The sequence below is a fragment of the Sycon ciliatum genome, chromosome 2 (genome assembly GCF_964019385.1).
Source record: "Sycon ciliatum chromosome 2, ocSycCili1.1, whole genome shotgun sequence".
Taxonomy (NCBI): domain Eukaryota; kingdom Metazoa; phylum Porifera; class Calcarea; order Leucosolenida; family Sycettidae; genus Sycon; species Sycon ciliatum.
This window is the reverse complement of record NC_088644.1, coordinates 38,583,563-38,648,695: the sequence shown is the minus strand read 5'-3', so window position 1 is coordinate 38,648,695 and position 65,133 is coordinate 38,583,563. Positions and strand designations below refer to the sequence as shown.

General features: G+C 47.5%; 2 protein-coding genes across 4 annotated transcripts; both read left to right on the top strand.

Moving 5' to 3' along the window:
- Window positions 1-5,216: 5,216 nt before the first annotated feature.
- On the top strand, window positions 5,217-7,669 carry LOC135809999 (phospholipase B1, membrane-associated-like). Its single transcript, XM_065323454.1, has one exon. It carries the CDS (start codon window positions 5,619-5,621, stop codon window positions 6,924-6,926), a length of 1,308 nt encoding a protein of 435 aa, XP_065179526.1. The 5' UTR covers window positions 5,217-5,618; the 3' UTR covers window positions 6,927-7,669.
- A 2,461-nt stretch (window positions 7,670-10,130) lies between these two features.
- On the top strand, window positions 10,131-36,192 carry LOC135809997 (extended synaptotagmin-2-like). 3 transcript variants are annotated; one of them, XM_065323451.1, is made up of 24 exons: window positions 10,131-10,990; window positions 11,621-11,662; window positions 12,064-12,201; window positions 12,877-12,956; window positions 13,634-13,703; window positions 14,516-14,605; window positions 15,404-15,459; window positions 16,094-16,217; window positions 17,187-17,286; window positions 18,255-18,325; window positions 18,669-18,754; window positions 21,598-21,640; window positions 23,516-23,695; window positions 25,345-26,040; window positions 26,388-26,465; window positions 26,960-27,046; window positions 27,991-28,155; window positions 28,339-28,755; window positions 29,079-29,110; window positions 29,767-29,862; window positions 31,912-32,046; window positions 32,746-32,851; window positions 33,062-33,111; window positions 33,628-36,192. In XM_065323451.1, exons 1-24 carry the CDS (start codon window positions 10,403-10,405, stop codon window positions 33,713-33,715), a joined length of 3,618 nt encoding a protein of 1,205 aa, XP_065179523.1. In that variant the 5' UTR covers window positions 10,131-10,402; the 3' UTR covers window positions 33,716-36,192. The 3 variants fall into 3 exon arrangements, with proteins under 3 accessions (XP_065179523.1, XP_065179524.1, XP_065179525.1); XM_065323452.1 differs by lacking the exon at window positions 33,062-33,111; XM_065323453.1 differs by lacking the exons at window positions 29,079-29,110; window positions 32,746-32,851; window positions 33,062-33,111; window positions 33,628-36,192.
- The last annotated feature ends 28,941 nt before the right edge of the window (window positions 36,193-65,133 follow it).

Sequence of the window (65,133 nt, the reverse complement as noted above, 5' to 3'; positions counted from 1 at the left end):
AATGACTACTGTAGTGTCTTGTATAAAAGCCTGTTTTTAATACAAGCCTGATTTTTAAGATACACTGTCAGCACATACATGTAAACCTGGTTTTAGTATTGAGAGAGACTATTGACATACATGTACATAGAGATACTTGATTTGAATAGAAGCCTAGCACTGACATTGGCTGATACGGCCGTAAGCACCTGCTTTTATACGCGACATTACGGTATGTACTGAGACCACAACGCCATGTTAGATTGGTGGTTTCGGAGGCCCGGCCATGACATTGACCGTGAGTGAAGAAAGCAGCTTCCCGTGACACAGTCCTGTGCGCTAGCAAGGGTACTGCGGACACCACACTACTTCTACGTACACTACAATTATAATAATTATAGCATAATCACTATACAGCGCAACCTGTCCACGGGGGCCGGGGGGGGGGGGGGGGGGGCCTTACATGCATAAGAATGGTCTCCGTGTACAGGTGGTCTTCTTATCCGATATCATTTGACTGGAATACTAGCAGCATCCCTGGGTCCTACATTGTAGTTGTAGCGGTCCTTTGAGGCAGGTGGTCGCCTTATCAAAGTGGTCATCTTGACAGGTTGAACTTGTACTGTATAATAATACAATGTACATTAAAGTCATTGTATAATGAAAGAATCCTCAATCTGCGGACAGAACTGTTTCGTCCTCAGAATTAATGATCTGTATTTCAAGATTACCCAGAGGCCAAAGCGTGGGGAAATCTCCTATGATTATAATTATGAGTATGAGAAACCAAACAGACAGACGTGTAGATCTACATGACACTGGCATGTACGTGTACAAACAGTCATGTACATGTACATGTATTGTTGCAAGTCTCCCTGCAATGCATGCCTGACCTGAGGCTCATTATAGCGGTCCGACTCATGTCCATGTGAAAAAAATAAGAAAGAGTGCAATGTACGTTAGTATCCTACTGTTCTGTTGACTCAGTGTTGAGAAACACAATCAGCTTAGGAAGTTTCGCTTGTGTCAGGCCTCCACCATGCCGGATAAACCAAGGTGGCAGATACAGCGCTAGCGCCCAACGGTTTCTGAACTCCTCGAAATCCTCCGAGTGTTCCTTTTGCACAGTCCAGCAGAGAACGGAATGGGAAGACAGAACCAAGGGGAAGACATGACCGCGGGAAACCGGAGCAGCGTGCTGATGAATTGGGCCCACTTCCCCTGACCATAGGTCTCGGGTTCACCCTCCTCCTGGGCCTGGCCACTGTTGCAGTGTTGGCAGTGTTGCTTGGGTTTTCAAGGTACCACATACTTCAGTACGAATAGCTAACGACTGCTCTCATCAATCATCATGCTTGAATCTTACAATCTTACAATTATACAATTACATGACAAGTCCCAATTAGCACTGAAAGTCTGCATAAATCCTCCCTCTTTCTTTTCACTTCCTGCCAAGAAATGACAGGCCAGGCGCTAGGCGTTGTTATCGCCATCATCACGATCATCTCTTCACTAGCTGAATTCTGCTCTCCAAAGCCAAAATGTCATGCCGACAGCCGACCCAGTGCAGTGCCGTGCCCTTCCTGATCTTATTCGCAGATCTACCGACCGATCTCTCCTGCGGTGCAGCCAGCCACCTGCTCACATGCACAGTACTCAGCCTCTCGTCTCACTCTCAGCTACAACCATGGTCTACTACCGTACTGGCAATATATGTTGCCGCAGTGAGGCCATGAAGCGTTACATAGTCATTGGCACATGTTTGCCGCACGCAGGGCGTTACATGCAAAGTCGCACAGGAGCCGTTACACAGGTTTCTATATATTGCCGCAGTCCTTTTTTTGCTATTGCCGCATCACTTTTTCGCACCCTTACCTGCTTCGGTTTGGATCAGCTGGTGCAGAGTCCAACGCACACAACATCTTCCGGAACACAGTCATGTCTAGACCTTGTCTTCACGAACCAACCCCTGCTGGCGACGGACGTTCACACAGCTTGCGCTCTTGGCTCCTCGGACCATCTCATGGTTTCATGCCAGTTCGCCGTCTCATTGCCCTCGGATCCAGACCTGCCACTTCCTTCTCGCAAACCGTTCCCATATCGCTTCCGTCGAGTTCCCTCTCAGTGCTGGGACTCTATGAACGCTGATTTCTCCTGCCACGACTGGTCGTTTCTGCAACCAGAAGGCTCTCCAACTGTTGACGCCGCGGTAGATCACTTTGCAGCCGTCCTTGAACGAGGGTTCCAACAGCACCTCTCTAACTTTGCTATCGGCTACAACAACCGGAAACATTCCAACCCAACATCCTCGACATCTAGTCCCCCATGGGTGACACGGTCCCTCGTATCTGAAGTGAAGCGCAAGCGTGATCTTTTCAGCATCTACAAGAAATTCCCAACGCCGGTTAACCGGGAGGCTTACCGAGTTCAACGCAACTTCGTCAAGCACCTTTCTCGTACCTCACACCGCTCCTTTCTAAACTCTCTTTCTGCAACACTCTCCTCCCCCGATCGCCCATCACTCCACCAATTCATTCGCAACCAGTGCCGCGGGACCTCCCGCGCGCCAATCCAGTACCTGACGGACTCCAATGGCAACCGCCAGCACGATGTGAAGGCGATTGCAGACACACTGAACAAGCAGTTTGTTTCATCCGGCATTCCGGAAGATCCGAATTGGGTCATTCCATCGCTGTCCCCAGCCCCTGAACTTAGCGCACCACTCACACGCGTCGTTACCACGACTGCTACCGTCTGTAAGCACCTCAAACTCCTGAAGAATTGTAAGTCCCCTGGCGAAGATGGCATACCCAATGAGGTTCTCAAATGGCTTGCGCCATCTCTGTCCTATCCCTTGTGCCTGCTCTTTAACATGTCATATCGTACAGGAGTATTTCCGTCCGTCTGGAAATCTGCTGTTATCGTCCCGATCTATAAGAAAGGCCAACGCTCTCAGGCTGGCAACTACAGACCAATCTCTCTCCTTCCCGCTGTGTCCAAGGTCTGTGAACGTATTTTCTTTGAGTCTCTGTACTGCCACGTCACCCCAGCGCTTTCACCATCTCAATCCGGTTTCTGCCGTGGAGACTCCACAACTTTCCAACTAACACGTCTAGTACAAGACATCTACACCCAGCGGAACCTCAGGCGGCATGTTGGCATCGTGTTCTTTGACCTAGCGAAAGCTTTCGACACCGTCTGGCATCGTGGTCTGCTTGCAAAGCTAGAGTCCGTCTTCTTGGTACACGGTCCAGCCCTGCAATGGCTCTCATCCTATCTTTCCTGCCGCCACCAGACTGTCAGAGTATCTACCTCCCTATCAGACCCATTACTAGTCGTGTCTGGGGTACCCCAGGGGTCCATACTTGGGCCGCTCCTATTTCTACTGTACGTTAATGACTTGCCAGCCCTTGTACCAAATGTAAGTCTTTTTGCTGACGACACTGCTCTGATGTGCTCCGACAGCTCGGCAGACAACCTCACGGCCTCCATGCAGTCCGGGGTCAACGCTACAGTAACATGGATGGAAACCTGGAAACTGAAGCCTAACCTCGCCAAAACCGAGGCCATGTTCTTCTCTCCCTCGCCCCCCACTCAACTTCTGTATTTTCCTGGTCTAAATAGTACACCTATTAAAGTTGTTAACGAGCACAAGCACCTGGGCGTTATTCTCGACCGCCAACTCTCCTGGTCTCCACAAGTCCAGTCTGTGTGCAAGCGTGCGAGTGCGTCCTTAGGTATGCTACAACCCCACTGCCAACACTTGAATGATAACTGCAGAGAATTGTTCTTTAAGTCGTACATTTTGCCTATATTTGACTATTGCGATATAGCTTGGTGCGGGTTGTCTCAGACTTTACTCCACAGACTGGAGGTACATCAACGCTTGCTTCTGAAAATTCTGTTTCGAAAAGACCAAACATTTGCCTCCCTTTGTCTTTATAAACTTGCTTCCACGCACCCTCTTCTTGCCCGACATCAGCAGCATCTTTGTATCCTTGTGCAAAAAATCTTCCTAGCCCAAGTCCCGAAACATATTGCCAAGTACAACTGGTTTGTTACCACTAGCCCAACACGCAATGCCTTATCACTGCCCCGCGCTAGTTCCTCTCTGTTTTTGAAATCCCCTTTCTTCTCAGCATACTCCCTTTGGTCTAACCTGCCTACTAGCATTAAGACATGCCAGGATATCAGGAAATTCACAGTCCAGCTTTCCACACTGTCTCATCCGAAGTGATCCCATGTATTATTAATGTGCCTCCCTTTCTTTTTCTCTCCCTATCTCCTTTCCCTCTCTGACAGCATCTTTCTTTTTTTTCCCTTTTAGCTTGCCGTGGTTGGCTATCACCTGACCTCTCATGTTTATTGGCAGTCTTCGGACGGGCCAGGAGATGTTGAATAAATAAATAAATAAATAAATAAATAATAAATAAATCACTTTTTTGCTATTGCCGCATCATTTTTTTTGCTTTTGCCGCATCATTTTTTCTTTTCATCCACATTGAAGGCACAGAAATTCAGTTGCTATCCAACTGTTACAAACCCGACTTGCAAACTGCAATGAAAAGATCGCCGCACCCCGCCGGACGCGCGTTACGAACTCAACGAAAATTTGTCGCACTAGCCTCGTCGCGCGTTGCGCCGCACCCCCCCCCCCCCCTGCGTTACGCGTTACGCGGCAACATATATTGCCAGTACGGTAGTTTATCACTCCCTTAGTATTGACTCGCATAGATTTTTGCCATACCTAAGCAGTCAAATATTCCTGCATATTTCACTCCTTAGCCTTAGGGCTATATTGACTGCTTATATTTGACTGCTTAGGGGTTGCGCAGTTGAACGGTGTCTAGTGCAGCATTGTCACTGCATGAGTAGGTGGTGGTGCAACGGTTGTGCGATCATAAAACCGGGATTCATGAGGTTATCGTTCTGGAATTTGAAATACGGACTGTTTGTCGTGATAAATCTAATATTGACTTCGTACTTGGTCAATAGGAAATAAAAGACCTCGTAAAAGACCTCGGCTTCGCCTCGGTCTTTTACTCGGCTTTTATTTCTATATTGACCTCGTACTCAGTCAATATTAGATACATAATTATACGACTCCCTGGCTACAACGCTCTGCAGATGATTCGAGGCACATTTTTCATGGCCACGCTGCATGCACTGGCCGCCGGCCAGCCGCAATAGTGCCAGTGGCCAGTTTTTGCTCGTCCGCGGCGCGAGGCACACAAGGGTGACAAGGCCGGACCAAGGACACAGCGGCTGTCCTGCACAAGTCCGAAGTTTGAAGTGGCAACCACCTGTCTACCCGACAGGCTGAGCAGTGCTGCAGCAGCAGTTGTAGTATGCTAGTAGTAACGACGACGTTTAGTTCGCTTGAACTTACTTACTTGAAGGCAGATCTACCCACCCGGCCAAGCCAGTCGATTCAAATTCAAGACAAGCAGCTGCAGTTTGTTTTCTGAAAACGTGGAAGAAATTAATTTGTCCGAAAGGTGATGCTCATCGAGTAGCAGATAGACAGGCGGTAGCAACTCCAATTGGCAAATGGACCACTTGTAAGCCCTGTAGATCCACAAGACAAACACGCGGAGGACCTCTCGCCGCGTCTTCAAGCCACTGGAGGTTTAGTTACAATGGAGTATCACCAAGCCGCTAGCCTCATGCTGCTCTCCGCGCGAATTGTGTTTCTAGCCGCGATCCTGCAGATAAGTCATTGCACTGGGGCACAGAGCGGGATACCGCGCGCCGGGAGGTCGGCGACACATCGAGAGTATCAGGAGCGAGTAGTACAGACTGTCCTGTCTCGATTGGTAGAGGTAGATATCGATAATGCGAACAGTGCCACCACGGGCACCGCTGGCGCTGGACTGACCCCGCACCAGCAGGCTGATCCTTTCAACTGCCCCAGTTTACCGGCACGCAATGCCACCAGCACCAGCGTGCACTCACTGCACCCGCAGGACGTCAAGGTCGTCATGGCAATGGGCGATAGTCTGACGGCAGGCTTCGGGGAGATGGGAGTGCAGGGGCTGGAGCATGACCTACTGGAGTGGCGAGGCTGGTCGTTCAGCATGGGCGGCGCGCCGAACGCCAGCACGATACCGGCGTACTTGAAGCGCTACAACCCGGATTTGATCGGCATGAGTTTGGGCGAGCACACATGGGAGTTCTGCTGGGGGCTGATTTGCCCGGAGCGACGACATCCCGAACTGGACCGTCTGAACGCGGCCCAGAGCTTCGCCATGATGTACAACCTCGCCAACGGAAAAGGCAATCAACTCTCTTACCTGATCGAGCAGCTGAAAGCCGACAGTCGAATCGACTTTGAGAACGACTGGAAGGTCTTGTCGATATACATCGGTTCCAATGATATGTGTGCAGGCTGTGACAACAGTACAGCATGGCAACCGGTCACGTACAAACTGTACAAGCAGTACTTCCGGCAGGTGCTGACCGGTTTGAAGGCCGGAATACCTCGTCTGTTCGTCAACGTCGTTCAGCTGATGCATGTGTCCGTCGTGCACAATGCCACTCTGCACTCGGAGTACTGCCGTTCCATGCACAAGTCCATCTTTGAGTGGGAGTGCTCCTGTGCGTTCTCCGACACTCCCGACGGCCTGGTGATGCGGCAGAAAATGGACAACCTCACGGACTTGTACAATCTGGCGCTGGAAGAAGTCGTCGCTGAAATCTCGGCAGAGAAGTCCGACACCTTTGCGGCTGTCATCCAGCCCGGATTCACTCAGCCAGTTAACGAAACGTTTCCCATCTCGTTTCTATCAACAATTGACTGCTTCCACCCATCGCTAGCGGCTCATATTGCCATGGCCAAAGTCCTCTGGAACAACATGCTGTCGCCGAAGGACAAGAAGCTCAGCACGTTCGACTACCAAGCTCCGTTCATGTGCCCAACAGCCGACTCCGTTTTTCCAACCGGGTGAGAGCTGAGAGGACCGACACCAACTGCACCAGCCGGGTTGTTTTCCAAGTGTAGCAGACACACGGGCGCTATATTCTCATTCCACTCTTACCCGTCGGAACTCAGCAGATTGCACGTGCGGCAGATAAGAACAAGATGTTAAAGACAGTTTGGTTGCGTACTGCATTGGACAGTTCGCAAAAGGCGTTCAACGGATTACAACACCATGTACCCCAGTTTGATCATGCATTGGCTGATTGATTTGATTTCATTGCCCCTGATGCCATTCCCCAGTTTGAGATATGTTATATCTATTCAACAGAACTTTATCAGTGAGCCTCGATGATAACTATTGCCGTATCTCCGTGCTATGAGATGTCCTGTGGCATTCCCGGGGATCTCATCTCTCCCGGGGATCTCATCTAGCACCCCCCACCCCCCCTCCTCCTTGTAATATCAAATCTCTTCCAAAAGTATATAAAGCAGAATGACATCCCCCTGTCTGTTTGCAGATGGTAAGTTACAGTGTCTGCTCCAGCGCCGGGTGAGCCGGGTAATCCACCCGGTTGGGCGGCGCTTGGACCCGGTTGAAAATATAGTACCGGGTCACCTGTGACCCGGTTGGTACTTTACACTTTCGAACTTTGAAAGGACTGACTACATGGCTTGTATGTGTCAGATACTTCTTCTTCTTTCGTAATTTTCTAATTCCTGTCCTCTCTTTTCTAAATGCGGCTTATCCATTCGCCTTTATATCATTGGGCCTAGTTCCCGTTTATTGCCCGAATTAAAATAAACCAACCAACCAGTTTTAAAAGCATGTGACTCGGCTGGTGAGACAGCGCCAGCAGGTACATGTGTACCCGGCTCCGACCCGGTTGAAATGGTTGCGCCAGGTACATGTGTACCCGGTTCCGACCCGGTTGAAATGGTTGCGCCAGCAGGTACATGTGTACCCGGTTCCGACCCGGTTGAAATGGTTGCGCCAGCAGGTACATGTGTACCCGGTTCCGACCCGGTTGAAATGGTTGCGCCAGGTACATGTGTACCCGGTTCCGACCCGGTTGAAATGGTTGCGCCAGGTACATGTGTACCCGGTTCCGACCCGGTTGAAATGGTTGCGCCAGGTACACGTGCACCCGGCTGTCCTACAATCCTGGAGCAGACACTGAGTTACCCTCATTACGCTCTGACCCCCCCCCCCCCCCCCCCCCCCCAGCTGCAACAGAGCCAATGCCCAAGCTGACATAGCCCAGTCGCCATCAGCCTGCAAGCATTTACAGCAACATATCCATTCCAAAACTGAGCTCTAGCATTGCAAATCAAAACTAGTTCGTTATAATCATTATCGTATTGTGACAACAACTGAGCACTTGACCATCATGATTCATCATATACATGTACATGTACCGTGCCAAACAATGATGCTTTCAATTACCAAGTAGGAGCTCATGTACTAGGAAGTGTGTTACGCCAATAATCTGTAAATTCTCTCGTCAATAGTCAGTTGCCAGTCAAAGTGAAGAGTGGAAATAATTACTGTAACTCGCCAACGGCGCCAACTTAGATCATATCACTATAAGATGCACACGGCGAAGAAGGGCATCAGCAAAGGTGTGGGTGATAAGCTGAAATGCAAGTGAGAAAGAAAAAGAGAGGCACAGTGTCACCATGGTCACCTCAGTCGTGCGACATGCAGGCTCAGGCTACTGTCAGATTCCGCCTATCCCATGGCACATACCGGTATTAAATTATAATTTTGGCAGGCTCTATTTCACACGGACCATGTCATGCCATACATTACCAGCACACACTGGGAGAGCATCATTCTGCATGGCCACAAAGGATAATAGTGATTGTGTGGCCCGACCGATAACACCCACTCTGTCAACAAGAGGTCGAAGCTCGCGTCTACATGTAGCCTACTAGGTGTCGTTATGAAAACAAGTCCCGGATGGAAGAGTAAAATGAGCTCCAGTCCAGGGAGCGTATATACTCTTGTTCTACAGGCGTGGCTTCTGCTATGTCGTCTCTTGGTTTTACGGGAAGACATGGCTTCCAGTATATACAAACTCCTCCCCCCGCTCGACCAATACGGTCCCTGCGTGTTACATTATAGCCAGTCAGGGCGATTTCTTGGTCCGAAACAGTGGCGTCGAGCCAGGTTTCGTTGACACACAAGGTCTGTTTTGTCATCTGTCGTCTCGGACTCAGTATAATAAATTATTATTATTGCCTAGAACTGTAGCCAGTGCCAGTAGCTATTTTTCTCTATTTTTTTCGACGAAGACGGAAGGGAACCCTCTGCAAGAACGCTGAAGAGACCGATGGTGGCCATTCAGCATTTTACCAGCAGGTACCAACTACACGGGAGATGGTGGAATGGGTGAGACATACCAAGGGCGGGGAAGCTGTGTGAAAACTACTCTAGTTGACTGAAGCCTGGCTGAAAGTGACTGTCTGCGGTCCAGCAACTAGTCGTGAAAACCCCGCGCGCAGCCAGGTCGGCAGCTCAGTCAAGTCAGTGCCACGCCGCGCCGCAGTCCTAACCCTAACTGAAGTAACCCTAACCCCAGTTGGCCCCTTAGTAAAAGTACAGGTCTCAAACCAAAAATGCCCAATGCCGTCATAAAGACAAGTGCCAAGTGGTTGACTCTTGCCTTGAGTCTTGGCTCAGATTCAAACGCAATAACAACTGGAGATGTGCTGTACGACCACGGATTGAAGACAAGCAGCATGGCTCGCGGCACTCCTGATCCTGCACTGCAGCTCGTTTGCCCCAGATTGACCGGGGAGGCGAGTTCGTAACGTCCTTAGAGTCCAGGCCTCGGAGTTTACTTGCTAATACTAATAATACGATTACGACTCCCTGGTCATTACTTCGAAGTAGTTAGTTAGTTTACCACCAGCAACAGTTACTAGTACTGTTGAACACTGTGACAAAACTGTAAAATTACTAGCAATGTAAAAACGACTTGTGGCTGACGCAAGGATGGCTCACACCGAACAAGAGTATATCGACCCGTTACCGGTACCCCCTACGAGTGTCTGTACCACGCCTATAAATAGAGCTACTAGTATGTAGATCCTACCCTGCACCTGTCACATGTCACACTCGGAATAGATGCGCACCCAGGTGACATGTGCCACCAAAACTCAAAAGCAAAAGCGTAGACCTACTCGTAGATCTACTCTACTCTCTAGTACTAGTCGTAGACCTACTCAGTCAGGCCAGGGATCGAGGAAACGGTGCTTCAACCGTATCACTCAACTCAGCAGGCTTGCTTTTGCTCTTTCTATTTCTCCATCAGCATCAACTGCCAGTGCAACGTTTCTAGTATTACTAGTAGGTCTACTTCTCTCACGTTGACATCACAGAGCCACCGGAGCCTGCGCAGGATGTAGTGTCCTCCCACGAGCTGTACTCCTCTACCCTGAGCGGAGCGGAACTCCGCTCCCGTCGTTGATCTAGTAACTACTCATGTACGACCTGGGGAAATGTCGGAGCAACGAACGACCGGTGCGCGCTTGCGGGCACTGAAGAGTGCCGAAATAACAGACAGGGTCGATGGGTCCGAGGCCGTAACTGGCACCACCGTTCAGCAGGATACAACAGCCGTGATAGATACTCGACCACCCGAAGCTGTCGGAAAGCATGTGGGTACTACGGGTCGTGGCCGGACAATAGTCGCAGCACATGCGATCACTGCCGCCATCCAGCAGCAGGACACGACAGACATGACAGATACTCGGCCACCCGAAGCTGTAGGAAAGCATGCGGGTAGATCTACGGGTCGTGACCGGAAAACGGCCGCGGCACACGCGCTCACTGCCGCAAGGAGAGGAGAACTTCCGCTCTCCCGATTCACCGGCGGCCTTTCTGGTGTGCTGGTCCGCTTCACGTTTGTATTGTTTATCTGGCTACTGGGTGCATGTGGGTTCAGTTGGCTATGGTTGGTCATCGTTATCGGCGGTGTGGTGCATTGGGAGAAGCGGAGGCAACGCATGCTGCGCCAGGCGACTCTGTCAGAGCATCGTGATGACTCCGGGCTGATTCTGGCTCACATGCACGAGCTACCCTCCTGGGTAAGGCATGAATACTAGTAGTACATTGATTTGTAGTACTCTAGATGAGAGACTCTTGGATGTGCTCAGTCAGTGCCCAGCCCTAGGCCCTGCTCCACACTAATCCACGGGGCATGGCCACATCATTGGCTGTGGCCATGAATAGACAGACACCCGCTAGGGGGGTTCTGGGGTCCCACCCCCCCCCCCCCCAACCCCCAGCTGGAAAAAGGTTTGCAAACTAACTTGGGCCCAAATAGCCCATACTTAATTGCTTCAAAATCACAAGATTAAATGTTTGCTTACTGCGCATGTTGTTCATGTTTGTCGGAAATAACAGACGATGAGGGAGCCGAAACACCAGGAGACGTGGTTGAATAATTGACGAAGGCGGACACAGGTTTCCCATGTGCTCCGGATACTGGTAGAGCTTTACTGGCTTTAGTCATACTTGTCAAACTTGTCATACTTGTCATACTTGTTGCAGCAATGTGTTGTGCAGACCATGTTCTAACAGCATGAGGTTAGAAACTAGAATGCCGTGTCCCTTTGCAAGGCCAGGTGAGAAGAAACCAGAATGTTTCTCAGGCGGTACCAGAGTGAAATCCTGTCACGGCTGTCTGATGGTTTTGTGCCTCTGGGTTTTTGTAGGTGACCTTTCCGGATGTAACTCGCGTGGAATGGATCAACACGGTATGTGATATTACCCCCACCTTCACAACCCAACATACATTTTACATCTCTGGGTGCATGGGTATGTTTGTTTGTTTGTGTGTGTGTATGTGTGTGTGTGTGTGTTTGTGCCGTGCGTGCATGCTGGCTTGGCCTCACCACAATTTCCTGGCATGGTTGCTTGAGCACATGCTTTTACACGAGCATTATAACACATTCAGTTAGCCATGCGTTTTCCAACTTTTGGTCCCAGGGTGCAAACTTAGCCGCAGAACATAGACCTGTTTTCTTCCCGAGTTGAGTATGTTCTGCACTGAACGACTACGCTAGTGGTATGCGAGCCTTGAGTACATGCCTGGCATTTGATTTGCTGCAACAACCATTTCCCTTCTGTGCTTCGGATGATCCATCGTGTCGTCAAGATTGTGTCCCGTGTATGGCCGTATCTAGAGCCAGCGATCAAGAAGATCCTGGTGGAAAAAATTGAGCCCATACTGAAGAACAAATGCCCTGGTCCGCTGAAGTCCATTGAGTTCAGAACCGTGAAGCTTGGCTGTGTGGTAAGTTAGTGACGAACGTGACTTGTTTATACTTTGATGTTGTTTGTTTGTTTTTATTCATTTTACTTCACCAGTTATACTGTACACAGGCGTTTCTGCCTTCTCGTCTAACCATATTAGACTCCCAATAAACGATGAAGAATGCAGTAGACTAGTGTAAGCTTTGAATAGCCGCTCTACATGCTCCTTGTTCTTTGGCTTGGTAGCTGTGTTGAGTTCATATGAAATTCATGTACTGTAAACCGTGAAATTATTGCGATGGTCTAATTTCTGCGAAATTCGCGACCGCGTGGAAATCGCGAAATTTAGACAGCGCGAAAAGGAGATCCATGAAAGGTTTAGCAAGAATGCCACAGGTTTAGCAAGAATGCCATTCTGCAATCGCAAAATTAAAACCTCACAAACCTGTCCGGATTCTGAAAACACGAACTAAAAACGCCGCGAAAAATTCACGCTTTACAGTACTGATTTATGCTCATGAAACCAAAGAGTAGGTTGCTGGGGCCCTTCCACTGTCTTTTTAAACCCTCTACCGCAGACCGTAAACACTCATACATCATGTACTATGCTGTGCTTTAATAATTGTAATTAGTAGCCGCTGGTTTTGACTTGTTTTTAAATTGTTTTTTAAACTGCTGCGTTAATGCATTTTTGATTTCTGTTGTTGTGCTGCAGAGCCCCAAGATCACGGGCATCAAAGTCTACCCACAGCAATCAGTTGATCAGAGGGAGATTATCATTGACATTGATGTTGCGTGAGTGCTCGTGAGCCCAGGCGTGCACGTGTGATTTCTGGCAAAAGTGCAGTGGCATCATGAGCACGGGCTTTGCCACTCAATACATAACACGCGCGATGATGTCGTTACCATATGAGATGATGTCATCAGCATATGCCACGATGTCATATTGTGCGGAATGATATCGGTGCTCGGCAGCATGTACTATGATGATGATGTCATTAGCACACCGTTATCCTGTTGGTTATCACCTTCTTCAGCCTACCACTTTACACTGTACGGCTGACTGTCTACTGTTAATCTACAAATTTTCGGCCCATTCAAATTTCGGCCTCCGAGGGCTGAAATACATTTCGACCGCATTAATTTTTCGGCCTGTATTGCTGCTGGCTGTACACACTTTCACACTGAAGCTTGCAAAACAAAATGTCCGGCTGCAACACATTTTCGGCCAAATATGACCAGGCCGATAATAGCCGAAAATAAATATGCCCGGATATTTGTTGACATACAGTGCGTACTGCTATCCACTGTACCACTGTATACAATTGTACACTATATTCCATCATGATCCGCTGTCACCACTGCAGTTGATATTATCAATGTCCACTATATCAGCGTTCACTGTATCACGGCCCACTCTACCACTTTATTGTACTTATGGGCATTGCTGCCGTGTTTGACATGTGCTATAGATACAATGGTACAGCCATCATAGAACTGTTCATTGCGTATGGCCTATCAGCAGGTGTATCGGACCTCAGGGTAAGTAACAATACCCCCACCCCCTCCGATTGCAATAACTGGGCCGACCATGGGTAGAATGCGGGCTAGGTACGTCATGTAAATTGAAGAGGTTGTGTCGTCTACACTGCTGTTGCACGCTTCAAGTGTCTGTTGTACATGTGCATGGATCATTATTTATTTTTTATTTATTTATTTCACCTTCCCGTGGCCAGGGAATATAGGCCAATATGGAGGGAGGGGTGCAATAGCCAGCCATGGCATTACAACAAACTTTGTTTCAGTTCAGTCAATGCCGTGAATATTAACCCTTGACCGGGCGCTGGAAAACTGTGCTGCTATTCACAAGTTGTCATTATTTGCAGATCTGTTATTTGTGAGTACAGTTACGGTTATGTCCACTGATAGCCACCATGGCCACCATGGCAACCATGGCCACCGTGGCAACCATGGCCACCATGGCCACCATGGCCACCATCTACTCACCATCTACTCACCTCCCACCACCGCTTTAGGAGCTGCATCTGCGCCTTGATCCTTGAAGGGTGGTGGCGTTTCGACGGATGCGGAAAACTCGGTCTGTAGCCGAGCCTGACGCGAACCGTGGAAATGTTTTTTTTAGCCGCCAGGTCTGAAGATAGTGTTGTTTTTCTCAAATTGTTGCCATGATGGCCGAAGTTGTTATGAGGTTGTTATAAGGTTATTCACGAGGTTATTCACGAGGTTGACTGTATTATCAATATGATTGAGCTGTGAATAACGCCCGCTACTACTGCTAAGTATAAATCTTCTTTGCATGCAATCATGGTGTTGTACATGTTGCTCACTCACAGGTTCAAGGCAAGCTACGCATCATTCTCAAGCCACTCATGCCAGTCTTGCCAATTCTCGGTGGCATCTCCATCTTCTTCCTGGAAAAGCCAGTTAGTGCAGTTTTCTAGCCGAGTCTGATGGCAAACATGGTCATTATGGGGCCATAGTGTCTTGGGAGACAATGTGTAATTTGAAACAATATGGGGTTCTTTCCAGTTGCCCTTGGGGCAGAGACGGACTTTCACGGTCCCTGCGTGGCATCACTGGTCTGAGTTGATTGGTCATGGCCTCGGTTACGATGGTCTTGCACAGAACACGGATCACTTTTAACTTCCAAAACTGGGGTCAAATGTCCCAAAACACACCTTGCCTTTGGGTACTACGGTCTCGTGCCATCTCTCTAGATTCTACCACACCCTTGTGGCCGAATATGAACTTCTTTGGCTCTTTAAATCCCCCTAAAATGTTCTGTTTTTTACATACCCGCAAAAGTTGGTATTATGAAGTTTGAATGGCTATGAATATTCCCAGCGCTGTGCTGCATGGAGTATTCCCACTGGGAAAAAAGGCTGTACAGTGTCATGGCCAGCTGCTCAACTCTGATTGCTTGACAAGCCCTGCTTCGCTGCATAGAAGCTCTAGTCCTTGGCGCTGAAGTGTTTGCTCACACTGTTCCACTGCATTGAAGACTTTGTGGCGCATGGCGACGGGCAACCGGCTCAGGGAGTGGCCTGTGCTCATGTTGACTTCTTAGCAGCATAGAAGAGTGAGAGATGATTAACAGCAGTGTGCGGGTGACAAGTCTACCTTTTCACAACACGGTGTTCACCATACCCGAAAGCACAGCAAAGTGCTAATTATTATCCTAACTGCGGTTTGAAATATACCGTCCTGTTTGCTGTCGACAGATGATTGAGTTTGACCTGCTTGGCCTGGCAAACATATTTGATATGCCCGTCCTACGGTAAGTCGTATTGCACTCTCCAAAAGATTGCTGATGGTGGAGATGCCAAGAGCCAGTTAGAGGTCACATTGAATGGCTCAGCTAGGGCAAGAACGACTTCTACCTGTGTTTGTTTGAGCGGGGCGTAGATGCATAGTTCTAGCCCCCCCCCCCCCCCCCCCCCAGGCATTGCACTTTTTTGATCCTTGAGGGTGGTGGCATTCCTGCCTGTAAGGAGAACTCTGTCTGACTGAGTCTTACGGGAGCTGTGAATAATAATATATCATTTTTCGTTTATGCATAGATGCACGTGTACCACAGCTTAATGCTTTGGCATTGAGATGATGAAATCATGGACCAATTGTTTTAATGACAAGTGTGCAGCGCTAGTGATAAAGAACCCTGCGGTTGCATTACACACAGTAAGAAGTGTATAAAGCCTGACAATATCAGACCTCACGACATCATCAGGATCATCATGATCTCTTAACAGCACCTCGACCAGAAGTATGCCTGGTTCAGGCATCAAGTGAATGCTCCAGTCCTAATATGGTCACAGTGAGGCCATTGCTAACCTGAGCACCTTGTGTTGGAGCACAGGTCTTAATCACATGACTAACTGTTGCTTGGACTCACGGTCCCGATGCATCTGTAGAAACGCCATTGACGCGGTGATAGATGAGAAGCTGTCAGAAACACTGGTCTTCCCAAGTCGCTTCTTCCTCTCGTTGGTGCCCGATTCCGTGGATGTTGATTGTCTTCTGTACCCGCTACCATCTGTAAGTCAAGCTCAACAATTGGATGGGGGGGGGGGGGGGTCTACTTTGCATCGTGCTCTTGTTGATAATAATCATAATAATTATAGTAAAATATGTCAAGGCGACCACTCGGATAAGGTGGCCACCTGTCCTGGAAGACCACAGGAACCAGGACCAAGGGGTGCTATTTCCAGTCAATTGACCCTGGATAAGGAGACCACCTGGTAACAGAGACCACATTTTGAAGGTCCCTTGAGCGGTCGTCTTAGACAGGTTTCACTGTAATTCAGTGTTGATTGGTATACAGTTTGCCCTTGGGCCGGGGCTATGCCAACATCTAATAGTAGCCGGTTGTAGTTCAGTATGGCACATTGCTGTTGGGGATCAGGAATTCACTTATCAACACTGGACTTAATCAGCTGTGCAGGGTCAGTTGAAATGCGATACCGGTATGTGTTCTTGCGAAAGGGTTTTATCATGGAAGTGTCCTCCAGGAATTCGGTGGTGCAGCCTGCCATTAGCCGAAGTTGATCATGTCTTCCCCCCGTACGTTTCCGTGCCCGGGCACCTGGGGCAGGGCAAGGATATTTCAGTATGATGAGCCGATGTGTACTTTGATTTGTAATGCAAGGCTTCCTATTGCGTGCAGGCGTGGGGTGTGGATGAAATACTCATAGTGTACTCAGTACTAGGAGGGTTTACTCCACACACTACATACACTGCACGCTAGCATCAACCATGAGGACTGTTCAAATCAGACCACTGGGCGAGATAGTAAATGCTGCTGCTAATTCCTGGATGTGGACCCGGGTTCTCATTACCGGAAGTACAGCGCTGTTAATATGCAGTGTATGTGTATGTGTGTGTGTGTGTGTGTGTGTGTGTGTGTGTGTGTGTGTGTATGTGTGTGTGTGTGTGTGTGTGTGTGTGTGTGTCGAGTTCTTGCATGCTGCCTTGGTGTCTGCTTCCTTATGCTTTCCGCCTGCACAGCACTTCCTGTGTGTCACCGTGGTTGAGGCAAAGAACGTGGAAGGCATGGACTTTCATCTATTCAGTGCGAGCACGTCGGATATCTATGTTATAGTCAAGGGTAGGATCTGTTACCAATTACTTGAAATCCATCACGGTACACAAATACATCTGTGTGTGTGTGGGGGGGGGGGGGTGAGAGAGGGATAGGCAGGCATGGACATGTGAAAGCCCTAATTAGTGATAACCTTTTGGGCTGGAGTGCCATGTCTGGAGTATCGGCAGTGTTCAGTCCCAGGGTGTTGTTCCACCATTACCAAAACTCAACTACAGTGCTGCTCAATGAAATCCAGTCGATGCACTTATGTATGCGCCGGGCGTGGTGCAGCCCTAGACATCAGTGCAGACTCTGGGATTCGAAATGGTGGTAGGTGCAAACTTAAGTGCTGCGACTGGATTTCATTGAGCAAGACTGTAGCAGACCTTGCAACAAGATGCCAGGAACATCTCTGAATGCATCCTAGGCTGCACCATTGGTACTGGGATGGGATGCGGGTAATATACAAGGTTTCCTGCAAGAGGGGCCCGTTCTTGTATTCATATTTCTGAATTGCTAAAGTCTTGCATTATGAGTCGCACCCATGCACAACATTTGGGGAACAAACTTCGCCTATGAAACAGCATTGGCAGCATTGAAACCACAAGGTGATTGCTATAGGAGTGACCCACACCAACTAAGGCAGAAGAGAGGGTCTGGTCAGGCATCCTCCACGTGCGTGGTTCCCTTGTACCCCCCCCCCCCAACCCCGACCCGACCTGTTGTACCCCCCAACCCCTACCCGACCCGACTTTTTCAACCCTTTGGACCTTTACACCTGCAGACTGTCACTACTGTCAAGTTCCAGGGGTGTCACACACGGTATGCCCAGTATGCCCATGGTCTCTTACTGCTTTTCGTCCAGGATGGTCCGCCCAGAGCACCTGTAGAGCGCTAAAACGTGTTTTCTGTTGGCCGAAAAATTATGAATAATATTACATGAAACCTGAATGCATTCTCTTTGGCCCACTACCTTTGTCCTTTGCATGCAGTTGGTCAGCATCAATTCCGGACATCCGTTCGGAACGACAGTGTTGCAGCCCAATGGAACGAATCATTTGAGGTTTGTAGAATTCTGAATTCTGAATATTGACTGGGTCCTGGCTGTCAGCCCCGGACCAGCATGCTCTGGGTGTGGATAACACCAGCCCGCACCCTGTGTCTCAGTATGCATGCATCATGCGCCATGCATCTGTGCACGTATGTTCTTGTAAATGGCTGCATGTTGTGAACGGCTGTCACTTATGTGGCAGCCAGCCGGGACATGACCTGTGTGTGTGTGTGTGTGTGTGTACATGCGTGTGCGTGCGTGTGTGTACATGCGTATGTATGTGCGTGCGCGTGCGTGTGAGCACCTACATGTTTTCCATTGACTATGCAACACACTTTGCACACAACATGGTCAGACACTCCTGGATAGCCATGAAGAGCCAAACGTTCTTGTGGAAGTCTGGGATCAAGAAGACCTGACTACTGATCAGCTGATTGGCAAGTACGTACAGTAAAAGACTGATAAGACATAGTGCCATAAGATGTGCACCCTAAGACCTACCCCATGCATGGTGGCAGGACAGTGTATTTAGACTAGTATTTCAAGTATTGTAATTTCACAAATTTTCGGTGTACTTTTATTTTCGGTACTTTCGGTGCGTCTGTTTCACACCTAAAATTTCAATACACCGAACAAACACTAACACACATAATCCAATAGGGAACTTCTTCTCTGTACCGAAAATTTCTGTTCACCTAACCTAGCCTGTTGCCCTCATACCGAAAATTTTAAGCACCGAAAATTTCTGAAATTAGAGTATTACATTTAGTATCCGATGTACTTCTTCTTCTTCTTATTATTATTATTTCACAATCACGATGACATAGTGCCAATAAGCATGTGATGCGGGCGATTTTAACCAGCCATGGTGGGGACAACTGAGAAAAAGAAGGAGAAGAAAAAGAGAAAAGAAAAGAAAACAAAAGGAGTACTATAGGAACCTGGAGAGAGCAGTATGAAGATTAGGCCAGCAATGGAAAACAACGAATTCAATTCAATTCAACTTAGGCGCGGGCAGAATGGAACAAAATGCCGCGAAGGTGTCACGAGACTTTACCTCCTGCGGAAGCCGAGACCAATGAGAATAGGACTTGAACAGGGGGGATTTAAAAGGATCGATGACCTGGCAAGTGGGAAATGGAGAGAACATCTAGTACGCGAGCTATTATTGAACCAGCTTAAATGCGCAAGTGCATGAGGAGGAGCAAGTTGAAGCTTAATACGGTGAATGAATTTGCATGCCGAGTGGGGAAAGCGTTCTGAGAGGGGGGAAGAGGAAGCCAAAATGTATAGCGTCTGAGAGGAGGTCAGAGGGGGCATGCGAAATATTAATCGAAGTAATTTACGGTGGGTGACTTCTAACCGATGCATAAGAGCGGAGGATAGACCGGAGGACCAAACGAGAGAGCAGTAATCAAACAAAGGAAGAACATAAGAGTGATAAATTTGTATTCGACAACCATGGTGTAGATGGGAGATGTGAGGAGAAATGCAGCCTATCGCGGAGCAAACTCGCTTTTCAATATAGGTTACGTGCGAATCCCAGGACAAGTGTTCATCAAGAAATATACCAAGGTGTTTGTGATTTTTAACAATGTTGATAGCAATGGGATCATCAGGGAAAGTAAAAAGCCGAGTCGTAAAGAGGGTGAGGTCACTGGAGGGTCGTGGGGGGATACAAAGGATTGCCGTTTTCGACACATTGGGGCTTATCTCAACTTGCTGTAAATGCAGACATTTTCGGTGGTGTAATATTTTCGGTATTCTCCAAAATCGGCGGTTCGGTGGAGGGAAATTTTCGGTAAAACCCGTTTTCCAGGTAAGTGTACTAGAACTACTCAGTAGTACCGAAAATGTTCGGTGCGTTTAATTTTCGGTAAAAATTGTCGGCACCGAAGTTACCGAAAATAAAACACCACCGAAATTTTCTGCTTTTACAGTACTTCATTATGGATCACTACACCCATGCTTCAGACAATGTTCGTACTAAGCAAGGGTATGTATTATCAGAGTATGTGCTATGTGAGTTCCACTGTATGTATTATCAGAGTATGTGCTATGTGAGTTCCACTGTATGTATTATCAGAGTATGTACTGTGTGAGTTCCACTGTATGTATTATCAGAGTATGTACTATGTGAGTTCCACTGTACGTATTATCAGAGTATGTGCTATGTGAGTTCCACTGTATGTATTATCAGAGTATGTACTATGTGAGTTCCACTGTACGTATTATCAGAGTATGAACTGTGTGAGTTCCACTGTATGTATTATCAGAGTATGTGCTATGTGAGTTCCACTGTATGTATTATCAGAGTATGTACTATGTGAGTTCCACTGTCCATAGATGTATTTGTGACATTATCCGGTATACATATCAGCAAGAGTCCATAAACAAGAGTATGCAACTGTGATCTCTTTTCTATGGGCCAGATGCGCGGCGCGCTGCCTTCATTACATCATTCAGCTGCAGTCCGTGCATTGCGGAAAATCAAGCACCGCCCTTTCCCTCTGGTTTGAAATGAACTTTCGTACGGAACTGGAGTTCACGCGCCAGAATTCAGAGATCGCGTAGGTACTGGAACGAATCGAGTAAAAACGGATGGGCTCGTACGAGAAATTGTGAGTTTGAATGCATGCTTTCAGAACGTGCACGTGTGATGAGGGCAAGTTAGTTACGTAATGAAGGCAGCGCGCCGCGCACTGGGCCATAACCACAGTTGCATACTCTTGTTTATGCACTCTTGATATCAGTAGGAACTAGGTTTGAAGGCTAGTCATTGCAGACCGCAGACTGCGGCAAGTTCTCAGCTTTTCAATAGCTCAACTTGTGTGTATAAATGCCTGACCTGTCTTTTTGAGTGTTCTGTGTACTGTGAGGTTTTGAGATTTCACTGTTCGGAGAAATGTGTGTCCAACAGTTGCATCCAGCCCGGGTCCAGGTCTGGGTGTTTAACACTCACTATTGGCTCTGGTCTAGATTTCATTTCACCCACTTTCACCCATTCATCTTTGCAGCACTTTTATTTTACTTCAAAATACAGCCAGACCTTGTTTATCCGGTCCTCTTTTATCCGGATCACTCGCCATCCGGAAGAAAATCGTTGGTTACCGATTTACAGCATATGTTATGCATATATTCAGTATGTGTGTTTGATTATCCAGTTCCCTCGCCTATGCGGATATTTTTGTGGAAAACGAATGCGTGTGGTTAAACGAGGTCTGGCTGTACTTTGTATGTACCCGTTTTGAGGCGGTGTTATCATATGCATGTGCTTGCTGCAGGTGTACCGTAGCCGCTGTGGATGTGCGCCACTGTAGTGACATGGTAAGCTTGTGCCGGGATGTGTGTGCTATTGAATCCTGACTGGCTGTGTCCTCTCATGCACTTAGCCCTGGCTGTGCAGTTGAGACATACACAGTTTACTATGATACAGTGCACTCACAACATTTTTGGTACAGTCAGACCTCTCTTATCCGGTCCTCTTTTATCCGGATCCCTCTCCATCCGGAAGAAAATAGCTGGTTACAGATTTTACAGCATACTTAACGTATGGTACTGTGGTATTCAGTAAAAAAAAAAAAAAAAAAATTCTACATAACCGGTGCCGTTCGGTTATCCGGTTCCCTCGCCTATCCGACTATTTTTGTGGAAAACAGATGTGTGTGGTTAAGCAGGCCCGGCGGAACCGGTCCGGTTGGTCAGGCCATGGCCGGACCAACTTCTTAGCCACCAACACGTACGTGTTAACTGCTGAGGAGGTTATGTGTATACCCTCCATATCATACACAATGCATGAAAGACAAGCTTATGGCCGGACCAATCACAAACTGCTTCCGCCAGTCCTGTAACTGATAAGCGAGGTCTGACTGTACTAGGGAACCTACAGCACGTGCTGCTCCTCCTTCTCCTCCTGCCCCCCCCCCCCCCCCCCTGTCCTGCTCAGGACCATCAGACCTGGCTAACAGCCGATGTGTGTGCCACTTACCCGGTGTTCTCAGTCTACATGGTGTAGAGGGGACGGCTCGATACCGGGACGTTTTGACAGCCAAATTTGTATAGACCCAAACCGATCATCAGCGTTGATTTTTCACTCGAAATATGTTTGTGGAAGGAAACTGGCATGTTGAAGTTTGCTCTGGGGCCAGAGTCAATCGAACTGAGCCACTCCTTTGTGTTGACCCATTGCCTCCAAGTTGCTCAATTTTTCGCTTTAAAAAAGTTCAAATCAGAGGTGGCTCCAAACCGGACACGTTTTAGAGTGCACGTCAAATTCACTCTGGGTCTGAAATTAGGTAATTGCTATCGCTCCACGACGGCCAGTACAGAGTAACAATAAGCCTTGTGTGTGCTTCCATTAGTTTTGATTGGTATGCGGTGCTGTATTGGCGAGAGGCGAGCCGCTGTTTACCTGCGACAAGAAGTTGATTTTTCGAAAGTCGTAAAACTCAAGTCGCAGTGCGAAGCAACACGTCAAAAACTCACCTGCTTGATATGGCGCTTCTGGTCATCGCAGAGCGATGAAATTTTGGCTCGGAGTACAACACATCGTAGTCTCACTGTGACATATGTTTTCTAATCAAAATACCAAGAGAGAAAGTGAATATTGAGTCCGTTCCGGTTCGCAACCGGTGTCCTATTTGAAACCGTCCCCTCTACATGTGCACCAGCAATTCTGTTGCCGATGCTCTGGGAGTGTTGCAATGGCTGTGTGAAGCTGCAACGGTTAGACAACCTCTACATGTACCCACTTCTTCATCTTTAATTGAGAGGCTAGTCGTATGGTTAGACCGTGAGGAGGCAGAACTGCCGCTGTGTATCTGCTGAACTAATACTAGAAACAAACAAACAAACAAGCAAACAAACGAACAAACCCAGGTACACTAAGTACACTAAGACATGTTATTATAACGAGTCGCAAATTTAACGATTGTCCAAAATTCATAGGTTAACGAGAAGATATGTTAACGATCTTGCAGTATTCCGGCATATCCACACACAGCCGCATGATATATGAAGCAGTACGGCCTCAACGGATCTTATTATAACGAAGAAATGTCATCCGTTTAAACGTTAGATTTGCTTCCTCGTTATATATACATGTCTTGCAGTAGACTAAGTACACTGCAAGCTTTGCAGAATGCTGCTGGAATGAGGTGTTACTCACTCTCATGATTGTTTTCCCTCTTCACGGTTCTACAGTGGCTGGACATCCGTGCCAACCAAGTGATGAACTCCAGGGGGAACATTCGAATGAAGTTCTTCTGGCGCAGGATTGCCAGCCCTGCGGAGAGCGTAACACTGTTCAAAGAGTTTGCCAGAACTGAGAGAGCAGTGCCATCTCGTGGCGGTGGCGGCAGTCGCGGTGAACGAAACAGGCAGGTAGGATATGTGCATACTCGACATGTGTGCATCCGTGCAGTCAAGCGTTGGTATTTGTCTGTGTGCCTGTGTGTGTGTGTGTGTGTATGGGGGGGGGGGGGTAGGGGCGGCTGGGTGTCTGTGTCCAGATCTCTGTCTGTTGCTGTGGCTGTGTGTGTGTGTGTGTGTGTGTGTGTGTGTGTGTGTGTGTGTGTGTGTGTGTGTGTGTGTGTGTGTGTGTGTGTGTGTGTGTGTGTGTGTGCATGCCGGAGTATGTGGTGTGATGTATGTGTGGGAAAAAAATGAAAAGACCAAAAATAGGGATTCACTGGCCAGAAAAAGTCACTTCAAATAGCTGTACGGGGTAGACCAGGCTGAATAGTGACGGTCAATTCTTCAGCCTTGCAAGCTGTTGAATGGTGCAATCCCAGCACAAGTTGCTATGGCTTCTGCCGTAACATTGCTATCATCGCCTCCGGCGATGGGCGTCAAAGGTCAGGTCAGGTGTGTGTGTGTGTGTGTGTGTGTGTGTGTGTGTGTGTGTGTGTGTGTGTGTGTGTGTGTGTGTGTGTGTGTGTGTGTGTGTGTGTGTGTGTGTGTGTGTGTGTGTGTGTGTGTGAAGCGCCCTACTGTGGCTGAACGCCAACAATTCAAGTTTCACTGCCAAGTTTGCCACAACCGACGGTTCCGGAGGCGGCAAGATCTGGAACGCCACTTGGAGCATTGCCTTCCTCCCCCCTAACCTCTCTGACAGTACCTCCCTTTGGGGAGCGGCGTGGCCATTTCTGGCAGCTGTCAATAGTAGTAGTAGTAGTGTGTGTGTGTGTGTGTGTGTGTGTGTGTGTGTGTGTGTGTGTGTGTGTGTGTGTGTGTGTGTGTGTGTGTGTGTGTGTGTGTGTGTGTGTGTGTGTGTGTGTGTGTGTGTGTGTGTGTGTGTGTGTGTGTGTGTGTGTGTGTGTGTGTGTGTGTGTGTGTGTGTGTGTGTGTGTGTGTGTGTGTGTGTGTGTGTGTGTGTGTGTGTGTGTGTGTGTGTGTGTGTGTGTGTGTGTGTGTGTGTGTGTGTGTGTGTGTGTGTGTGTGTGTGTGTGTGTGTGTGTGTGTGTGTGTGTGTGTGTGTGTGTGTGTGTGTGTGTGTGTGTGTGTGTGTGTGTGTGTGTGTGTGTGTGTGTGTGTGTGTGTGTGTGTGTGTGTGTGTGTGTGTGTGTGTGTGTGTGTGTGTGTGTGTGTGTGTGTGTGTGTGTGTGTGTGTGTGTGTGTGTGTGTGTGTGTGTGTGTGTGTGTGTGTGAGAGTGTGTGTGTGTGGGGGGGGGGGGGGGGTGTATGAATCTTATAGCTATAATACCTCCACGTCGATTGTTCACTATATCATTACTTAAACAGTTTCCTCTGAGACAAAAATGCGATAATACTCATAAAAAGGACACACTTCAGGCTCAAGATGTTTGTAATGAGCCTGAAGTGTGTCCTTTATATCATTACTTCGAAGTAGTCAGAGTCTTTAGCAAAGTACTGGCAGGATTAGGAATTTCCGACAAGTTCTCCGTTTACTTGTGGTAGATAATCTTTGATGTACATGTACATGTACATGCACTTGGCTGTAGTGTAGTGTGGAGAAGCAAACCATTGCAGCAATCCTGTCTTTGCTACTGTTTCCTACCTGTGACTTGCAGAGAGGTAGCATCTATGGTCCCTCTGCTGCTGCGGCTACTGCACGTCGAGCACACTCGCTTCACGGTGGCAGTACAGGGCAATGCTCCACGCCTGGACGTCGGTCACCTGATGATAAGAACCGTCGTCGCCAACAGCGCGCAGCCTCTGCACCATCTGGACTTGTACAAGAACAGGTGTCATCAAGTAGATTGCGTCCCTCGTCAGATCCTGCAGTTGAATCTGCCAGGCGACCCTCAATGATCGATCGTTTGAAGGAAAGGATCTCCATTTCTGCTGTTTCAGAGACTGACGAGGAGGAGGAGGAGGTGGAGGAGGAGGAGGAGGAGGAGGAGCAAGAGACTGAAGGCCCATTTGAACCATTTGTGGATTTGGGGATCGATTCCGAACAAGTCGAAGAGACGGTAGTTTCTCCTGCCGTGAGCTCTGTCGCTGCTATTTCATATTTACCCGAGAGCGACGCACAGCAGCTAACAGTACCTGTGGCGGTTGGTATGGCTGGCCTCTTGCCAGCTGTCGTTGGTGTTTCCAATGCTGAAGAGAACTTGGACATGCCCGATGGCGTGACATTATCAACGATCATGGCAATGGGCCGAGACGAAGCTGACGCGCTGACTGAAGACCAGCAAAGCACCGTCGATGTCAACGTGGATGACATCATGTCTCTATTGCACGTGCGAATCGTCAAGGCTGAAGAGGTGGGCGTTCTCTTAGAGCATGGCGTTATCCTCATGAGATTTTAAAAGGCTGGTGTGTGTGTGTGCTTGCTGATCAGCTGAGTGCTTGCCAACAGCCCACACCCTACCCATGGCCAGGGACTGCAGTTAATAGCAGCTACTGTACCAGTTACTTTGGCAGCTACTGTAGCAGTTACTTTGGCAGCTACTGTAGCAGTTACTGTAGCAGGAATGTGTGCTGTAGCTGTCGGAGGCCTGTGAGAGTGACTGTGTCTAGAGTCTAGATGTCTTTGCTTGCAGGAGTATTTCCCCAATGTCCGCTACGGCCAGCACCTGTGGTTCGATCATGCTCTGTGCTGTTTCCTTAGATTTCTCACGATGATGTTGAGCAGGAGAGGGAGTATTTCTGCAGACTCATCGTCCAGAACAGCACCAAGGATGGCCCAGTAAGTCGTCCGCACACCATAGTATTTTGGAAAGGGGTTTCCCCTGTCCTATTCCGAACCGCAAAGGCTTTGACTGGAGGTCCATTTATCAGTGACTTTTCGCTTTTACACTATCTTGTGTGCTGGGTACGACTACCGCGGAAAGTGGCACACTCAGTATGCCGGGTGGAAATCCTCGCCTCGTCTATAGGACAGTACCGATGAATAGCACCAACAGCTGCGCTGTCGGTATTAATGGAATGAGTGAACGTAGATAATGCCTACTGAATATAGATACTAGTAAATGCTTTTAAGCATTTTAAAATAAAGATGGAGGACGGATGTTTATTGGTTAGCATTTCCTTTTAAAAGTTTGTGAAGAGCCTGAAGTATGTCCTCAGTGCTATCTCCCTAATCATGAGCCATACTAGGATACACAGTCGTGCTGGTTGACTGCTCTCTGCTGATATCCCAGCACGCATCCCGGTATGCATGCGCTCGTGTTGTTTCACCAGCATGCACGTGGCACGTCCACGGTGGCGTGGAATACCTGTCTTCACTTCCCTCTCACGGAAACCAGAAATCAAGTGTTCAGAGCAGAGGTAAGCGTATTATGGAATACAATGCTGGGTAACTAGTGGTGTAGCTTGTCAGGTGCAATGTCATTTTCACCCTGTACTATTCATCTGTCTGTATTGTGATAACAATGTAGATCTAACCGGCTCACTGGTCATATCAATGCGGATCATCTTTCTTCCCTCAGTATGCAGGCACCGTGTCCATGTTTGAACTTTCATTCTATGTCACTGTAGAGGCGGAAAATTTCGTCGGTCAAAAATTTCGTCCAACTCCTAAGAAGGGGAGTTCGTCCGGTTGAAAATTTCGTCCATGGATCATAATAGTGTATAGAAAAGCTGGACAAATCGACATTAGTCCTACATTTAATTTAGTCCAAAAGTTCCTTGGACGAAAAATACGAAATTAAATTCCAGACGAATATTTCTACTTATTCAGTAGTTACTTGCAGTTCTCTTGAAGTTCTTTTGCTGTATCCCAATGTAACCTTTACTGAGGTGTGTGCTGTGTTAGTGTCATAGTGTGACATGTATTGGAGGATATTCTCTGTGTGTGTGTGTGTGTGTGTGTGTGTGTGTGTGTGTGTGTGTGTGTGTGTGTGTGTGTGTGTGTGTATGTGTGTGTGTGTGTGTGTGTGTGTGTGTGTGTGTGTGTGTGTGTGTGTGTGTGTGTGTGTGTGTGTGCGCGTGTGTGTGTATGTGTGTGTGTGTGTGTAAAAAAAGCCACTTCAATCAGCTGTGTGGTGGATACCAGGCTAAAATTAGTGGCGGTCAATTCATCAGCCTTGCAAGCTGTTGAATGGTGTAATCCCAGCACAAGTTGCTATGTCTAACATAGCTGTTCACTATCATCGCTTCCGCGATGGGCAGGTCTGAGGTCTGGTTTGTGTTTGTGTGTGTGTGTGTGTGTGTGTGTGTGTGTGTGTGTGTGTGTGTGTGTGTGTGTGTGTGTGTATGCACGTGTGGTACAGGTTTGCACCACGCCGGACACACTGCTGGGATATTGCGAGTTTTCACTGGACAGCCTGCTGGAAGCAGCATCTCTTGTCTGCCACAGAAAACTGCCGCTGACGTCGACCACAACCAATGACGGCACAGCAGGAACAGGATTGTTGGACATCCGTCTGTCGTTGCGGGTGAGTCTGTTGCGCTGTGCTTCAAGAAGAGACTTAACTCAAGTTTTTAACGGAGTATGCTATGGCAAGCTGGCTCATGACTATTTCCCCTGCCACAAAGCTAGCCTGTCTGTCTGGCATATCCAAGGTGCAATACAATGTTGGTGTTCTTTTTTGTTAAAAAATATTTTGTTATCCCTGTAGGCTCTCGCAGTGGATGACAATGTGGGAGAGGTAGTCACCGAGCCGGAAAACGACCTTTTAGAGGATCTGAAGTCACGAGTACGCATCGGTCCACCATCACCATCACCATCACCAGTGGCTACAGCCGCAGCAACTCCAGCAACTGCAGCCGAGCTGAGCGCCACAACATCCGAAACAGCACCCACGGCAACGGCAGCAGAAGCATCACCATCGGGAGCAGAAGGACGTCCTGCCAGTGTGTTTTCTTTCGAAAGGAAAGACATTGAGCTGGAAAGCAAAGCATCAGGTGGCAATACTGCCGCGGCTAGCTCCACTAGAACTGTTAGTGAAGCTATGCCGCTGGTTGTTAGCATACCGGAGGTGCAAGACAAATTCCAGCAGCGTACCTCTCCAGCTCTTCCAGACCGATATTCCAGGGTACGTAGGACTTTGAATCAATGCTTACCTAGTGATATGTACCATGTGCCACCTTGTACTTTGAAGTACTTTTTGGAAGTACATCAGTACTTGTAGTACAGCTGCACTTGCCCAGCCCGAGGATAGGCCGATATACTACACACAGTACGTTTGCTTATGTGAAACCTGAGTAGCGGGATCTGTACATGTGCCACATGCCCGCAATCCTAACCCTATGGTAATGTGCACCCTGGAGCCGTGGTGTTGTCTTCATTCATGATGGCCGAACATATCCCTGAACTGCTGTGTACACTCTTCACTGCCTTCTTGATTGCCGTCTCTAGGAAGTGAAGGCTCCCCGGCTACCTGTCAATCGGTTAGTGGTGCTGGACGTGCAACTGTTCGAAAAGTCCTAGTTAGGCCATGGTAAAAAAAAAAGTTGATTCTCAGGTCATGAGCCTGTGAAAATCGGTGCGAGCGAGCGATTTTTTATTTTAATTCCCACAATTTTTTTATTTCCAAAGATAGGGTCACACATGTGTACGTCACAGGTTCATAATTAATTTATAATTATTTTATTATTCAGGCCAGGGAGTAGAAAAATACCGGTATTTTTCTACTCCCGGATTCATGCCTTTCGCATTGACCGTTTTCATGCACGCATATGCATGCATAGAAATAAAAAAAATCGTCGGTGCGCCACCAAAAATCGATGCGCGCGTACTTGAGAATCAAAGATATTTTTTACCATGGCCTTAGAGAGAGGGATTATTTGATGAACCATTGCAATGTGTTGAATAATAGCATGGATGTCATTCGCCTGGAGAACGAGGGTGCAGTACAGACTTCTTAGTCCGTGTGTGCTATGTCACAGGCAGGCTTTGCTGGCACTGTAGAGGGCGTGCATCCTGAGTCCAGTGCTATCAGTAATGTAATGTTGACTCGCTTACGTTTTCGTGTCAATGACTATGTACATCTGTGATTGCCTAGTCACCCATGCCAACTACACCTGTAAATCGTGGTTTCACACAGGTACCCTATTCGGCATGTCACAGAAAGTGCCCTGGAGCTGTCCTTCCGCTATAGTCACTTGAAACACCGGCTGTTTGTCAACGTTCACAGAGCAAGGTAATACCTATCATATGTAGGTATGTGAGATTACCACTGAGTGTGGCCGGCATTCTATTTTGTAATTCTCACGTGCAGCGGCAATACAAGAACGAAACTTCTACATGCATACCCGCTGAGCATTGTCAGGGTTGTAACTAATGCAGTAGCGTAGGAAGATGATTTGCCGGGGGGGGGGGAGGGGGGGGGGGAGGGAGGGAGGGAGGGGGGGGGGGGAGGGAGGGGAGGGAGGGATGGAAACGATATGACAGAGACCAGGCAATATGAAATCAATTGCCCGAGATCTGTCCAAAGTACAGTGTAATCTGTGACTAACGACCACCCCTTGGGGACAGAGAAAGCGGTCTTTAGTGACAGATGGTCCTTAGTTGGAGGTTTGCACCGCATAACCATAATGAATGTGAGACCGTCCGTGCCTGGCGAAGTGGTCTGTAGTACCAGGCTGGTCGCTAGTCACGGTGCCGGTCTTTAGTTACAGGTTTTACTGTATCTTTGCCGACGTGTGTTGGAAGACAGACACTCACATGCAATCTCCACGATATCCAGCTGTTCGGTCAGTGGCAAGTGGACATACAGCAGGAACGAGTTGTTCGGGCGAGTTGCAGTCTAGGAGCTGCGCAGGCATGTCATAATCAGTCTCGGAGAGGAAAATGAACGCTCTGCTGTTGCGCTGGTCACTGGGAAGGTGAGATATATGGTCACTAGTTTCACGACTTAGCTCAGCATTCCAACGTAAATGCGAGACTGTGCAAAGAGTGCCGCAATCGTGCGTATGGCTGTGACCTCCATGGTATCTGGGAGTGCTGTGCTGATAGCGTCCACCAGCATGTCAAGCTGGAGCTTGAGGCGGGCAGCATCCGAATCCGTGAACTGCAGAACACTTTCTGGTACGACATCTGGTGGCTGTCCATTGGCAGAATAGAGAAGAACGGATTTAATCTCCTTACTGTGCGGCAAGGTCAGACTGATCGAATTGTCTCTCCACCTCACCTGTAGCCAAGTCCAATGCTTGAAAGTATACCTGTCGATACCTGTTGGTACTTATCCTTGACAGCAGCAAACTGATGAGGTGTGCTACCGTTGTCATATCGCCTGGGTCTCTTGCGAGGTCTGGGTCCAACCAGTTCCTCTATCAGGCTACTGGAGTCGGACAGTGTGTGCTCAGAAACGCTGCCAAATGCAGCATGCGTGCGAAGGCTCTTGAAATGCTTCACCAGAAGACTGCTTCCACGAACGGCTCTTTGGACTGTGGTGTCCTTCGCCTGCAAATTGGTGGGAAACTGCTCCCCCCCCCCCCCCCCGCCCTTCTAAATCGACCACACCACTGTACAATTCATGATCAACTAACCAACACCACCAGGTACCAGTGTGGAAGATGCATTGTGTGCATGTAGGTACTTCTGTGCTGATCCATTGCTATAGCTGAGTAGAAATGACATTAGGCCTACACTTACCATGGTGCACTCCATGTGTGCAGCGATGTAGATCTGCACATCCATGTACAAGCTAACCGAGCTGCCACTCTTCTATTACAACTGACTGGCTACAACATTTGAACTCTGCATGGGTATGTGGTATTTGTGTCTGCAAAACGTATTGTGGCACTTTTTATACTTAATGGAGCGGTGTTCACATCATGTGACTAAAGTTATAAATTGATCATGGCATGCATGTGGAGAGTGGAGAGTGGAAAAAACATGGCCGACATCATGTGACCTATAGATGTTAGGGTTGAGTGAAGTTGGAACTAACATGGCTGTCCTGTACGGTCATGTGATAGATGTGCAACAGTCCTATAATAGGTCAATGATATATCATCTTACTGGAACGTAGGACTCTCTGGAGATCGCTCCTGCAGGAAATTCAGAATTACAGCTATGCAGTTTCCGTTGCCCTCTCTCTACGTGTAGAACTCACCTCATGGCCACAGTGGCTGAACGCCTCGAGGACACGTGCACATGTGTTATTACCATGTGTGTTATCACCATGGGCGTGTGTGTTTGTGTGTGTGTGTGTGTGTGTGCGCGTGTGTGTGCGTGTGTTCTCCAGCTCTCTTGTGCCGTGTCACGTGGATGGAACGTCTGACCCGTTTGTTGAGGCGTACGTCCAGCCAGAGGTGTTTGGTCTGGGTCGGCGGCGCACATCGACACGTCGCAAAGAGTGCAATCCGGTTTTCGATGAAAGGTGGGCGGCTGTTCAAGATGATTGTTGGGTTTGATCTTCCTATTTTTACTTCACCAGATCTGTGGGACTGTTCAAGATGTGTTTGTTTTGACATTTTCATTCACCCGGACACAGGCTTTTCTGCCTTTTCCTCTAACTGTATTCGTAGAATCTCAATATACGATGCCAGTACTGTAAACTGCCTAATGTTTGCTAATTTTGCGAGAAGAGCATAACGCAAATATTAACCATCGTGAAATTGAACTTCAACAGTGGATGTGATGTGTGGCCACAGTGCTCCGCAAACATCATTTTGCCATCGTAAACTCGCTGGTTCTGAGAGATCGCAAACATTTAGTGACGCAAACATTGGGCGGTTTACAGTATTGTTCCTTGCCGACTCTGCTTTGTCAGTGTCTCCGGCCGTTTCAAGATACTAGTGCCCTAATACCATGCACTGTTTAGAAAAGCCCCGAAACTACACGTAGCATGCTTGTGGTGCTTTGTAGAGCATTCCTGAATGACAAAGATACCATTCCCAATGGATCCAGTCAAGTTTTCCTTTCAAGTGACATTCTCCAGCATCCATCCAGTTGGAATTTGCATGCATCAGCTTCTAGTGTGATTCATCCGGGTCATTGTCCTCCCCAGTTCTTTCCTGCAACGATTCATGCATGAGGATAATGTCATCGAATTACTGTTCTTTGTGCTCCTCTCCAGTTTCCAGTATCCTATACCATTCAGCAGTGTTTCACAGCTGAGTGTAGTTCTTACGGTCAGGAACTCACCATTCCGCTTCGGTGCGTTCCGCGAGCATATGGGAGAGGTAGGTCAACGGAGAAATGCTACTTTTGAAGAACATGCAGAGTTGTTGATACACACGGCTGCATACCCAGGTTAAACTCTCCTGTAGGTTAGTGTCGAATTATACGATCAACTTCTTGGCAATTGCTATACAATTACATCAAACAAGAACAGTTCCAAACAGTTTCCTGATACTTGTCCTCATGTTTGTTCTTTCCATTCTGTTTGGAAGATTCGGATCAATTTGAGGGAGGTCAACTTTGCAGCAGGCGACAGGTTGTGGTCAGTAGTCTATTTTTTTTTTAAAGTACAGTTGCCCTTCATTGCCGAAGTGTCCATTTACATGTGCCTTTGGAGAATCGTTCAAATATACAATACAATATAAATGAATGCAGTATCAGTCTTTAATATGCACTCAAGTTGTCCAGGACACCCTACCCGTATAATCGGCATGAACAGGTCCTCCTTTCCGACAGTGTTGTCACTAGAGCATACAGTCAGGGCAGTCAGGGCCCAGGGGTGCCAGGCACACTACGGTATTGATCAAGTGTACAGTATATGCATGTACAGTACATGCATGTACAGTACATGCATGTACTAAGTGACTTTCCACTGCACACGTATAGTATGTCAACAGTCAGTGCTGTAACATCTGGGGATGGGTCAACCCCAGCACTGACTTTTGAAATACCGGGGAAGGGTTAGCAGTCACGTGATGTAAACTAGTCGCTTCCCAGGCCTTTTCTATTGGTATGCTCCTGTTTCTATTGCGGTGTGTCCTGTTGAATTCATGCACAGGTATCGTCTCCTCAGCCATGCCGACGGACAGCGAACACCCAGCGCTGTGGACTCCTTGATGGGTGCGATCAGCTTTACATTACCCTGATCGGCGGTGTGTTGTCATGCTTGACCTGACTGTCTGGGTGATGGCGGATGTAGTTGCAAGCAAGCCTTGACACCGCAGCCTAGTTGCCGGCTTAGTGCCCCAACTGGCTGTACTCAAATATGTTGAGCTCTGAACGACACTGCTACAAGTCTGCCTAGGACAAGCGAAACATATTGATATTAGTGTTGAAGACGTTGATTTTCGACTGCTTCAACTTAAGCTTCCCAAATCTTCTCATAATTTACGGGGAGTTTTTTCTTCATTTCATCTCTGTATAGGAAAACAGCTGCGCAGTGGAAGGGACTTGTTCAGATTCAAAAGTTGCAGGGTTGTGGCAATGGATTTGCCCACCCAAGTATTCTCTTCTGCCAACTCACTTGCATTGACAATGCAAATTCAAAGAAAGTTGTGTATGAATGCGGCTTGAATTGTGTTCTTGTCCACAATAATGGCTACGGATGTACTACAGTCGTGCCCGGTGAAATCTGATGTCATGAAGAAGTTAGTACGTACACTGCGCAGCTGGTGCACTGCCCAGTGCCTAGTCTGCGGGTCTGGTTCTGTGCAGCGCCCGGCTGAGCAGTAAGTTCACAGAGCCAGAATTTACTGTGCAGCATTGTGGGTACATGCTATGAGCGATAATTCCGCTACATGTACAGCGCGGATCAGTGAAATCCAATCGAGTTAGTCTGGTTTACACTAGAGTCTAGAATTCTCAACATCACCAATAACAGGTCCGGGGAATGAATTATCTTCACACCCTGGCTGTTATTTACAAGTCACTCCTTCCACGTCTGTATTCGCTCGCAATCGATGCTTCCACCGCTAATAGTTCCCCGCACCCAAGTGATCATTCACATGACCATCATGGGTCATTCTTCTCCGCTGAATCAATATACCCACCCGGCGACCATCACCTATAAACTATGGCTTATATAATATTAGTAGTAGTACTGGCCAAATCCCACTGAACATGTCACAAGTCGCCTGATGATCGCATTGTGCACGAAACTCGGGAGTTACACTTCGGAGCTTCGGCTTCGAATGCGACAGTGTGTTTGGCCTCAAATCGCTCTAGTTTTCCATAAATTTCCAGCGGTTTAAAGATAAAAAATGCAAATGCACGCCTTGATTGCACCTAGCACCTCTTGCTTTCTTTGGCCTTTTCTTTCGCTTCTTTGCTGATAGGTTACCGTTTTCCTTTGTCTAGTATCCTTGAGACTTCAGTCTTCTACTGCCGCTATGGCAGTGTCTATTGTGTAATAATGACTCCGAAGCTGAAGCTCGCAGTCCAGGCCTAGGACTAGTAAGAGTTCCTACCGGATCGACGTGCTGTCCGTGTAAGTAAGTGCTGAAGTAACTAGTTTGTGCCGATATGGAAATTTCGGCCTTTTCGGCGGCCAATGCTGATGGCGACGCTGCGATGGTTCCGTGGGTTTGCAAGCACCGACGAGTGCCGTGTTTCATGCCCCGAGTCACGATTTCCCTGTTGGGTCAGGGCGGCCTTCACGAGTTCGGCAGGCTCTTTCGAGTGCCTTGCCAAGGCTCTGCGCTTAGCGCGTAGCAACATCAACAGACGGCTTCCGTCACGTCATTGGGCAGGCCCTGACGAGTGCTTTGCCAACCTCTGTACCTACAAGTAACTGGTATCCAACCCCACCGATGGACGACGCGGATATGCGGCGGCTTCTGTCACGGCAGTGGGCAGGCCCTGTCGCGTGTCTTGCCACACTCAGACCATCCGTCCACTGTCGATGGACGACGGTCTCACCAGTGGGAAGGCCCTGTCGCGTGCCTTGCCACACTCTAGCCATCCATCCACTGTCGATGGACGATGGTCACACCACTGGGCAGGCCCTGTCGTGTGCCTTGCCGCACTCTAACCATACGTCAACCGTCCATGGACGATAGTCTACAGTGAGCAGGCCCTGTCGCGTGCCTTGCCACACTCTAGCCACTCTAACCATCCATCCACTGCGGATGGACGATGGTCGAACCAGTGGGCAGGCCCTGCCGCGTGCCTTGCTACACTCTAACCATCCGTCCACTGTCGATGGATGATGGTCTCTACAGTGGGCAGGCCCTGTCACGTGCCTTGCCGCACTCTAACCACTCTATCCATCCATCCACTATCCATGGACGATGGACTCGTGGATTTGCAAGCACCAGCGAGTGCTTTGTTTCTTGCCCTGAGTCGTGCCTTCCTGGTGTGGTCAGGGCAATTTCATGAAAAGCAGGAGTGCCTTTCCAATGTCTGTGCCTAACTCGCATCCACCCATGTCGGTGGACTGTGCGGTCATTGTAGATATGGTGGCTTCCGTCACGCCAGTGGGCAGGCCCTGTCGGGGGCCTTGCCACACTCTAACCATTAGTCCATTGGTGATGAACGATGGTCTCGTGGCTTTGCAAGCACCGGCGAGTGCTTTGTTTCATGCCCAGAGTCACGCCCATAACTTAATGCCGTTCTGCCATGCTCATATTGTTGTTTCGTAAGTACAGTTCTACCTGTGTTTGCTTGCTCCTATACCAAGCAGAATCCCGTATTGACCGGGAAATGTTCCTGCACCAAAGGGCTGTGGATCGAACGTGCATTCCTGTGTCAAGCGGAATAATGTCATATCAGACCAGTTTCCGCTGCACCACGGGCGTCCGGTTAAGGCAGGTTTACCTGTATGTAGATACATGGTTCTGGAAGCATGATCACGATGTCAGAGGTGGCTGATGCACCTCTGTGAGCAATGAAAAATAAACATCAAATGGTTGCCATTTGTGCAGTGCCAACAATGTACTGCCACACTATTGCTCAAGCACCTTTTGTGATAGCAACCTCGAAGTGGTGAAGCATATAACACTTTTACTGTTGCCATACCTCAGTCTGACCTTCGGTGGCTGGAGCACGTACGGACACGGGCGCTCCAGCTATCTGCTGAGCGTAGTGCCAAGAGTGCAATGTCATGTACACTTGCCTTTGTGTACGCTATGACTTGTGGTATACTGCCTTCCACTACTCAAGTTAGTGCCCACCTCGGGCACCGCGAGGGACCACCCCCCTTCTTGGTCTGGCCAGCCAAGGCCTTGCACGATTACTGCCGCATCCATAACTGGGATCAATTCATTGCCCATATGATATGTGCATATCAGCGCGGCCCTTTCCGTACAACGGCAGGTCCAAGTAACCATATCTGTAATTTACTACTGTGGATAGCATTTCATCGTACGTATCCTGGAATATCTACGCACCCAGAAGGAATCTACTTTTATTATAGCTAGCAACCATAGCTAGCAACCAGATCAGTCTCGTACTGTTTAGTACTGATATGGCGGATACGCCGGTACTGCATGCACGTGTGCCTTGTGCCCGACCCACCATGTACCAGGCTTTCGTTACCAACAAGGGCTTGGCAGACGAGCTGAAGCAGCTGGATGCATGTCGTGCCAATCCCGTAATGGTGCAGCCAATGGTCCACACTACCAGCCTGCTCGGCTGTCGGTGGCCTTTCACGGTGTGCCTTACTTGGTACGCATACGAGTACATTTGCATAAATGTACTTCAAGTATAAAATATATACAGAACAGGTATATACACAACAGGCACAAGGAGGTCTTAGAGTTTGTTGCAACTCTGAGTTCCTTACTCAATGAAATCATCATAGTGCTCCGCATCGTGTTGAGCCCTCTACCCTCGAAAAGACGCCTCTTTGTAAACAAATATACAGTTATGTATATTGTATAGAAAACTGCTTTCCTAGCGCAGAAGGAAATCAGTGAATATGTGATATCTTTGTGTTCTCACTGTCGAGGAAGAACTTGATGACCTACATGTACATTCACCCTTGTCTTGCCGTAGACGTCCTGTGCACTCCCAAGGTCCATGACCATGTTGTGCAATAGCTGAGTAAGCCATACATATACCTGAGATCTACGGATATAAATTATGTCCAGTTCAAATGACCATCCAAGCAGCCATTGGCTCCGCATCCTGCGTCATCTCTACCATCGCTGCGCACCCGAATATGACGATTATATCACCACAGGTCCCTGCAAGCTGGAGACCCGGTACGGCCACTGGCGATGTTGCCAGCCTCATGGAGCCAATGTGCTATTTGGCCATGCAGGACATGTGTCACTCGACCGGCATCCATCCGGAAGTGGCTGGCGGTACACATGTCTACCGTTCGGCATGTGTTATTCACTCCGCACATACACCAAGTGTCTGCATCGATCGTCTGCATTTTCCGGACATGGGCGGTGAAGGTAGTGATGTGCATTACCACCTGCCTCATTATTGTGTGCGGTCTGGTTGCGGCACACCATAGTGCAAGCAACGATCCGCCTCCTGGAGCATCTCGAGCTCCAAGTGAACCTGCACAAGTCCGGCTTGTAGCTGGTGCAGTCCCTGGAATGTATGAGGCTCACCATCTCTACCATCACCAAGCCACTTGAGGCGCCTGAACGTGAAGCGTCCGGAATTGAGGAAGGCGTTCCCGCTAGCCCAGCTTCACAGTCGATCAATTCATTACAGAATATAGTGCTTGCAGGATAAAGCTCCACAGCCCGGGCTGTGCAACCTCGATATATGGTCTGGTGATTCAATTGACAAGTCTCCATTACTGGGTCTGTCACTTTTCAGTCGGGGATGGCCAGCCAGTCACCTCACAGGTGCCATCGCTGCGCTACGAGAGCCCGTCAGTTCAGGACCCATGCACAGCAGCCACCCATAACCACATGACTCTGCAGGAGTTAAACTCCATTCATCTACTGCTTGTGGGCGGAGTGCCTTGGTCTGCAAGCCCCAGGGCATGGCATAACGGGAGTACCTTTGCATGTCGAGATTGATCATGTGATGGCTGTTGCTTACGTATCCAAGGAAAGAAACATTGGATAACTATCTGTCTGTTAGCGCTACCAAGAGTACATAACTATTACTATTGGCGCGACCCCGTTGGCTCCACCTAGTCGCCGTCAATGTTCGGGACATCGTCCACGATCCAAACGACCGTCACGGTCTGCAGACAGCGGCAACTGCCTGTTGGACAGGTAGGTCCTTACAAAGTTACATCATTGGTACAGCCCACTTGCCCTATTTGTGGACAGCCATACCCGCTAACTGGATCAGTATGTGAGTTAGCGCTCAGATCCTGAGGCCGAGGGCCAGGCTTCCTTGGTCCTTCCGGCAGACCAGACCAGTGGGAGAATGCACTTCTGCACCCTCCATTCTCCCTCATCCTGATGGTTAGTGCTATTCACCACAGATAGCAAGTGCTCTTGGTGGGTCCGGTCTGGAGTTCATCGCAGTCGGACCAACTCCTAAGCCACCCAGTGCGATGTAGGGAGGCAGTATAGACCAATTACCAATGCATCTTTCTCCTCTCTCGTCGACACTCCAGCTACGTGTTCAGGGCCTCTTGGAGTATTGGTCAGGCTGATGTAGCGACCACCCATTTGATGCCCGATGTCTATTACTGCTGGCCTGCCAGCACACGGAGTGTCATCAATGTTCTGGAGGTTCTGCAGGCTTGAGGACCCAATCCCAATTGCCTCGGAAACGTCTGACGCGGCACGTTCCCATGTAGATGGTTTTGACTCAGGCTCCCCGTTCACCTCGGAGCTTCGCAGTCTGTCCGTATTCCACTGCCATCAACTCCCGAAGGTACGTGTTGTGTTCGCCCTTGCCTCCGTCAGCAAGACGAATGTCTAGGGTTCCAGATCTAAGACCTTCCTGGTTCCCTGGTTTGCAAGGGACAAACTTCTTTGTCCACATTCCTGGCTCGAGGAGTACTGTGACATTCCATATTTTGACACAGCCTCGCCATGGTGTCGCAGTATTATTATCTGTGTCCGGTGCTAGTCGTTTTTAATAATAGACTGTCACCCTTTTCTCCCTTCATGTCTCCGACTTGAAGGGCACCTGTACATATGGTGTATCCTCGATACATAGAGACATTTTTACTGTATATCAGGCACTCTGCGAGATGCCTGTTCCTTCGCTCCACATGCGCACTTCTCCTTCGCGCATAATGCTTGGCTACGCCCTTGCCTTGGTTGAGGTGGTGGATCACTTTAAAAGTCACACTGTCACATTCGAAGCCGAAGCTCCGAAGTGTAATCGTAGATTCCGCTAGGACCCGCAGGGTCCGACGTGGAATCGGGGTTACACGAGGAGTGAAGGCGAAGAATGTGACAGTGTGTTCCCGCCCATTGTGCTGGTGTCGCCCACCCCTCACTGTCACTACTCTTGATTGCACTATCATTTTGGTCGCTCAGAAAAGGCCAAAGAAAGCAAGAGGTGCTAGGTGCAATCAAGGCGTGCATTTGCATTTTTTATCTTTAAACCGCTGGAAATTTATGGAAAACTAGAGCGATTTGAGGCCAAACACACTGTCACATTCTTCGCCTTCACTCCTCGTGTAACCCCGATTCCACGTCGGACCCTGCGGGTCCTAGCGGAATCTACGATTGCAACATACTCTTGCAAACCTCCTTTGTGCCTGTTTTGTACGTAAATAAACGCACTTGCACGAGTTCCCCTAGAACAATCTGACATACAATGCTGGCAACTGAAATCCGACCCCTGAGCGGGTCTTTGCTCACGTCGCAAAGACCCAACACGGGATTGTAAAACTACGAAACGGAGACCGCTAGAATGTGAACGCACCCACCGGCCACCGCTCAGGGGTCGGATTTCAGTGGACAGCACTATACATGTAGGTGGTACGAAAAATCCAGAAAAATAAATTATGCGTGCCAAACTTTTAAACTTTTAGTAAGGGTATTAACCCTTTATGTACTGAAAAGTTTTACACAAACTGAATTTGATCTCGACTCACCCCAAATTCTATAATTATCCGGGTCATAACTTTAGTCTCCTTTTGACGATTTTTTCAACGTTGGGCTTCATGGAAAGCTCGTCGCAAGAGGAACACATTGAGCCCACGCTTGCCACCACGAAGGTCAAAATGCCAGCGCTACAGCCCAGCGTCTTAGCTGCAACGCCAATATTCCGACAGAAGTCGTCTTGCATCAGCCATTTCGCTCTCCTTGCTCGTAACAACTAACTGTTACTTCGAAAAAATTCACAAACTGCCATGAGTCCGTTTACCATTTTTGAACGTGTTTCTACGTCACTGCATGCTCAGAATGATGGGGAAATCCCTCATTCAAATTTGCGCGAGCGGCTATTGAGCGACATTTGCCGGGATTCGACTTTCGAGCTTCGTAACTCTGGAACCACACATCGGAGCGCTTCAGCGATTGTTTCAATGGACAGCTGGGAGTTTTTTCTTTGACCTACATATTTTAGTTTTCGGATATAACCCAGGAATGATTGAGTTACGATCGATTGAAATTTTGAAAAGTTTCGATCCCAGGGGATCGAAAGTTGTACAGTCCGTACACAAAGGGTTAATAATTTGTACCTGTGCCAATTTCCGTCGTTGGACGATATGACTGTGCACTACATGTACTTACAAAGCTTCACAGCGAGTGTGCGAGGGTTTCCATTTTCCAACTTCCACGCCCAACGATCGGACAATACGGAAGTAGCACCGGCACGTGCCGATCATGTACATATCCCGATGATGTGCCATCCACTTCTCAACCTCCTTTCGGCTTTCGGAAGGACTCATCCCATGACTGACCATAATCATTGAAGTAACCACCCACTTTGAAGTACGAGTGTCGGCTCCGTCTGTCTATTTGGTTAGAAACCACGGGAACTGCATGATTTGATTACCCAACAGTGAACTCTCCACCTTGCAGTTGGAAATCCAAAGGAGCAGCAGTGGTGTAGCTTGGGCAGCACTTGTGTGGATACTGGATGATTTGGGCAAAACCAAGTATAGATGTATTTGACGTCCTTCATACACATGCATGTTCCAACTTGCGAACCAAAGCCAAAGGCCTGTACGAAACGTACACGAAGAAAACAGCTACCCGGGAATGCCTGTTGGCGAGGCTGACGAAGACGAAACCTATGACCTGGAATCAGCATACACAGTGTGGGCAAATCCCTTCTTCTTCAAATCCCTTTGACATTGCGCTTTCGAATTTCGCGCTCCGCCTTGGTCAGGGACTTTTTTACTCGGTTTCTAGCCTTCAAAGCAAAGTCAAGTGTACAAAAGTTGTAGGTGTGAAATTGTGAATGCAGCTTCGCTTTATTAGCAGCTTTTGCCTTCAAGGGAAAGCCACTTTCAGTGTAGTCATGGTGTAAAACCGGCAACTAACTTACTTCACCCACGATCCCTGTGTGCCAGCCTCTGCCCTTGCAGTTCTCCCCGTTTCCGGATCATCAAGCGCCGACGGCGACATCGTCAGCCAGTTGATGAAGATGAGCATCGGCTTGCTTCAGGTGGCGCTACAGGGGCAGGACTGAGTCAGCTGAGCTGCAGGTTCCGAATAATCAATTAACTAATAGTTACTCCTACAAGAGCTCCGAGCCGCGAGGCCATCCTCGAATGACGACAACTCCCCCGACGTTCCAGACCGGTGTGAGAGTCGGAGATTCGGAAAGTGCACACACTCGGATTGGGATGGACTAAAGCGGAGTCACGACCAGAGTCGACGAAGTCGGACACCGACACATCGTTTAGCCTCGACAACATTCCGATGATTCGCAACCAGAGTTCTCTGAACTAGCGGTATCACGACGCTCGTAAGAAGGCACTGTAAACAAATCTCCAATTTTCGCTTGCTGAAAAAGCTCTTCATGTCGGCCACACTCACAGAACTTGGAGATAATTACCGGTACTACGGTAAGTGTCGAAAAACAAAAAAGAGAATGTAAACAAACTGAAAGCTCGGAACAACTACTTCGAGTTCCACTCCGATTTTGCAAGTCATCTGGTCATAAGTATAGTGGGTGTGAATCCGCTCTGCAGCGATGCGGTGCAGCACTGACTGCATGCTGCAGCGATGCGGTGCAGCACTGACTGCATGCATGCTGCAGACTGCTTAGCCATAAGCAGTGTGGAACTGTGGATTCACATACTGACATAGCGAAAGCGAACAAGGTAACAAGTACAATCAATGAATCATGCAAATGGTCCATGTCCACACAATCATAAGTAGATCTAGAATCAAGGGTAGATCTAGTACATAACCATGATAACCCCTCTGTACTCTTGACTAGTTTCTTACTAGTTTCGTCATCATCCAGTAACTTTCGGCATTCTTTGTTGCCGTGGCGCGTAGCTCATGCTCTTCTTCGTTGCGCTTTCCTTCCCCTCTTGGACCTTTCCGAACCTGAGCCTTCCAAGTTGGAAGGTTGTTGGTTTGCGCCTTGGAGAAGTGTTGGAGCTAGGTGTCAGGTCGCCGAATGTCTCGGTACTCCTGGTCAGTTTTGTGCCATTTTGGCGCACTCGCTGACTGTATAAGATCTGGTTACGTGGTGGACAGTTTGTCATTACTCGTAACATGTTGTCCTTTTCCTTTCTTCATCATAATTATATTGGTTGGCTATCACCCACATCTTCCCGTTTTGGCTGCCATTGGAAGCCATAAGATGTTGAATAAAATTAATAAATAAATAGCGCGGAATAGCGCGAGCTCCGGTGTGGGGAGCAAACCCTTTCTTACAAATAAATAAAATAAAATAAATATTGGCTCACCATCCGAGTTCAACTAACTACTCTATGTAGACTAAACTCGGATGGAGAGCCGAGGATTAAAATTAAAAAGAGGACCAAAAGTTTACAAGTTATCTGTTTTGTCCAACACTAACGGTTATAAGCAGAATACTTCCCCTTTCTTACGTTACTTCATAACTTAGAACCTTCCAAGTAAGTTGGAAGGCTGCTGGTTTGCGCATTCTAGACGTGATGCAACTAAGCATCAGGTCGTTGAATGTCATGATCTCATCAGACAGTTTTGTGCTAACTGTTGCACATTTGTGACTCAACAGTATTCTGCTTATAACCGTTAGTGTTGGACAAAACAGATAATTTGTAAACTTTTGGTCCTCTTTTGGTCCTCTTTTTAACTATGTAGACTGTTTTTTTGTTTTTTTGTTTGGCACCTATGAAATCAGGGGATGGCCCACGCATGGTAATAAACACAGCAGAAAAGCAACCGACAGAAAATCACGGAATCATAGCAAACAAAACAAGATCATCGGATAACAAAAGTGTGGAATGTAAATGCTAGACACGGCTACTCTGCAAAGAGTCTCAGTCACGCAACTGACAGTTGTTGACTGCCAGCACAACAGGACTGGCAGCATCCACACGACTGCAGTAGGGAGAAACACGGTGACCACGGAGGCTCATGTTGCATGATCTAACCAAAGCAAAGGAGACAAGGGAGCGGATCCAGGATATGACGGAGGAGTAGGGTTCATGCCGCTTCTACGAGGCCATATGGCCAAGACGCTTCAGGAAAGCGTGGGCTACCTTGCCGCACCCACCAGATGCACTGAATACCAGTGGGAGAAAGGAAGCATGCTCCACCTCCCTGACGCGTTCTTCGTAGGCCCTTCTCTTCTGCTGTTCGTGCTTGCCGTAGGTGGACGCGGGAGTTGAGGAAGTGTTCGAGCGCGCATGAGGGGAAGTTAAGGCAAAAATTAAAATTTCACCAGTTGTAGTCTTCGGGGTGCTGAGTCGAATGGTCGTGGTCCGAGGAAGCTGAGACGCTCCCTTCCTACTTGAATCCCAATCGAACTCGCGCACTTCCACCGAAACTGGGTGACTGCGCCCTACTAGATGGGGATTTGTATGCAAAATGTCACTAAAAGCGCCATTTCGTTCTTATAAAAGCATGGATGACCGCGATTGGCCCATATGTTGTAGTATTTTGGACGCTGAGTCGATTGGTTTTGGTCCGAAAAGGCTGCGATGCAGCGTTCCTCCTTTATTCCCAATCGAACATGATTGAAGAAGCGGTCACGTGCTCCTGCGTACACCAGTCACCTGGTCACCGTGCCTGCAGGGTACAACTTACTAGCCTGTTTGACCTTTTTTGGGTGCAGTCCTGTCACTCGAGTTGAACTCGAGTTGAACCTTGGTGTGAAAGTTGTCGCCTGCTGGCGTGGTGTGCGCTCGCAAAGCTGTGGCCGCAACTAACATGGCCCAGCTGGACAAGGTTCAGCAACGTGCCCTGCATTTCCTGGGACCTGGAACCTGGAACCATCCTCCAAAGTCTTCAGCTTCGTCGGATGGTGGCAGCCCTGTCATACTTGTTCAAGCTGCACTACATTCCAGGGCCTCCCCAGGTAAAGGCCATGCTGCCACCAACCAAGCCCCCTGCCGTAGCTAGCATGTGCACACGGCAAAAACGTCAGACGCACCATGCCTTCCAGCTGAAGTGGACACCCCCTCGCACAGCCCCTGACTACCTCCTGCGATCCTTCCCCTTCTTCGCCATCACACCCTGGAACAACCTGCCTGCGGACCTCCTGCTTCACGAACCTCATTCAAGACGCCTCCAAACCTTCAAGGTCAACGTATGTAAGGATTAGGTGTTGGCGGATAATGCTTGGTAATATGGGATATAATGCTCTCAGTAATGCTCCACAAAAGGCCATATAATGCTCCAAATAATGCTGATAATGCTCCGCCGGATGGAATATAAACACCTGAACCTTGCGGTATTGGGCTAAGAAAAACGCTATAATGCACCCATGCTATGATAAACACATAATACAATATCAGGTAAACATGCACGCTAGGTACAAACACTTACAGTCATATTGAGGCAGCACAAAGAGGAGATAAAAGTCATCAATGCAATTTATGCACGGATAGAATGTATGTTACCTGGCCTGCAAGGCAGTAGAACTGTTAGTGTTGCGAGTGGGATTCCTGCTTGCAACATGGAACGCACAATCTGGATCCGCCGCAGAGACTCGGCTGAACTATCGGCCTCAGTAAGACCGGTGCCAGCTAGAGCCTTCCCAAGTCGTTTCTGATACGCCAAGAAGGAATCCTTGACCAGCTTCTGCCTCTGAGTTTCCCTCTCCAAACGGGACTTTCCTTGTTTGTGTCTCGCGGTAGCAATATGGGACATGATTATACTCTTCTTCCCTGACAATGTTGTATGGCAAGCCAGGCACACTAACTTGCCACAGTCGCTTTTGAGCGGCTCGTCTGGGAACTCCCGCACCCGTGTTTCGGCACTGATGGCCTCTTCAGTGCTCTGTCCATGAGCTGCTCGCGTCCTTTTGGAAACATTTTCAGACTTGGTAATAGCAGTTTTCTGAAAAGACCGCTTCCTCGCTATCGCGGCAGGATCTGCAGTTTCCAACTCGACGACGTCACTATCATCAGAGGACTCCGCCAAAAGCTCATCTGGAGAAAGCCCAGCTTCCTCCCAATCCCAAGAACGGCATCGCGGCGAGTCAGCCATCAGCGTTGGCTGCTAGTTAGCTGGTCTTACACAATGGTCAATGTCCGGTGAAAGTCCAGCGTCACTCTTCGACAAAGACATGGACTCTTGCTTCGATGAAGAATGTTTTTTTGTAACATTGTGGACGGTAACCGGGTAAGGTCTAGAATGTGTGCGTGTGCGCACCTCCACCGTTCCATGCATGCTGGCTCACATAATCATTATTTTTTGTTTCGTAAAGTAAGTGAGTTGCTGGCCGAAGATAGAGTTCCGGGACCGAAAGTAATTAGTTTCTGCGAGAGTTTCCACACTAGGGAGGTTCTGCTATACATGTACGTGAAACGTAGAGAAATCACGTAGAGAGCAGGTGTCTGGGTTAGAGTCTACGGCTTCGCGTGTTTTGGCTCCAGATTTCTACGCGGAGATGGGGTTCTCTACGTTGTGGCACACGCAGAGAAAATGTGTACGGATCTGCTGGGTATCGATCAACTGCATGCAGAAAACTGCCAAATATGGAAGGGGAAATTCCCAGTACACATTCCACGTGACTTCTCTAGGTGGCACCAAGAGTACATAACCCCCCAGAGTGTGCAACTCCCACATACCCTGCTGTCCCGACAGAATTTCAAGTTGACGTCATTATTTATGACGCAATGCTCCTTGCACCAGTGATTTACAACATGTGAACGGGTGTCAACGCATCACACGTTATTCTTTGCAATAATTTGTACAGGATCGATCAGCTTCGGTCAACCACAGGTTCCGGATTCGTCTGATAATCCGTGTACAGTGCGCATTGCATCATCAAAATGACGTCAACTTGAAATTCTGTCGGGACAGCACCCATAGTGGAGTTGCACACTCTGGGGGGTTATGTACTCTTGGTGGCACGTAGAGCAGAACAGCATTTCTTTACGTTACGGGAACGCGAAGAAAGTTCGCGTGATTCTTTGCGTCGCGTTCCCAAAACGTAGAGCAGAACCTCCCTACTGTGCTCATATCGGTGCTGGACCACAGCTAGCTAGCATTACTGTTTGGTACCATCAAGAGTACATAACCCCCCAGAGTGTGCAACGCCGATCCAGCTCTGTGTAGGGTCTTGGTCGAGCGGAATCGGATCTTCTGATGTCATGCGTACACTTCACACCAGCGCAAGGCCGGTCTCGTGGCAGGGCACCATTGTTTTTGATCCAAGAGTACCCGCGATCTCCCGGGTTCCCCTCAGATGTGTACGGTATTATGACGCAAAGATCCGATTCCGCTCGACCAAGACCCTATGCAGAGCTGGATCAGGCGTTGCACACTCTGGGGGGTTATAGTCTTGGTACCATGCATGATGTGTACGGTGGTCTATCGCTTGTAGCAAGAGTACATAACCCTGGTTATGTACTCTTGCTTGTAGTGATACATCGCGTATTAATAAAATTGATTTTGCCAATCAAAGACCAACGCTATAGCCAAGACTCAAGAGTACATAACCCCCCAGAGTGTGCAACTCCCACATACCCTGCTGTCCCGACAGAATTTCAAGTTGACGTCATTATTTATGACGCAATGCTCCTTGCACCAGTGATTTACAACATGTGTACGGGTGTCAACGCATCACACGTTTTTCTTTGCAATAATTTGTACAGGATCGATCGGCTTCGGTCAACCACAGGTTCCGGGATTTACAGCTCACCCCAGCCCTCCCGACAAGCCCTTGATTTTACAGAAGGAAAATCGTATGGCAGAGTGCAACGAATAGTAGAATGACCCCCCAGCAGATGGACCCCCCGGGCATTGTACTATATACTGTAGAGTGACCCCGGGGTCACTCTACTATATAGTACAATGCCCGGGGGGTCGTTATAGTAGATTGCCCCCTGTCATTCTACTACAGAGTCCACCAGACTTGTCGTTTCGCACGTGCAGGTAGAAAGGGATGGAGTTTACACCACAGATTCCACGTGGACATTATGGATTGTGGCAAGAGTCCGGGGTTATGTACTCTTGATTGTGGGAATATGTGGTGAAAAGTCCACAACATTTGTACATAGGTCGCGCACTTTTCCTCTTTAGGAGACATGAACATCCCACCTTGTGTTGGATTGTTTTTGTTTTGGAGTTGGAAGAAAGTTTGCAAGTTCAGTGTTCCTTTGCGTTTTCTGTGTGCTCCTTGCTCCTTTTGGATTATTGTGTGTGTGATAGGTGCATTGATATTAAAACAGAGAGGTTCCAGGCTGTCCAAGAGAGTGCTCAATACCGAGTGGTAGAGCAACAAAAGCAAAAGGTGCAACCTGTGCCTGGCAGAGAAATTGGCAATCGCGCAAGCACCCAAGCACCTCTCTCTCAACAAAAGGAGTGAGCTTGTGTCGAAGTGTCGCCATGAGAATAGGTACTACCAAGAGTACATGAAAACCAGAGTGTGCAGCTCGGATGGGTTGCTGTCACGGCGAAATTCCGTGATTACATCATTTTAGTGATGTAGTGCGTACAAGCAGGATTCAAGCAGGCCTCTTTCTGCACAACTGCAGCTCAGTTGTACGCACTACGCCATTTCCCGCCTCAGATCTGGGCCAAATATGATGTAATCACGGAATTTCGCCGTGACAGACACCCATAGCAGAAAAGGCCCCAAGCTGCACACTCTGGTTTTCATGTACTCTTGGTACTACCTTCGGAACTTAGCGGCAGAGGGGGGTCGTTGTACTATAATAGTAGAGTGACCCCGGGGGCAATCTACTATTATAGTACAATGACCGGGGGGGGGGGGGGGGGCCTTCCACTACGGGGGTCATTCTACTATATGACACCGCCAACACCTAGTAAGGATCTAATCCGAAAGAGATGGCTGTGGTCCACACAGTATCTGTGACGATGATATTGAGACCCATTTACCTCTCTACTAGTATAGCAAGAGTAGATAAACAGTTTTTTTTTTTGCTACTCTTGCTAGTAGTACTTGCTTGTTATGATTATTGTTCTCTTTCTTCTTTTTTCCCTTCTGGTTTAGTCATTACACGTATTTATATTATTTGATGCAATACTAGCGCCCCTTTCTCGCACCAAATTATTATTTTTGCTACTTGACCGCATGCCCCCCCCCCCTTTTTTCGATGCCAGGTTGCAACGCTAACGCCGAGACCCCTGGTCGGTCGAGTTGCTCCCTGTACATCGGCACGTCGTCCCTACATCTCCTGTGTCTTGTCTTGTGTTTGTCTCCACATGTTTCTTTGTAGGGCTGTGTTCCCAATAAAAAAATAAAAAATAAATCGACGGGAAGCGACGGGACGGTCTGACGGCGTCCAATCAATGTGAACACCAGGAACGGGAACGCAACCGTACTACCGTACAGATCGGGAAGCGACGGGAAGATCAAGAGTTGGATCGATCCAACTTTTCATACCGTAGACGGGCGTAGACGGGGACGCAAGCGTACAAAACGGCTGCAATTCGAGTGTGAACAGGAGACGGCGTCGTGCGCCGACTACTCCCGATTCGTACTTGGAAATGTTTAGCATATTATTATTATTATTATTAATATAGCTATGAATAGGATGAAGGCCGCAGACATCACGCAACTACGTTACTTGTTCGACATGTATTTACTGTGTATTTTATAACAAAAATATTATTGAAAACCCATAATCGATTTTCTTGGGTTTTCAATAATATGTTTGTTATAAAATACACAGTAAATACATGTCGAACAAGTAACGTAGTTGCGTGATGTCTGCGGCCTTCATCCTATTCATAGCTATATTAAAATTATTATCTCCACGTAGATTATTATTATTCTTCACTAGTTTGAGGGAAAGAGACAAACGGGAAAAGTCTGAAGAAAACATTGACTGTCACCACCAGGACTCGAACCAGGGACCCTCTCTTGTAGCTAGCGATGCTCTAACCCTCTCAGTGCCACGGGCGACTTTAGTCGCCCAACATGAGTATGTGTGTACAAATAAATTCGTATCTCCACTTCTACACACAGAAGAGTTACAAACGACCACTCTACGTGTTCAGGAAGACCTTGGCTATCGACTCATCACATCGTTTTGTGTCCGTGAGGATAGATATCGCCAGGGCGAAGCTTGAAGCGCGCGCGCTCGGACAAACAATTGTCGCCCGTAGAAAACATGACGTATGCGCATCGCGGGTTTCTCTATTTCTTTCGCGGCAACCCATGCGTATTGGGTATCAAAACATCGAGATTTTCAGCGGCTTTCAGGCCAACTTTGTCCGAATTCCGTGCGTTGAAAGTTGACTGCACTGCGATCGATCGCGCGCGTGAGAAAGTGCGGATGCTACGAAAATGCAGAAAACGGACTTCGCTCAGGCGCCCTCGCGAGGAAGACTATTTTCGCTGCATATTCTCTTCACAGCTGTCTGCCTGGCCATGATATCTTTCCAGAGAGCCATCGTTTGTAAAGATCCGTGGATATACAGCTGAGCTATGAAAAATTTGAGTTCAGCTCAACTCAGAAAAATTTGAATTTTTCTGACCCCCTTGGCACTGAAAGGGTTAACCACTGAGCTATGGTGTAGTCGTCATCCCAGCTGAGAGGTATATTATGTATCAGATTGCAACGACCAGGAGGCTCTTAGTAGTGGCTGCAAATGACCGATATCCGTCACTTGCAGCTCTGCATCAGAGACCTGTAGCTGGCCTGAAGAGTTGTAAAATTACTCCTTCGTAGCCGGGCGAGTCAGAGCGAGGGCGATTCACGGCTTGGTCAAAAAACTGTCGGCCTGGAACGTAAACGTGGATCTGCCGACACAGTTCACCTGGTTCACACGCCTGACCTGGCATGCTGCATTGCGTGAAAGGAACATTTTTCCGAAAGCAAGCTTCTTCTCCAAAATTCGAAATTTCCTTCCAAAAATGCCGTCGTCCTTGACCTCGAAGCTGAATGTTGTTAGGATAGAAAATTAGCGAAGATGTAGCCGACCCATTCTGGCAAGCCGTGTGCCCTCTGGATATGCAGTTGTTCGCCATGGTCAACAATCTTCTTCTCCTTCGTTCGTACTTTCACTTTCCTGACCACGAATACAAGCGGTACCCATGCTCAGGTTAGTGTTTATTTGTCTGTCTATGCACATACATGTATTACAATGTACTGTTCGTGCTGCAGGCACTGGCCGATCATGGAAATAGAGGAAGCAGCCAGCTTTCTTTGAATTCTCATCCTTTCAACAAAAATATGTACACACTTTCCTTGGCTCCTTTTTCCCAACGCAACCATGCATGCACTGCTTTTCAAATTTGTGTTTGCTTTGGCAGTGGTTTCATGGGCATCCTTCAGCCTTCCCTGGCATTCAAAATTCAGAATAGTTTCCACCCAGGTGCTAGTGCCTCTGTTCTGCTTAGCACATTGTAGTAATATTATTTGCAACTGTCCACCACTGCACTCTTGGCTCACATTCACCACACCATAGCGAGGAAGTTTGTTCTTGGATAGATGTCTGGAGGATGTAGAGCATCTATCCAAGAACGAACTTCCTCGCTATGGTGGGGTAAATGTGGGCCAAGAGCCAGTGAGGAGAGGTGGACAGTTTCAAATTATTTAGCCACATCCGATCCTTTCTCCGATAATTATGGACATGTTTTACTATACCGGTATATTGAATGGCCACTCATGCTTCTATTGAGAGGTAACACTATTCAGGAAACTGAGGAAAGCCAACCGGTGTTGCACAGGATTTGAGGTTGGGAAGAAAAGATGTTCCGATAAAAGAACTGCGAGTACATGGGAAACGTATTATGGAAAGGGCAGTCTGAGTCGAACTAGGATCTCCTGTTCCAGAGCGTGAATATGAATGACGTGAAGTCGCGGATAAAAGCCGGGTTTGCATACAAGCACATCGCAGATAGAAGCCTGAAAATCAAACGGGTCGAATGCATATAAGCCCGTCGCGCGTAGAAGCCTTGCTCTATGCAAGCGCGGATTGGGTGGGTCAAGAGTGCATGCGCTATGTATGGTGCATAGTCAAACTGCCGCCATACCGGTAGTCAGTGGTAGATCTACGCGTGTCGCACGTAGAAGCCTGGCATACAAGTCTGGCAAAAATATCAGTGGTGCATAATGAGCATGGTTTGCATTAAAACCTGATGGAGAAAGCGGCTTATGTGCTTATAAGCCCGGCTTTTATCCGCGACTTTATGGTACAGTAGAATGCCGATATTCCGAACAATCACTTATTCGAAATGCCAGTTTTCATATTGAGGAGCTAGAGTGTGTCTAGTTCCTGTGAAGAGAATGTGAGAAATGATGGAAACGTGAAGGAATGTGCAAGTCTTAGATGGATGTGTGACTGCTCCGTTATCCGAATTTTTCCCCATCCGAACCCCCTGGAGAAAGCGTGCGCCCGAGGGGTGCGGATAATCTACACTCTGCTGTAACAGTTATGTACAATGCGTGCCGATGCACATTGGACAACGTTGCAAATGTAGAATTGTAGGTGGACTGTGGTTCACATTAGACGATCGGAGTACCCCCACCAAACGAAGAGAGCTCAACATCACAAGGTAGAGCTTGCATGTACAATCGAAAAAGAGTACATATACCATTTAATAGCTGATGTTGTTAGTGTGCGTTACGAAGTCTGAAGAAAATGTTGAACGATCTCGGCTGGGATGACGGCTACACCTTAGCTCAGTGATTAGAGCATCGCTGGCCTCAAGCGAAGGTCCCTGGTTCGAATCCTGGTGGTGACAGTCAATTTTTCTTCAGACCTTTCCCGTTTGTGCCTTTCCCTCTAACCAGTGAATATTACTGTTAGCTTCGTACTTTGAGTGATTATCACTTACAGTTACATATACAATGTACTTGATAATTTCTTAGCGCATGATAATCGGAGTCAGTACCACAATATTCCTCCCTCACTATATGAGTCTAGATACTTTGAATGTGGAACAGGGTCTAGGACAGGATCGTCTGCTCTATCCAAATTATGGCCTGGTTGCAATTTGTCTATTTACCAGCAGGTACATACTAGGGAGTCATAGCACCTACACTGTAGGGAGACTACACAATACTTTATAGAATTTTGGGTCAGGATTTGGAGGTTCTCCGTGATCTGTGCAACCCGCGATCACGGCCTTGACCTACTGACCCTGAGAACGGCCCAGGTTAGCAATACCATGTACGCGCGTGTATAGATCTGCCCAATGGTGCCCCAAGGGTGGCTGAAACAGGAACCCCTGGGTCGAACCCCATGTCATTTAGCTTTACGGTCGCCTGTGTCGTCTACCTAGATGCTACAACTCCTTGCGTTGCACCCAGTTAATGCAGCACATCAAGTATACAGCCATGTAGTGTTGGTTGTCACCTGTTCTGATCGTGTGATATCACAAACAATCTTCTACGGTCCATTCATTTTTAACTTGGCACGTTAGGGGCCGTCCATAATTATCTATCTTTAACAGATTGAGTATCTTTAACACAAAACGAGAAAAAAATCGTTCATGGGCGGGTGGGTCAAGAAGGGTTTCGTAATGAAAAATATTGATAGCTGAAACACTAGTCCATTCCAGCTATTTTTCGTTGAGGGGTGAGTAGGTGGGGGTGGGGGACGGTCACAAGTTACTCATAACTAAACTTTTCATTTCGTGAAAATTATCGATAATGCCGGGTCCATAATTGTCGATCTTTTACACGAAGAGAAAAAGTTTCGTTTGTGGGTGGGTCAAGGGGAGTTTCGTTTCGAAAAAATATTGATATTACAGACATCAATCGGGGGGGGGGGGTCCTTCTTTCATTTCGTGAAAATTATGGATAATGCTGGATAGCTCCTTTAGTCTATGCAATAAAATAGTTGTTTTCTTCACACAGTACCGTAAAGTTTAAACAATATCCGGCCATGTTTGTACCGAACATTTTTTCGAAAGGTAATTTCTCAAATGTTGCCTTGAGTACATTCTCAGCAACATAGCAGGCCAGTTTCAAATAATTGGACTGCAAACTTGCATCGCTGGTTGTTGCAGCTCCATCACAGGTCGTATCACGGGAAATTGAGTCCAGCTTCACTTCTAGGTTGGGTGACACGTGATGGGCATCACTTCCTGCATGCTGGTGCATGTGACTCAAGAGCTCTGGCTGGCAAGCAGTTTTAGACTGCAGGTGCAATACAAGATTTTTCTGCGATGTGCTATGCATTGTGCATTGCATTTCTCGAGAGACACTTCACGCTATGTGAAAAAAAGAATTTCGCTCAATGTGGTATTGTGCATCATGCAATGCAACTTTCCCACAAAACTGGACTCAAAGCACCTTATAGCTGTGGTTCACAGCAAAGATTTTCCTATTTGCGACTCTTGGTTTAATCGGTGCAGTAGCATGCATGTGCCTGGTGATAGTGTTGCAATGGATCATAGTGAGGGCGTAGCAGTACTTGTGCACTGATAGTTGGTAATGGCATAAGTACATAACCAAGAGTGGGCAACTCGATGATCCCTCTGCCCACGGCAGAAAGTTTCATCACTTCGGTTTTTGTGGGCCATTGGGCTCACTAATACCATCATGCGTAGCCAGAGATCAAAACTTGTACATCACAGCTACGGTAGTTGAAGCAGAACAATGAACTGTGGATCCATGCCTACTGAACCTGATGAAACACTCTATCTACATGGCACATGTAGAAATATATGCGCGCTTGCTCATAATCATTGGATTTCGAAGCCGATCGCACCTTATGTTAGTAGTTGCACATTCTTAGCAGTTATGTAGTTTGATAATAAAGTTACGATAGATTATCAATACTGGTGGAAACGTTATGCTGGTTGCATATTCTGTACCCGGTGTGCCATGACCAGGTATGCTAATTCATCGGATATTAGCAAGTTTGCCTGCCTGCTGGGTGTTGTATCTTAGCTTCACTGTACTACAAATACAATAGGCTTAGTTTTCCTAAATTGCTTCTTTATAACATCCAGTTTGTTTTGCTGCAACCTTTTCATGTGTTTTGCAGGATTGTAGCCAAGGGTGAATACCATTATCATGAGCGAAGGTCTCTGAGAACTCATGTCTGAAGGCTGGTCATGTTGGCCCAACGATGACTTTCATTGCCTGTGTCCGCCACCTTCATACTGGAATGAACTGGAACATGTTCACTCTCTGTTTCTCATGTGGAAGGACGGAACAGATTGTTTGTCTGTCTCTGTGGATCACCGAAGGCTGAACAGTACAGTTGGAAGAATATTGGATCTCACGAAGTGACTGAATCTGAAGCGGCTGACATGCATCTGCACAGCGCTTTCTTTCTGAGATTTGCTTCAAGGCAGGTTATTGTGTACAATTTTGTCCACAGTATTCCTATATTTGCCAAACGTATTTCTCTGATAGTATTGTGACTACACACGCGCAATGATCTCTCCGTCATCAGTCTTTCGCAATGATGTGGCTCACTGACGACAGCGTGCATAGCCATAGATCAAAATGAGCAGCTAAGGTAGTTGAAGCAGAAGAATGGATCAATGCATCCTGAACCTGGTGTACTGCCTATATGCACCCTCAGTAGTATTTGTAACGTGTTAACTATGAAGTATCAACATTGCTTCTCTTCTATGTGGGTGGTGTGAGTGAATGTCAGATGGTCTGTACTGCCATGGCCGATGGTGTTCACTGGAAGATGTTGGGTTTGGCCATTGTGCCCTCTTGCAATATGCTGTTGCAGCCTGAAGGCAATGAAAAAGTTCGAATGCTGATCTGCTTTCAAGCGTAGAATGTTACATTATGTGCATTACATATTTGCATAATTATGTTTTGTACTGGAGTGTGAATGTGCGGCAAGTGCATGCACATGTAAGTATATCGCACTGCAAACAGCCTAAGAGTTCACGTGGTGTGTGATAAGTACACTTTTGGAAAGTGCGTGCACAGTCGAATCATGTAATGTTAAAACAGCCTTCGTGCTCCTCCCTGAATGGCTGCACAAGTAGAAATCTCCATCTTCCTTTGCTTCTTTTTGCTTGAGCTGGCATGGTGGTCGTAGAGTTGGAAATTGTCAAGTATGATAACAATTGTTGTTTGGTCTGGAGACAAGAATGCATTTGGATATTTGTCCCAGGACTGCATGGCTTCCCAAACTGCATGTTGAATGCCATAGATGATTATTGTTCGGTTCAAGAAAGGACTCGTGGGTCTGTCTGGCTATTGTGAGCTCTCGCTAGTCCATTTCCATAGCACTTGCTCTGGATTCACTCGCTGGAATATTCTCCAGTATAGAACAAGAAGTTTAGAAAACCTACTGGTGATATTAGTATGTTATACTAGTTTCTCCGCACTGTACCGCAGCTTTTGTTATCACACACATGCGGGTTATATACAGTAGTTTATCTACAATCCAGCATGATGTTCTTCCAAGAACGCCCCCGACCTAGGCCCTCGGAACGACGTTCTTGGGTGTGCAACATCACTTATAGTTCTAAATCTTAGAATTAAGCGCAGGATTTTAGTGATCACGGTTCCAAATGCATGTCATTGCACTCCGCCTTTGGGACTTATTAAACATGTCATTGCACTCCACCTTTGGGATTAATTAAGAGCTGCATGCATGCCAAAGCTTGTCATAAAAGAAGAGCAGACTTAAATAGGCATCTTGTACGCATGATTTCTAACATGTAACATCCCTGCCGAAGAGCGTTCTTCCATACTACAGTAGAGTCAAGCGTCCAAGAACGTTGTGTCCAAGAGGTTAGCCTTGGGTGTTCTTATTTTTCAGCCATCCGGCTGCGCTCTTGTAGCATGTTCTTAGAAACAATCATGTTAGGATCATAATTATGTATCCCGAAAGCTGCCGGAAAACCAACACCGCCATTCTTTTAAACTTTAGGCGGTGGCGTTCTTAGCATTTCAGGCTGGACATTCTTGGGCAACACGTTCTTCGGCGCCCGACTCTGCTGTAGTACTGTACATGAAATACAGCTACTACAACTGTAGTAATATAGAATGCCGATTATCCGAATGATTGACTGTCCGAACTGCTCAGGCTGCATGGCAGTAGGCTGTCATCAACATGCATCCCATGATAATTTCGAGGAGCTGGAGTGTGTGCCAAAAAGAATGAGAAATGAAAGTATGCATGAGGAAATGAGTATGTTTTAGATGAGTGTTTTCCCACGCCCTTATCCGAACATACATGCACTCGATCGCCATAACCCCTGGCACACAGCACACAGCTTCAGAACCTGAGAGAGTATGATATGGGTATGTCACAAGTACTCCCAGGTCCCGAAGCTTTCGTCTCAACAAAGGATCATAATCGACGACTTGTAATGAACTACATGTTGGTGGTATTATACCGTACTTGTTTACATTCAATTTAGGAATGAGTTTAAAGCATGAGAACTATCCACAGCAGACATTCTCACTGTTCGGAGTTGCCAAAAAAGTGGTGCATGTACAAATCAGGGATGGGTACAATACCAACATCTGAGGTGAGTCTATCAGGAAAGTGAATGTCGTCCACTCTATAAAATGGGGTCCCTCAAGAAAGATGCGATTTTGCAGCCATGGACGTTTCCAGCCAGGTGACTGTATATACAGTGATCTAAGTTATGCAAAGCTTGACATGAATGATTGGCTGGACACGTCAAAGAGAAGGAAGAGAGAAGCAGACCAACCTTACACCAGCTGAGTGTAGTGGCCCAAAACAACAAACTAATTCTGTGTGGCCTTAGAGGAGCTGGGCAAGACGTGTACAGTGAATTCAACAATACAGTAAACGTGGGAGAAGAAGTGACAAGACTGAGTATGATACACTGTGCCAGCACAGTGCACATACTAGTGCAACTGTTGGTGTAGTTGCAGTTGGCTCACACAAGCAGGTCACTCGATTGTAGATACACAGAGCGCATTCTACATCATACAAAACATGTTGAGCTAGGCAGCAGTGGCTGGCATTTACCAACATACACCAATGCCAATGCGCGGCTTGAGCAAATATTACAAGCCTCGGAACACCCATACGCCATTTTAGAGACAGAACAAGGCGATGAGTAAGCACCAAAGGATTATATGAATAGCGGCCAGGCAATAATTCAGGCCACTGCTGCTAATCAAGGACTAGTTACTAGTACTAGTATGTTGTCAGTGTACCCTGAAACGATGCAATCACAGCGAACGTGATACATGCACATCATGTTGCCTGGTTCTTGGTTAAAAGTTGTATCCTCAATGCTTGAGGTTTGTGGGGTCCCTCCAGCTTCTCAGAGTCCTGCACAAAAAAAGATAAAAGCAAGTGCAGGTAGAATAATAGTAAGCTCACATAAAACCTCTTCGTCTTGCTAACAAATTTCGTGATTAAATCCACAGCATGGGAACGAGGCTACAGGAAAAAAAAGTTCAACCATAATAATGCAAAAAGGCAACTTTAGCTAATCATATTTTTGGCAGCAACACTATACTGTTTGTATAGGAGAGTTGGCTTGGTGCATTCATGGCAAATGCACATTTTACTTGGGCATTCATTCCCAGTAGCCCTAATGTCTTCTAACAGAGTGCACAAGGTACTGCATATTCGGCGCATATTTTATTTTCGGCTATTAACGGCCTGTGCATTTTTAATTCGGAAAGTGGTGGACATCACACAACTGAATTGTAAATAAAAGGGGGTTTGTCAACTGACAACCGCATACTTTTTCGACATCACTAATAAAAGAATTTTTCGTCCAGCGCATGCGCCAGGAGTGAATAGCAACTGAATAGAGCGGTTGTCATTTGACAACCCCCCCTTTTATCTACTAGAGGAAACGCAAAAGGTAACAAGATTACGTAACCCAAGGTGAGAAGGCACTGAACGAACTGTCAACCTACGAATACAACCTCAGTGTAACAACGTGCTCTTTCTGCTTACACAAGCAGAAAGAGAAAGAGCACGTTGTTGCACTGAGGTTGTATTCGTAGGTTGACGCTTCGTTCAGTGCCTTCTCCCCTTTTATTTACTGGGTATTTGTAGCCTAAAATTCGTTTTGCAAGGTTCAACGTGACAGTGCATACAGGCATCAGCAGTACAGGCTGAAATTTCAATGTGGCCGAGATGTGTTTTTGCCCTGGGGAGGCTGCAATTTAAAAGCGTCGGAAATTTGCATACTTTACAACACAGTACTGAGCATGCGGTGAGCTGATCACGAAATGAATTGGACGTACTAATAATGCTAAGGGATTCGGGGGCGCATCAAAGGGGTCAGCACCAAGGAATGGGATAGATTTGTGCCCAGTTCGGGTATGTATATTGGGTATAGAACGGAAATTATTGGCTAAGCCTTGGGCGACTCCTACCAGTATTGCCACCAATGGCCCATGGCTGCTGATCTCTGTGATAGAAATGAGACGTGTATGTGAAACCAAAATACGGCTTTTCAAGATGTACTGTAAGACATGTTATTATAACGAGTCGCACATTTAACGATTGTCCAAAATTCATAGGTTAACGAGAAGATATGTTAACGATCTTGCAGTATTCTGCCATATACACACACAGCATATATGAAGCAGTACGGCCTCAATGGATCTATTATAACGAAGAAATGTCATCCGTTAAAACGTTAGATTTGCTTCCTCGTTATATATACATGTCTTACAGTATGTGCATTTTGTGAAGATCTGATCTAAGGGACACCTTGTTGGGTCTTGCCAACATTCAATTATTATGATGTTCATATCTATGCATGAATTATAAGCAAGAATCAATAACCCCAAGAGTATGCAGCTTTGCACATGGAGTCTGCCACAACACGTTGACCAAAGTACATGAACCTAGACACGAGCTAGGGAATCAGCTGAGCTGCTGCTTCATTTATGATCTGCTATAGTTTCCAGTCTCCATGGAGATTTTTCTTGGAGACGTCGAATCTACAGTATTAGGTGTGGAACTATTGTACTAAACCGCAGGAGATAGAATCTATTCAGCTCGGACAACATTTCACTACGTACGGAAGGAAGTACGCCGATCAAAGCTTGCTACACTCCCGTTTAGTCAACTTAACGGCCCAGATAATGCTTGGGTCATGAACTCGTCGCTGTTGGTCTTTCGAGGGTGCCTGACAATGGTTGTTAATGCACAGTACCAGCCGGGCCAAATGACAAGATCAGAGACATAGATCTTCCTAGTTCAATTGCTGAAACGTGACTTGTGCAAACGTTACGTAGCAAAAGGAACTGTACTATGGCACTACACGCCATTCACAATAATCAAAAATGCCCACTTGACAAAACAGAATTTCATCAACGGAGCCCCGGGATTTTTTTCTTCTGTACATAATATCAAGAGTACATAACCCCCCAGAGTGTGCAACGCCTGATCCAGCTCTGTATACAGGTATAGGGTCTTGGTCGAGCGGAATCGGATCTTTGCGTCATAATACCATACACATCTGAGGGGAACCCGGGGAGTCGCGGGTACTCTTGGATCAAAAACAATGGTGCCCTGCCTCGAGACCGGCCTTGAGCTGGTGTGGAGTGTACGCATGACATCAGAAGATCCGATTCCGCTCGACCAAGACCCTATGCAGAGCTGGATCGGCGTTGCACACTCTGGGGGGTTATGTACTCTTGATAATAATTATGCATTATGGAGTCATAGCATAAATAATAATAAGGGAGACGGCACGGTAGGCTTTCAGCCTAAACGAGGGCCAGCTGGGCAGCTCAAAAGAGAGCTCTATGCACTATTGGCAGAGTGGTATACATGAATAGAGAGTGACCACCCAGTGCGTGAAGCTTTTCGTGTCACCCTAGAAAATTTCCAAAATTAATAATGTGGGTTCAACCCCGGGCTGCCAGTGACAGTTGCCCTTACTGCCTTAGGGGCAAGTGCGATACATACATGCTCGCATATAGCATCGCTTGACTGACCCATGCTTGGGGCCAGTGGGTCAAGTCCGCGATCACGAGTTGCATAAACCACGGATCATGTAGAATCTCCATGGATCCAATCTGTGTACTGTAAAAGCAGACATTTTTGATGGTGTAATATTTTCGGAATTCTCCAAAATCGGTGGTTCGGTGGAGGGAAATTTTCGGTAATACCCGCTTTCCAGGTAAGGGTGCTAGCACTACTAAGTAGTACCGAAAAATTTCGGTGCATTTTTCGGTAAAAATTGTCGGCACCGAAGTTACCGAAAATAAAACACCACTGAAAATTTCCGCTTTTACAGTACATCATTTTGGGTATCATGATCTCGTGTTGTTTCCTTGGGTGCTACGACTCCCTGACATGCATTGATCCATGGCACGGTATGATTTGGGCGATTTCAGCCAATCAGTAGACGTTCTGAGAGGGGTATATTCAACGATACACCCCGCTCAGTTCACATGGGTCGCGCCAAGAGTGAATATTGGAAGGAGTCTTGGGAAAGTGCCCTGGGAGAAATGGATTGCACCATTCTATACATGTACTGCATTCCCCATAATTTCCTCGTGCTATATCCTCGGGAAAATATTTAACGTATACCCTTCACATACTCATAGAATAATCCAAACGTATCTGCAGTCAACCACGGGTATAACAACCCACGGATAGTGAGACTATCTTCAGACCTAGTAACAATATAGCCGTATATTTTCAACCCCGTGAATGACGCCAGCTCCCAAATAGCAACACTTTTCTCATGCCCGATCAAGGGTCGTTCGTTACTGGCAAAGTTAGCTGGACATCTTGTCATGTAGTCATTATTACTTCAAGCAGGGACAATGAAATACACCCCGCCCCCTTTCCTGCAGAGGGAACAGTGCTGTGTCCAGGTTCGCATGCAGCATGGAGGTGCTACTGCTAGTAAGTCACTGGCCTATTTTCTCTTGTGGATCGATGTACAGTGCGTGACAATGCTTCCATAACGTTAGCGGTGGTGGTGGTGGTGGTGGTGGTGGCGGGAGCATACTGCACTGCAGGGCATTACAGCACTGGCGTACTATTATTTTCTCTTGCAGACGTGCTGTGCACGACAATGCTTCTATAGTGATGGACTGATGGTCACGGTGATGGTAGTGGTGGTGGTGTGGTGGTGGTGTGGTGGTGGTGGTGGTGGTGTGGTGGTGGTGGTGGTCACAGTGGTGGTGGTGGTGGTGGTGGTGGTGGTGGTGGTGGTGCTGCTGCTGCTGCTGCTGCTGCTGGTAGTGGTGGCGGCGGTGGTAGTTGCGGTGGTGGAAGCATTCTGCACTGCAGGGCATTAAAGCAAGCTCGATTGTGCATGCATGGTGGCGGTGGGAAAGAGGAGCCAAGGAAAGTGTGTACATATTTTTGTTGAAAGCACGAGAATTCAAAGAAAGCTGGCTGCTTCCTCTATTTCCATGATCGGCCAGTGCCTACAGCACGAACAGTACATTGTAATACATGTATGTGCATAGACAGACAAATAAACACTAACCTGAGCATGGGTACCGCTTGTATTCGTGGTCAGGAAAGTGAAAGTACGAACGAAGGAGAAGAAGATTGTTGACCATGGCGAACAACTGCATATCCAGAGGGCACACGGCTTGCCAGAATGGGTCGGCTACATCTTCGCTAATTTTCTATCCTAACAACATTCAGCTTCGAGGTCAAGGACGACGGCATTTTTGGAAGGAAATTTCGAATTTTGGAGAAGAAGCTTGCTTTCGGAAAAATGTTCCTTTCACGCAAGGCAGCATGCCAGGTCAGGCGTGTGAACCAGGTGAACTGTGTCGGCAGATCCACGTTTACGTTCCAGGCCGACAGTTTTTTGACCAAGCCGTGAATCGCCCTCGCTCTGACTCGCCCGGCTACGAAGGAGTAATTTTACAACTCTTCAGGCCAGCTACAGGTCTCTGATGCAGAGCTGCAAGTGACGGATATCGGTCATTTGCAGCCACTACTAATAGTACTAAGAGCCTCCTGGTCGTTGCAATCTGATACATAATATACCTCCAGCTGAGACTGTTCAACATTTTCTTCAGACTTCGTAGCTCACACTTCCTGTGAATCCACACATTATTAGGGAGGTTTCGCTCTACGTAATTACGTATGAAAATCCGTATGTCGTACGCGCCGGGGAGCGAGGGCAGCTTTCATACGTAAATCTCTCTACGGATTTCCGTAGGAAAGCTCTTTCCTACGTTGGGTCCTCCGTAGGACTTTTTGAAATATTTTTCGCATTTTCCGCATTTGTCCATGGCAACGTTCAAGCCGCGCGAAACACAACGTACACACACCGTACACCACGTGCAAAATAAGATGGAAAACGCTGTTTCGGTTCATGGTGCATGCGGTGGGCGCATGCAGCCAACGCGTCTCCAAAGCAACAACGCATGTTTAGCAGTCGTGGATAAATCACGTAGAGCGAAACCCAGCAGCTCTGATTTTTACGTATGAAAATTCCGTGCAGTTCCTACGTTATTTTCATACGTAATTCCGTAGAGCGAAACCTCCCTATTATTATTATTATTACCGTAAAGTACCGCCAGAGCGCCCCACCATCTCGTCCTTTCGTGGCCGCCTTGTGGAGGTGGATTCCTGTCTGTAGGTCATACGACACGGACCTTGTACAAACATTGCACATTGTGCAGTCAATCCGTACCCAGTTTACCTTCGAGCTTCACATAAAAGCATACCAAGTGTGACCTTAGTACACGAAGGTTCTCACATCGTACAAACTTAGTAGCATTCTGCCATACGATTTTCTTCCCTTGGCTGTGAAATCAAGGTGGGGCGCTCTCGCGAGACGGGGCGCTCTGGCGGTACTTTACGGTATTATTATTATTATTATTTGAAACTCGGGTATTGAGCCAATAATAAAAGTAGAAAGGAAAAGGACATATGGAAACGAGTTAAGAGTAACTCTCCACCACCTAGGTGTCAGGACGTCGAATGTCTCAGTACTCTGTCAGTTTTGTGCCTAGTTGTTGCACTTTCTGACTGTATTATAGTATCTAGTTACAGTGGTGGAGAGTTACTCTTAACTCGTTTCCATATGTCCTTTTCCTTTCTACTTTTATTATTATTATTATTATTATTTTAAATTTTGAATAGGGCAATCCCCACAGGCCTAAGGCCTTTTTACAGGGTACCCTATGTGGTCACGTACAGATTTGCGGAATAGTGAAAGCGAGGAGCAAGAGCGAATGTCAGCTGGAAGAGAATTCCAGCGGTCAGAAGCCAGAAAGCTCAAAGCGAATAAGCCATAACGAGTGCGTGCTTAAGCAAGTGAATCTATGGACTGGGAACGTGTACGGGCAGCTGTGTGTGTTATGGCAGAACGAAGGCAGAAGCAATCAGAGAGCGGCAGAGTGCTACACATGCCATCAAGAGTACATAACCCTATTTGTTATGTACTCTTGATGCCATCAAGAGTACATAACCCCAGGTATGTACTCTCGATGCCATGTAGGGCCCGAAAGACAAGAATATACAGTTTAAGCTGATAGCGCAGTGCAATAGGAGCAAGGCCATATCTGTTGCATTTCGAACACTGCGCTTCCCATGATAACTCACAGAATGGCTAGCACGACTTGAGTTGAATTTTAGCAACAGTATGATTACTGAGATCTCATGTCACTTATTGTATTTAGGGATAGTTCAGAAGCGTGACAGACGAACTATTCTATCATTTCCTGGGGCTATTATTTGAATGCCACAACTTTCAGAGCTAATTTTTTGGTCTTCATGAAAAACTGGTACAGTATTGTGAACTTGATTCCGCTTCTTTCAAGGAGCTGAAATAATTGAAAAGAAGTCCCGAAAAAAGAGAAATTTGGCCCGAAAGTCACCCCGTTATGGACCGTGCCTTATGACTCGCGCCGTTCGACGTTGAAAGTCGCAACGACTGCTGCATGTCGTGTCGTACGAATCGTACAGGATTTACAGCTCACCCCAGCCCTCCAGCCCTCCCGACAAGCCCTTGATTTTACAGAAGGAAAATCGTATGGCAGAGTGCAACGAAGTTTGTACGATGTGAGACTCTTACATACTACAAGGTCACGCTTGGCAGGGTTTTGTGTGGAGCTTGTGTCCGCTCGAAGGTACGGATTGACTGCAAAACGTGCAATATGTGTGTAGCTTGCAAGGTTCATGTCGTATGACCTACAGACAGCAGACCACCTCCACAATACGACCACGAAAGGATGAGACGGTGGGGCGCTCTGGCGGTACTTTACGGTATTACACACTCA

Bases quoted from the DNA above. Each gene is read 5' to 3' on its own strand.
- LOC135809999 (XM_065323454.1), top strand. From the start codon at position 5,619: ATGGAGTATCACCAAGCCGCTAGCCTCATGCTGCTCTCCGCGCGAATT.
- LOC135809997 (XM_065323451.1), top strand. From the start codon at position 10,403: ATGTCGGAGCAACGAACGACCGGTGCGCGCTTGCGGGCACTGAAGAGT. The intron at 26,041-26,387 runs GTGGGCGTTCTC...CTGTTTCCTTAG, and splicing joins GAATCGTCAAGGCTGAAGAG to ATTTCTCACGATGATGTTGA. The intron at 33,112-33,627 runs GTCAGTAGTCTA...ATTCATGCACAG, and splicing joins GCAGCAGGCGACAGGTTGTG to GTATCGTCTCCTCAGCCATG.